The following is a 72089-nucleotide window of genomic DNA, read 5'->3' as shown; positions in this document are numbered from 1 at the left end:
TGGTTGCCTCAGCAGCAGCTGTGTGTCTGACTGATATAATACTGGACTAACTGACAGTGACTTACATGTATTGATTGACTGGTTGCCTCAGCAGCAGCTGTGTGTTTGGCTGATGTATTACTGGACTGACTATGACTTACATGTTTTGATTGATTAATTCCATCAGCAGCAGCTGTGTGTCTGACTGATATAATACTGGACTAACTGACAGTGACTTACATGTATTGATTGACTGGTTGCCTCAGCAGCAGCTGCGTGTCTGACTGATATAATACTGGACTAACTAACAGTGACTTACATGTATTGATTGACTGATTGCCTCAGCAGCAGCTGCGTGTCTGACTGATATAATACTGGACTAACTGACAGTGACTTACATGTATTGATTGACTGGTTGCCTTAGCAGCAGCTGCGTGTCTGACTGATATAATACTGGACTAACTGACAGTGACTTACATGTATTGATTGACTGGTTGCCTCAACAGCAGCTGTGTGTTTGACTGATATATTACTAGACTGACTATGACTTACATGTTTTGATTGACTAATTCCATCAGCAGCAGCTGTGTGTCTGACTGATATAATACTGGACTAACTGACAGTGACTTACATGTATTGATTGACTGGTTGCCTCAGCAGCAGCTGTGTGTTTGACTGATGTATTACTGGACTGACTATGACTTGCATGTTTTGATTGACTAATTCCATCAGCAGCAGCTGTGAGTCTGACTGATATAATACTGGACTAACTAACAGTGACTTACATGTATTGATTGACTGATTGCCTCAGCAGCAGCTGTGTGTCTGTCTGATATAATACTGGTCTAACTAACAGTGACTTACATGTATTGATTGACTGATTGCCTCAGCAGCAGCTGTGTGTTTGACTGATATATTACTGGACTGACTATGACTTGCATGTTTTGATTGACTAATTCCATCAGCAGCAGCTGTGTGTCTGTCTGATATAATACTGGTCTAACTAACAGTGACTTACATGTATTGATTGACTGGTTGCCTCAACAGCAGCTGTGTGTTTGACTGATGTATTACTGGACTGACTATGACTTGCATGTTTTGATTGACTAATTCCATCAGCAGCAGCTGTGTGTCTGTCTGATATAATACTGGACTAACTAACAGTGACTTACATGTATTGATTGACTGATTGCCTCAGCAGCAGCTGTGTGTTTGACTGATATAATACTGGACTAACTAACAGTGACTTACATGTATTGATTGACTGGTTGCCTCAGCAGCAGCTGTGTGTTTGACTGATGTATTACTGGACTGACTATGACTTGCATGTTTTGATTGACTAATTCCATCAGCAGCAGCTGTAAGTCTGACTGATATAATACTGGACTAACTAACAGTGACTTACATGTATTGATTGACTGATTGCCTCAGCAGCAGCTGTGTGTCTGTCTGATATAATACTGGCCTATTTAACAGTGACTTACATGTATTGATTAACTGATTGCTTCAGCAGCAGCTGTGTGTCTGTCTGATATAATACTGGACTAACTAACAGTGACTTACATGTATTGATTGACTGATTGCCTCAGCAGCAGCTGTGTGTCTGTCTGATATAATACTGGACTAACTAACAGTGACTTACATGTATTGATTGACTGATTGCCTCAGCAGCAGCTGTGTGTCTATCTGATATAATACTGGACTAACTAACAGTGACTTACATGTATTGATTGACTGATTGCCTCAGCAGCAGCTGTGTGTCTGTCTGATATAATACTGGACTAACTAACAGTGACTTACATGTATTGATTGACTGATTGCCTCAGCAGCAGCTGTGTGTCTGACTGATATAATACTGGACTAACTAACAGTGACTTACATGTATTGATTGACTGATTGCTTCAGCAGCAGCTGTGTGTCTGTCTGATATAATACTGGACTAACTAACAGTGACTTACATGTATTGATTGACTGATTGCCTCAGCAGCAGCTGTGTGTCTGTCTGATATAATACTGGCCTATTTAACAGTGACTTACATGTATTGATTAACTGATTGCTTCAGCAGCAGCTGTGTGTCTGTCTGATATAATACTGGACTAACTAACAGTGACTTACATGTATTGATTGACTGATTGCCTCAGCAGCAGCTGTGTGTCTGTCTGATATAATACTGGACTAACTAACAGTGACTTACATGTATTGATTGACTGATTGCCCCAGCAGCAGCTGTGTGTCTGACTGATATAATACTGGACTAACTAACAGTGACTTACATGTATTGATTGACTGATTGCCTCAGCAGCAGCTGTGTGTCTGTCTGATATAATACTGGACTAACTAACAGTGACTTACATGTATTGATTGACTGGTTGCCTCAGCAGCAGCTGTGTGTTTGACTGATATATTACTGGACTAACTGACAGTGACTTGCATGTATTGATTGACTGGTTGCCTCAGCAGCAGCTGTGTGTTTGACTGATATAATACTGGACTAACTGACAGTGACTTACATGTATTGATTGACTGGTTGCCTCAGCAGCAGCTGTGTGTTTGACTGATATATTACTGGACTAACTGACAGTGACTTGCATGTATTGATTGACTGGTTGCCTCAGCAGCAGCTGTGTGTCTGACTGATATAATACTGGACTAACTGACAGTGACTTACATGTATTGATTGACTGATTGCCTCAGCAGCAGCTGCGTGTCTGACTGATGTAATACTGGACTGACAGTGACTTACATGTATTGATTGACTGATTGCCTCAGCAGCAGCTGTGTGTCTGACTGATATAATACTGGACTAACTGACAGTGACTTACATCTATTGATTGACTGATTGCCTCAGCAGCAGTTGTGTGTCTGACTGATATAATACTGGACTAACTGACAGTGACTTACATGTATTGATTGACTGATTGCCTCAGCAGCAGCTGTGTGTTTGACTGATATATTACTGGACTAACTGACAGTGACTTACATGTATTGATTGCCTGATTGCCTCAGCAGCAGCTGTGTGTTTGACTGATGTAATACTGGACTAACTAACAGTGACTTACATGTATTGATTGACAGTGAACGGACAGTGACTTACGAGGGCGGATCAGGAAGTTCTTTCACCAAGAAAAGTGTTAGGTTCTCCATGCAACAATGGTTCTTCATTCTTATTTTAATCTTTAGACCTCATTAACAGCTAATTGTTGTGGAATTTGCCAGGTCCTGTTATTTACACGCTGATTTGGTTATGACATGGAGCCTTCAAGGGAGTATATTAGTTTCTACATTTACACTCGTTATAAATTAGGTTTCCGAGCAAGGCCTGTCCATGAAGAGCTTGTGACGGTTTATAGGGACCTTCCAACTTCTTTTCGCACAGTTGCCAGATGGAATCAGCATTTCAGTGGTGGCAGAGAGAGCGTTAAAGATGAAGCACGTGCTGGGAGGCCACGGACGTCTGTGACCGACAGTTCTGTGGAGAGAGCCGAAGTATTAATAGTAGAAGACTCCAACTATAACACTCAGATTCTTAGCTTTGGGGCTTGGTGTAAGCTACGGAAGTGCACATGCTATCGTCCATGAGCAGCTTTGTCGGTCCAAGAGGTGCACAAGATGGTTCCCCCACCAGTTGACAACATAACAGAAAGAACAATGGGTGGCAATCTGTCGCAATTGGTTGCAAGAATTTGAGCCAAATGGCCCTAAGAGGTTTTTTAATGTTGTTACGGGTGACGAGTGTTGGATTTCCTTCACTATGAAAGATAAGCGCTTTAAGGTGTTGTGGTTGGATGAGATGAACCACGCCCGGAGGTCCTGAAAAAAGGTTTCCGTTTAAGAAAGAGAGTGTTCACCATTTTCTTCAATACTCAGGGGCCTGTTGTTGTCAACATAGTGCCCGACAATGCTACAATCACTACCACATATTACACAACTTCAGTTTTGCCAAAAGTTCTTCTGCATATTTAGTCAACAGCACAGACTTGACGTCGGTCTCAAATCCAGTTGCATCACGACAATGCAGCTCCTCTTAAAGCTCGTATCACACAGACGTACCTCGATGACAATGGTATCTGTTTGTTGGAACATCCACCATACTCACCCGAATTGACTCCGTGCAATTACAGGCGCTTTCCAATATCAAGTCAGCCCTTGCTGGGAAGCCTTTTTTAAGGATCCAGGACCTTGCTAAAGTTGTGCATTCAGAGATGAGGGCCATACCTGCTTAAGAGTACCTTTCATAAGTGGAGGATGAGGATGCAACGATGTATAGAAGTCGAGGGAAGCTACTTTAAGGGAATGTAACTATTTTTCTTGAAATTACACGTGAAGCGTTGGAGATATAGGTTAAGTGACAAAACGTTTTGATCTTCCCTCGTACATGTATTGCTTTACTGATATCCTTATGAGAAGCTGTGTGATTGACTGATGTAATACTGGTCTAACTGAGTGACTGTGACTGACATGTATTGATTGACTAATTGCTTCAATAGCTGTGCCTCTGACTGATAAAATACGTGACTAACTTAAAGATTTTTTGATTTTGTGATTTGTTTACATTACCTATATGAAAGTCAACAAAACAAGCGCTCTTACATTTCTCCTTAAGTACATGCATGTTCAACACTTGTCCGCGCACTGAGATCATGCAATAAAAATGTCATAGGTTATCGATGAAAACAGAATCAATTTCTACTGACAACTTTTGGGCATTTTTCTATTTTTGAGCTATTTTGAAAAAATAGCTCATATGTCAGTGGTGGGAGCGTATGTATCTTTGTGGCTTTGTAACTTTGTATGTTCGGATGTTTGTTGCAAGAGCCAATAAGGTTGAAGGTACTATTAGTTGATGCTTAGGAACCAATGAGATCTTAGCATCTACTTAAACATGACATTGGTAAAGGTCGAACAAGGGCACTTTGAGACCGCCATCTTGATTCTTCACAATTTTTTCTTCTTTTATTACGGCTACAGGTGTTTGGAAGAATTACATAAAATATCTTCATTATTCAAACGCTGTGTACAGTGATGCAGCTGTTTAAGGGTTCATATTTTAGTATGGATGCTGCTTATAGGCATTTCTGACCTAATTCGGCTATCGGTACAACGCACGTCAGTATGAGTTCTGTTTCACCTGCTACAACTGGGTAGAGTATAAAAGATCATATATTTTCAAAGCTCTTCCAATGAAGTAATAATTGATATTTAGATGAAGACTTTAATTCGAAAGTATGCGTCCTATAAAATGTGGTTTTAGAAGTTTAAAAAGGCAGCTTATTTTTGTGAAAGCTCTACCGAGTATTGTTAATCCTGTAAACAAGCTTTAAAAATATTATTCTCTCGCTTACAAAGTTCAACAGACCTTTTTCGTTCTGGCAAAACAAAACAAAAAAGAATAAAAAGTGAACAACATGATACATCCTTCCTCCATACTAAGTATTATAGTTTCTGAAACGTATTCTATTTAGTAAAGATGCGTAACTTAAGTAGAAACAGTAGCGTTAGGGAATAAAATTGGAAGAAGCTAGTTGACACAATAATTAGGTACTGTTGTATTGAGTAACATGATACAAGTAGAAATATATTTCGGCAGTTTGATAATTTTCTTGGAAGTTAATAAATGTTAGGCTATCAACCTTGACGTTGCATGAAACATAATTTAATTGCAGATGTTGTAATAAAGCCGAGGTGTTTCTTAAAAATCGCTTGAGAAAATTTTGTAGTAAAACAATTTGCCTTTTTATTTACCTACGAATTGTAAAAGGGCCAAAGACCAACATCTTCACATGCAAATTGTGTGCATGAGTTATTTTTATAATTCTGTTTACTAGATTACTGTGTGATAACTCGAATTCCCTCACGTACGAACCACGAAAGGGGGCAAAGTCCAGCACTTTCACGTGCCAGCTGTGTGACTGTACATCTCATGCAGATTGGGTTTTGACATTAATAATAGTAACTTGGACGTATGAAGACCTGTTTCGTTTAGTAACCAATGCCCTTAAAAAGGCTCTTGTCTTTTAAGAAGTAATAGCTTTTTAAACATGAAGACATAAGTTGTCGGAGTTAAAGACTGTCTCACAAATGTTAATAAATGTTAGGTTATCAACCTTGACGTTGCATAAAACATAATTTAATTGCAGATGTTGTATAATGAAGCCGAGGTGATTTCTTAAAATCAATGGAGAAAATTTTGTAGTAAACAATTTGCCTTTTTTTTTTAAGAACGAATTGTAAAAGGGCCAAAGACCAACATCTTCACGTGCAAATTGTGTGCAAGAGTTATTTTTATAATTCTGTTTACTAGCTTACTGCGTGATAACTCGAATTCCCTCACGTACGAACCACGAAAGGGGACAAAGTCCAACACTTTCACGTGCCAGCTGTGTGACTGTACATCTCATGCAGATTGGCTTTTCACAATGATAAATAGTAACTTGGACGTATGAAGACCTGTTTCGTTTTGTAACCAATGCCTTAAAAAAGGCTCTTGTCTTTTAAGAAGCAATAGCTTTTAAAACATGAAGAAATAAGTTGTCGGAGACTGTTTCACTGAGTAGAATCGCACGTGAAAACCTCGTGAATTATCATGATGCAACCATCTACCTCAAAGATAAAAATCCTGGTATTTCGTAACTATTCAGTATTCGATGAGTCACATTTTGGCTTAAGAAACTCCGAGGAAACCTTAGAGTTTTCCTTCTAATCAACGTTTGGTGAGTAGAAATTTATTTTACTTTAACAATTTGTTTAACTTGCACCAGATGTAACAGGGAAAGACAGAGGAAAGTGAATATATAGGTTGAGGATCGACTCAATTGAGCGTTTCGCGTTTTCATTTATGTAGCGCAATACCCAATTTCGCACAAAAACCAAATCTACATTTAGGATGAAAAAGGTAGATTCATCACTCTTGGTAAGGTTACACCGAAGTATTATAGTTACACTGAAGCATTCAAAATAGCTCATGCACGTTTAACGTGCCTATGTTTCTTAACTTGTCCTTGCCCTTTTTACTTAAAGGGCTGACTATCTCTTTATGACCAGTAAAATGGGTAAAGCAGTTCTAGAGAAACTGTGTTCAGCCACCTAACTGATTCATCCCATAGCTGACTGAGTACAAGTCCTTCTAATTTTGGGGAGCCTTTTTTAATTGTAATCGCTTCTTTTGAGATATACAGCTGAAAATATACAAATTTCATAATTTTTGTATGTTTTTTGAGTTTGTGCCAAAATAATTATTCTTAAATGACTTTTTTGTGTGTTCACAGAAAGTTGATTACGTGAGCAATTAATGTAAAAGCCCTATTTCCCATATTAAAACCAATTGCAGAAATCAGGTTTTTGCTGAGTTACTTGTGTACTGGGAGAGTGAGAATTTGTCTTACTGCTTTACGGACTGCCTCTAGGTTTTTATTCTGACTTAATATGCTGACTGACTATTGAACTGAACTCAAAACTTGCCTGGACAATTCACAGTTGCATTTTTGTTTGGTTTTTTAAATGGTGTAGTTGGTAGATTGCATATCTGTGCTGACTCATAGATTTTTTTTCTGTGAGCTTGTCGAGTGCATTTTTTTAAATTTCCCTTGCTCATACTCAACTCCCCTGAAAAAAGGCGATTTCCCAGCATGCAATAATGCCTGAAGAACGACTGAATACATTTCATAATGATGATGCAGTGCTTCTCGCTGGCTGTTAATTATTTCAAACATTATAATAATTATACAACCAATCAAATCATCAGCCTGATCTCTGTAGTACAGCATCTTCACTATGAAATTGAACAGTCCTTCCTTAGACTTTGTTTTATTGGGGCGGGGGGGGGGGGGAGGGTGGGGTGGGAGAAGAAGAGTGTTTGTTGTTACGTAAAACTGCAGTCATCAAATGAATCTGCTGTTTTGTTTTTGAGCCTGTCAAAATTCATCACTGCAGCAACTGATCTTCCTATTCTTGAGGGTTATATTTCTGTTAACGTAAGGAAAAATTCAAAATTCGAAAATTCAAATTCAGTTTTCAGTTTCACTTTAAGCTGGGGTGTTGGTGTTGGTCAGGTTCTTTTTTGTTTTTTTAACAGAGAAGCTTCAGGCCAAACAGTTTCCGTCGATAAAAACTTGCATTTGCCTTGGTTGAACTGGAATTTTTTTGTACATTTTGATTAACTGCGAATTTGAGCCCTGGTCATCTAAAACCTTAGAAGAAAGTAGTTAGTGCTTTGACCATGACTTGATGAAAGTGGTGTGGCTGTATTTCTGACAACCATAGAAATGAAAAATAAATTAATTTTGAAAAACAATGCAAAAGAGAAACCATATGACACAAAACAACCACAAGTAAAACGAACGTTGCCAAAATTTCTGCTGCAGTGTTACAATTTCTCAACAAGAATGTGCATGGAAAGTTGAGTAATCTGAGGACACAAATTAAAGTGGGGAGATTTTGAAAACTTGCACTCGTCTTTTTCAATTCCAGAGTGATCAACATGTTATTTCTCTTTACTTCTTTGATTAAATTACCAAGCAGAAGGGTGTCTTTTGCAAATAAACATAATTATGATGAGTGGGGAGGCTTTGTCTTGATCAACTGTCAAATCCTCAGAACTGATGGTAAAGAAAATCTGCAGCAGTTAGTAAAGAAAATAACATGTTAACGCTTGGAACTGAAACTTCACAGTAACCTAAAGGCCTTCAGATGAGAGGTTTGTTTTGCAATAACAATGCAATCCATAAATACATGTCTAAATTGAAATTCTCATTAAAATTAACTCGTATCAAACTCGGAGTCTTATTTTCGGCCGTTATTTAGGCTCGTCACGCAAATTCGTGAAGCCAAAAAACGACCGCGAAGAAGATCACACTCACGTTTGACATACGATTTAGAAAATAGTAAAAATTTTTTTGGTAGGTTTTTTTCTATGTGCATGTATGTTATGGGATGGCGTTCAATGAGAAGCAAACCGCTCACGGAAGAAGTCTAAAGATTATTTTTTTTTTTATGTTTTCCCAACTTTTGGAGCTCAAGCAATGACAATTACGAGGCAGCAAAAATGGCACTTAACTGAAGGCTTCACATGCACGCTGGTTTTAATTCTTTTGTATTTTTATTGGTATTTTTACGCAAAACAACAAGAAAAGTAGTGATCAAAAATTGAAGGTTTTGAGACGAAACACAAACATGTAGCCGTGAAAGATCAAATTCAAAACGCGCGCGTACAAAGTTCAAATTAATAGGTAAATTTAAAAGGCTGAGAAAATTTTTAAAAACAATAACAGAAGGCTTAGCTTTCCTAGCACGCTCGCTCTCAATTTTTTTTTTTTGTACACTGATTTATTCGCTTTTGTATGCAAAACAAGAAAAGTGGTAATCAAAAATTCAAGGTTTTGAGACTGAATCTAGCCATGAAATATGAAATTCAAAACGCGCGCGTACAAAGTTCAAATTAATAGGTACATTTAAAATGCTGAGAAAATTAAAAAAAATAACAGAAGGCTTTCCCAGCTTGCTCGCTTTCACTTTTTGCACATTTGTTCGCTTTTGTATGGAAAACAACAAGAAAAGTAGCAATAAAAAATTCAAGGTTTTGAGACGAAACACAAACATTTAGCCATGAAATATCAAATTCAAAACACGCGCGTACAAAGTTCAAATTAATAGGTAAATCAGTTAAAATGCTGAGAAAATTTAAACAGTAACTGAAGTTCGCATAACTACTAATTATTTTTTCAAGTGCCGATCTTGCTGCCGTCGCTTTGTTGATTGCTTAAAGCTTTATAGTATGAGAAGCAGATCTTGGCTTATTATAAGGCTCGGACAATAACAGTAAAACATTTCGCGCAGTAACTTTGCACTGTGTTTCTACTCCTATAAAGAGTTATAATGTAAAAGCACAATACAGTATTAATTTTTGCTTTTTAAAATTTCGGAGAAGGTTTTTAGGGGTGGAAACACAGTGTAATTTTAAGGCTGGATTTCACTAGCGGCGTACCACGTGCTTACGTTTAGTGAGGTCATCAACAACTGAAGTTTATTCAAATACAAAACTGAAGGTATGAGCACAAAGAATTGGTGAACAGACGAACTTATTCTTGTTTTCTCCTCGTAAAGGATTAACACAACACGAGCTGAGCACAACAAAACAAACTTTGTTTTAGTTTATCTTGCTTGTGCTTATGTTGTGTTAAATTCGTAGCGCGGAAGAACAATTATAATAAGTGCGTGGGTTTCCTAAAGTTGTGTTTATGCTTTTGTTGTTGATGTCTTCACTAAACTGACGTTTGTGTTCATGTCGTTAGTAAAAAGCAGCCTTTACTGCGCGTAATTTGTTACTGTGTCTGAGCCTTAAGGAAGTTTATCTGGTTGACTCAAGTAGTTGGATTACAAAGTAAACAGCACAGGTACTGAAGATAACAGTATTTTATTGAAGGAATAAAGCTTGTCTCTGTTGTCCATGTATTTACAATAAAAAAAAATACCAAAAAAAAAGTAATCTAGCCTCCCCCGTCCCTGCCGAGGTGCTTCCACTCCGCTCCGAGTCGGTGTTCATTCTTTTGTCCTTATTTAATATTCCAACTTTAAAATCCTGGTCTGTTTTATCTGATCCCTTCATTCAAGCTGGGGGCAGTTGGACACTTGGAAAATTTGGCCGTTTGTCCCTGAGTGGGGAGGGCAGGGTAAAGGAAAGTGAGAGTTTGCCCCTCATGCCCTCAGGGTATCATTCAACTTTGTCACAATACCACACCAAATTAATTTGGAATGAAAATTAGCCAAAACAATTTGTAGTGAAAATTATAATTTTGGTTAGAAAGTGCGTGTCTGCAAAGTCTAATATATCGTGGAAAATATCCAGAGTCGTGGAAACGAAAAAAGAGGGCGCAAGACAGTGAAACTCAGTCTTCAGTGGGTCTCCGTCAACGATGCCCTGAAAATTGAACAAAGAATCGCCCTGGTCTGACCGACCTTCATTCCGCAAACTTCACCAAAAGAGCACAACTCAATAATAATCTCTCCTCTGCGAAGCTAGTGATACTGGATTTCTCTCGTCCTAGCTATTGTTTAGTATTTAGTGTTCAGACCTACATTAAAGGAAATTTGGACGTGAAAATTACGCGGATTGTTTACGCGTCGGTTATTATTGTTGTTATTCTAAAGAATCGAAATTATTTGAAAGTAACAAAGCGAAACATTAAGAAGTAAAATTTACGCAGCACTGCTACAGTGCCGCGTAAATTGTGCTTTTAATATTTCGTTTTATATCTTAAAATTGATTCCCCTTATAATCTAATGTTGAATTCGTTTAACTCAGTGCCGCGTAGGTTCGCCGTCAAATTTCGCCAAACTAAAGGGATTAAAGCGATCTTGCAGATGATTTAAATTTATGCTTGTTTTTCTTCCCGTAGAAATACTTCGATTAATTAATTTTCATTGAAATAAAGGTTTATTTCAACCATAAGAAATTAGAGCGAAAGAAATGTGAACCTAGTAAAATTTAATGTTTCAGTTTCTAAAAAAAATTTGGATTCGATAGCAAGTCTTTAAAACTTTAAATCTTTATGTTTTTCTGCATAATTATTTAAATTGCCCTATCTTTAAGTTCCCAAGGGATTCGAAGCTTTAGTCACGATGGTCACGCTGGCCGACTGTACCAGCATTGCGTGACGATCGTGACAATAGCCCAAATAGCGTGGAAATACGGGTCGTGACTGGAATGGGTACTTCAAATAGGGATTCCGATAAATGACTGGAACTAGCCAAAAATATAATTTTTAATGTAACAAAATGATCTTAGATATATGATTTCAGACCTATATCCGAAACCCTAACTTGAAGCATCAATTGCAGTCACCAACGAGAAATTGCCTTACAGCGTGAAAACTTAAGACTTAGCAAAAATGTTTATTCTAGCTGTTTACATAAGGCTATCCGAAATTTAGGTCAAGTTAACCTGATTTTTCACACAGCCCAAGGAAATCTATTCTATGTCCATCTTAAAAATAAGGATATAGAGCAGAATAGCACAGCTGTCTGATTAATCAAGTACAGTGTATTTCCTTATTTCGAAAATGGTTTAGTATCTAAAGCTGATATTAACATCAACAGCCACCTTTGTTTGCCTATTATTTTCAGTTGACCAAAAAACAGTAGGTAAAAAAAAAAACAGCTGTTGATGTAACCTAAACTTAGTTTTGATAAATTTGTTACAATCTGAGGCAGAAAAAAGATAAAAATGAAATAATTTTGGACCTATTTATGAGCGTTGTTTTGTTTTTATGATTTTAGTTAAATTTTCAGCTAATCAGGTAGGAAAAAGATGGGAATGAAATAAATTTGGACCTATTTATGAGCGCTGTTTCGTTTTACGGTTTTAGTTAAATTTTCCGCTGGTCAAAAAATATCAGTACAAAATTTGGCAATTATGGGAATGATTTATATCCTATTTTTGTTTTTGTGCAATATTTTGGAAAGCTATTTATTGTTAGGAAATGAAAAGCGTTAGGTTTAAAAGAGAAATCCTTAACCCGTTGCCCCCCATTAGAGAGATTGTTAGTGACTATCATCTCAATTTGATGTCATTTGTGAAAATCCACCCAAGCTAGACCAATGCCATTCAGTGCTCAGTTCTCTGCCCTCGAATCATCCGTCGACACACCTACTACGTGAGCCGGGGAGCACGTTCTTGCACCCACGTTTTTCATCCTCAACAGTGAAACATTCCCAGACATATTGTTTGCAGACAAGCAACCTTCTTGATCGAAATGATTCTTTATTTTTTTTTGGAAAAAGGTGTGGTATTATGACAAAATGAATGAATCCCTAAGAACATGAGAAGCAAACTCTCACCTTCCTTCACGCTGTCCTCTCCACTTAGGAACAAACGGCCAAATCCTCCAAGTGTCCAAATGCCCTCAGCATGAATTACAGGATCAGATAAAGTTTCCCCGGATTTATCAGTTGGAATATCTCAGAGGACATCAGAATTCACACCTTCTCAGAGGCAGAGCTTTCACAGCCCAGCAGGGACGAGGTTGGCTAGATTTTAACATGACCTTTCCCAAGTGATGGGCTCCTAATCTTGTGCGTGTGCCACCTGAGGTCTGAAATTAAATAAGAACCTAATATTTTAAGTAGTAAATGCAAGCCCATTAGCACTTATTAAACATAATTGCCTTGTATCCTTGGTGTTACAACACAACTCCCGGAAGGAAAAGGATGTAAAGAATTAAAACATTAGTAATAACTCTAATCTGTTACTAGTTATATTACGGCAGATCACTACCTGCAAAAAACAAAATCTAACCTACACAGATCCTATGGAGAAAAAAAATAGGTAAAAAAATCATTTTGTTTAAATCCCTAACCTGTTTCAGAAAGCAGGAACTTTGTAACACCAAGAAATAAAGACAAACACATGATACCTACCGAGAGTTTGACAGAATGTGACGGTGATCAATAGTCTAAACCTTGAATGTGTTAGAAGCTTAATTCTTAAATTTTTAAAAGGCATTGCACTAATGCACATCTGAGCGAGAAGTGACATTAACAGACCTAACTTTTCTTTCTAGATTTCGACTAAAAATGCAAGTTTGAGATACCCTGTAGACCAGTGACCACCTTAAACAGTAAAAAAAACATATAACCTGAAAAATAATTATTCTGAGATGGGAGGCAGTGGTTTGTATTAACCTAACATGGTAAATCTATGACTCAGTTATAGGTTAAAAAAATTGTGCTCTTGGTTTGTTTTGTAGTTGTTTTTCTCCTCTTTGAAAGTGACTTATTGTTTGTGGAAAAAAATCAAGACTTTCGTTTATCCGTTGAAAAAGTTGGCGGAAAAATGTATTCAAATGAATTTTTTGAGTGGTTAATTTATGAATGCCTTATGAACAATTTTTGCTGTTTGTGGCTCAATTTAAGCCAGTTGGAACTTATTTCAATTATTACAAGGTCTTGAGTGTGCTAATGAGCTTGCTGTATTTTAGGAAATAATATGAAATCCTATTGGCCATTTTCACAATGGCTTCACTTGACTACAATACTCCCAGAATTCTCATCACTTTCCCTTACGTTAGGTTATTTAAATGCAGTAATCCCAGCAAGGTTAAAACAACAATAGCCTAAACTGACCCTTGAAAAACTACAGGATTCTGGTCGCCAGTTGCAGTCATATGGTGCCATTCTGCAAATGAATGACTGATAAATGTAAGCAAAGGAAGTATTATTACCAATCAAATCCCACCCAAAAAGAAAAGTGGTCCCATTTTAAGAGGAGAAAAAAAAGTAATATACTTTCCTGATTTCATCTCTCAGATAAATTTAAATACTGCATTAATTTGTTTTTCAAAATAGGATAAACTATAAATACTGTAGATAGTTAATTTGTTTTCCAAAATAAATTTGTGACTTCCCCTCAAAAAAGTTTTGTTACCTTTGAGTTTAAAACGATTTAACACTTATTTATGAATTCTGTTATTATGTCCACTTTTTAGTCACTTCCTTTGCTTATAAATGATCAGTAACAACACCCTGCCAGGAAGATCAAGATGTCTAAAATGTGGTATTTTTCCCAGATTACTTGTCTCATTAAGTTAAGTAAATGGGAAATTTGGAGGACAGGTCATGCCTGTGACCTTCTTTAAGATCTTGACAGCAAGGTGTTGATTTTCATTACAATAACCAGTAATAATTTCTAATGATGAATAACTTAATAATCAACCTATCTGTTCCCAGCTAATTATGCCTAGTAATGTTAAACAAGATTCCACTGACCAGATAAAAAAATAGGTTCAGCAGCTACAGGATTAATTAGAGAATGATATCAATTAGAATTAGAGACATTATGTTAATTACTCTAGTTGCTGCTGAAAACTAGCAAGTTATTGTTTTTAATGACACGGAATGGTAAATTAAAATTACTTAACCTAAATTGCTAGCCAATTAAACTGGCCAGTCATCTATCAAAACAAAAAATTAAATTCATGCTAAAATCTGGTAACTTCAATTTTTGAAAACAGGTAGTTGCTGTAGACTAAAAATAACCCAGACATGAACGCATCTACATGTAGCATGTGTCATGGTAACCCTTGCCCAATTTCAGAGTGAGTGTTAGCGAGGGCAAAAATGCTTATGCTATTTCAGACCCAAATTTTCAAATAATTATTGTTGTAGAATCAATTAATTAAATTTTAAATTTTACACAATTTTACTAATACCTAAAAGGCTCAAAAAGCATACTCTGGTGTTGCATAGGCCTATGTAGCCTTAAGGGAGTACCCCAGCCCTTGAAATTTCTAGAGGAAGGAAATATATCTGAGAAAACATAATATTTGGTGCAAGCTACTTATTCTTTGGCAGCCATCACCTGAATTGACAAATTAATACTAACAGATGAGCTTAGGAACTGGAAGAAGTAAAGTGAGGAGCTAACCATAGAAACCTGCAACCAGGAGTCCTTACAAGTGGACCCACTGATTTACTGCTCAAAATATTGTTGGCGAAATTTGTTTGCACTGATGGTTGCTAATAACCAGCTGATCATGAGTGAAAGGTAAAATTTAAACTGTTCATGGTCCTCTATAATTTTTCTGTGCAGTAATAATAATAATACTTCTCAAGGCTACTTTCATTGTGTTGTTCTAGAGAATATTCATTCCTCTTCTATGGAATGGATTTTTCCGGGTCCCCCTCATCACCCCTATGGAAATTCGAATGTAATCTCTATTGGTTTTTTGGTCTTAGAGACCTGCTACCCCTGGAAATTTTGCATCCCTTCAGTGGGGAGGGAGTATGAGGATTTTCTGGAACAACACATTGCTTATGAGTATGAATTGACCATGGGGCTATTGTTTTCACCATCTTCCACCCACAACCCCTGTACCCATGGGTAATTTGTACTCTTTGGCGATCAAACTTGACAATCACACAGAAACATAATGGACTGTGAACAGTCTATAAAATGATGCAGCATTTCCCTGTGCCTTCAATTAATTTATATGAAAAGCTCACAAATTTTTTTTAAATCTAATAATTATTGATGAAAGGCTGTATAATAGCCAATAACGTTTGCAAGTTATCATGGTTAAGTGTGAATCCTAATGAGATAGACTTTTACCATAGACTTGCTACAGGTCAACCTCTCATAAGTTCTTAGCGAGCGAGAAAAAGCAAGCAAGGCAAGCTTCAACAAGATCGTGTGGTGGCTGAGTGAGCAACGAAGTCAAAGCTAGGACTTTTAGAAAGTATACCTTTACCATTGATAGCCAAACTGTAACTGGTATTGAAAAAAATAATGTGGCAGTTGCCCAAAAACATCTGTCAGTCAACTGGCAAACAACCATCAGTCGACAGATGGTCAATGGATGGCTGAAAGTCAGCTGAGAGATATTTTGGAAGGTGTACGTCTCTATTATTGTGTAACTGAGAGATAATATTATTTTTATATCAACCTGATAAACAAGACTAGTTTCAAAAATAATTTACTGCTCAATGGAATCTTGTTGACAGAAGCTTAAAAACCTTATAAAGTGGCTGTACAAACAAGCATTAATTTTAGGAATAATTTGCCAATATTTAAGAGCAAAACTTTACACTCCTAGTGAGCTATCCAATGAAATAGTCAAAAGCGCTGATACCGGTTAGTGTGATGTCTTTGCGATTTTCAGCAACCTAATATATGTAGATGCAGATAATTGACATTTCCCAATGGCTTTGTTTGTACAACGGTGGCACACACACTGGAATTGTTATAACCTATTACTACTTTAAGACAATCAATAAGTACTTTCAATTTGTTGCATGACTGAAATTAAGAGCCTATCAATGTATATAAACCTTAAAGATGTTTAGAAGAATTCATCTGCTTCCTAAATCTCCTGACGTACCCTATAAGATGTTTTTCAACACCTTACAGAGTCATTATGATCTCTAAAACTCTACTGAGGAACAACGTTTTTTCAGTCATGAACAACAATTGGGCAATTAAATGATTGCTTAATAGTTAAATACACAAAATGTGATATAAAATAGTTGAGCTTCTAGTCTTCTGTGAAGAAAAGTTTAGTGAATGGGGGGTTGTGGAACAACAGCTGGGTGAAAAACCTCCCTGTACGTCCACTTGCTCCTAGGAGGAAAACCCCAGGCCAGCTGTACCCCGCATTCAGACCTCCATGGCAGGGTCAAAAATTTGCAGTTTTGGTCATCTATGATATCTTATTATATAATGGAAACCAAGTGCCTTTCCGTTAGTGCTACCCATTATTTTAATTATGAGGGTGGTGAAATGGTGAAATCAGAGCCTTGCCTGGATGCTCAGGCTAAAAAATAAAACTTCTATAAAAAATCTCTCTTAAGACAAAAAAATCCAAGACTCAAAAGAAAACTCAAAAAATGAGACTGATGATGATGAAAGTTTCCGAAACAATTTCGTGGGTACCTATTCACCACCCCTTTTTCAGAGCAAGGACAAATTCCCACTTCTTAATAATAGTTTTGTAAGTTCTTTTAAAAGTAATCATCACAAATATTACACGTACGAAAGGAGCAGCGCTGCTGCAGCGCTGCAGAATGGCTTCAAGAAGCGCTACAAAAGAGCTGTAAAAGCGCTGGGCTGCAGCAGCCGCAAATTTTGGCTGCAGTGGAAAGCCCTTTGACAGCGATAAACAGCGCTTTTGCAGCGGTGCAGAAAATTCCCGAATCACGATCTGCGCTGCAAAGTGGCTGCAAAGTGGCTTCGAAAAAAACAAAGAATGTTGTTACCGGTAATGGCCCACCACTCGTTAGTACAAAAAAATAAATGTAAGCTCCAATAATACAATAATCACGATCCATGGTAGAGGAGTTGACAAGGCCTTAGTAGCAGAGTAGAAACCACTAGAAAGTCAAAATGCAACTTATACTTTATTATAGTATCCACGCGTACACGTTACAAAAGCACGTGACATAGAACAAATCTGCAACAGTCTCGCTTTGTAAATATTGAGCAATCACGGTCACTCATCTGAATGTAAGAACATGCATTAACATGCAGACATTGAAAATTATCTTTTTTAAAAAATAAAGAGAATAACAGCGATTGTTCTACATAAAGTTTACACGGCCAGCAGGCAAATGATATTTTGATTCGTTGCAACGGGCTAAGCTGGACATTGCTCACCTTGACGTTCTGTTCATGATTCACGATCTTCTACACTTTTTTCGTGAAAGAAATCAACCCAATTTTACTTTGGTCGTCGTTCAATTTTACAATGGATTAAGGAACGAACATTACCACAAGCGTATAAGAATCTTGTAAGTGCGAACCCCATCTGATTCTTGTATCTGTGTTGCTTGCTCTGGTTCGATTCGTCGATACTTAGCGTAGAAGTCACTGTTCAGTGTGTTGTTTGCAAATACGTTTGAGCTGTTCCATCTAAAAATATCAACAGAACTTCCATCTCGAAACAGAACTAGATGTAAAAAAACTTAGAATGTTTGCGCCTTTCATTCAACGGTTGCAAATGTTTGGGCAATCCCGTGTTTGTCTAGAGATGTAATGGGATCTCATGCAAAAGGACCGACCAATTAGGTTACGGCCTAGAATAGCGATAACATTCCCACACTCCTTGCCAGTCACGGAATAAAATTTATTGAAAGCATAGAATTTGGAGGTTTATTCAATAAGTCATCTTCCTTGCGCTCAAGCTTACTCACATTTCTTAGAGGTACAGTCAAAGTTTTCGCGTTATAAAAGCCGTAATCTATGCCAAGGCTTTATCTGGCGATTCATGTTATTGGCGCTCAAGAAAGTCAGATCGACCGCAGCTGAATTGTAGCGTTACTGCAGCTACTTCGCAGCGTTTGAAAGTCGGCAACTGCGCAGCAAAACCGCTGCCGAGAGCTTCAAAGAACCTTCAAAGGCTGCACAGCGCTTTTGCAGCCCGCTGCAACTTGAATGAAGCTGCTGTTTGGCTTCTAAAAGGCTGCTGAACAGCTGTAATTTAGCTGTACAGCTATTTTGAAGCGATTTTGTGGCGCTGTACAGCGCTGCAAGTTTTGTACCATTGATGATGTCTTAGAAACTATAATATGAGCTTGATATTAAATGGTCATACCATACCTTACCAAACCAGAATGCAGCCATATGGACAAGTCCTAGCCAGTCTCCCCAGCAAATATAACAAGCCATATACCACACCACGCCATGTAACAGAATCTGATACCAACAGCTTGATGCTATCCATCACCTTGCCTTTCCATGCACAGTTTTCTAATACAGAGGCTTGAAATTGAGTTCAGTCATGATGTACATGTAGTTCAGTTTCGTTTTTTTTTTTGGGTTGATGTTACTAAGTCCAGCCTCTATGCAGTCCATTTTCCATACCAGCAGCCAGGAGCTCAATGCTGAATCCAACACTTATTTCGTTATTGCTGCCAATGCTGTCCTCTAGTTCATTCCATATATATCAACAGCTATACCTTTTTTGTACCACAATAACAGGACCTTGTTGCATTCTCCATCATGATGATGTTGTTGTTGCCTTTCCACTTTAATTCTAAACTTGGTTTATCACCATTCCTTTCCCTTTCTGCCTGAAAAAAAGAAACATGACTCACTAAAATAAATGTAAATTTGAGTCACTAAATATATGAATTTTATTTATTTATTCCACCTGACTACTGAAATCCCCCTCACATTTATCTTAAAAAGCTAACACCGTGCCATGCCAGTTTTTTCAAAAATAAAAAATTAAAATCAAGAGATGGTGCATGACTGTTACTAGTCCAGTCAATCTAGGCATTTTCATCGCTCAACATCAAATTTTATGCATGGTTTAATGTGTAAGTAATGACTTCAGTATGGAATTTACCGTCACAGCAACTTGCTCCTGGCATACCATAAAATTTCGAAAATAAGCCCCGGGGCTTATATTTTTCAAAGGCCTTTTTTGAGGGGCTTATTTTTAGAGGGGCTTATATTCGGAGAAGCTTATCTACAGAGGGAAATTTGCATTTCAAACTCGATAGGGCTAGCCTTATAGTTGGAAGTAAATTTACCCTTTTTTCTTTGTTTTACGTTGTATTTGAGGGCAATTTTCCAAGTACAAGCCCCCTGGGGCTCATATATGTATTTGGAGGGGTGGTTCCAGAGAGGTTTTTGCGTTACCGGTTTGGGGGGGCTTATATTTGGACGGGCATATACATGGAGGGGCTTATTTTTCGGAATTTTACCGTATCCCCTTTAAGATAGCAAAACCTTAAGGCTTGGAAAACAGAATGTGAAGACAGACGTGTGGCTAAGTAACCTGTGCAAAGCCGTCGAGACGAAACACTGACTCAAAGAACATTATAAAAATTATGTGATTTGTATATTTTCAGCTGTATATCTCAAAAGAAGCGAGTACAACGGCCCCTGAAAATTTAAGGTCTTTTACTCAGTCAGCTGTGGGATGAATCAGTTAGGTGGCTGAACACAGTTTCTATAGAACTGCTTTAGCCATTTTACTGGTCATAAAGAGATAAGCAGCTGATAAGCCCTTTAAGTAAAAAGGGCAAGGACAAGTTGAGAAAAATAGAAAAAATAAATGCCAAAAAGTTGTCAGTAGAAACTGATTCTGATTTCATCAATCACCTTTGACATTTTTATTGCATGATCCCAGTGTGCGGACAAGATGTTGAACATGCATGTACTTACAGTGGGAGAAATTTAAGAGCACTTGTTTTGTTGACTTTCATATAGGAAATGTAAACAAACCAGAAAATCAAAAAATCCTTAAAGGGACACAGTCAGCTGATGCACATGTGCATTAGATACCACTTCTTAGCCGATTTGCATGTCACAAGATATGCGCGTGAAACAGAAAGTGAGAAGCGTATCCAGAATACTCAAAATAAACCTTGTAGAGTTTAACTACATGTAGTTACAAGCCCAAATCGTGATATATAGGCCCTTTAGAAGCCACATGAGAGCACACATTTTTTATATACCATTGAGAATCCGCTGATGGATTTGTCCAGGAAAAGCCAACCATCACCGAATACTTCTGAATTGGATCACCAGCAAAAGTGAGAAATGACAAGGAGTCTGCATGAATCATTATCGAAGGTTCAAGGTCAAGGAAGCTTGATTTTTCCAAACATATGTAACCTTTTCCATCGATTTTCCAATAATTATACATGTAATGATTATTTGCTTGCCAATGTTATTGATTCATTTCTTTTGTTATTTTGGTAAACAAAACCTATTTCTCCCACCCGGCACTTACTTTTCTCACTTCTTCTGTTCATGTTCCTTTGGATACTGTTTTTAACCAAATATGATAAAAATTATATCAGTCAAACACACAGCTGCTGCTGAGGCAACCAGTCAATCAATACATGTAAGTAACTGTCAGTTAGTCCAGTATTATATCAGTCAAACACACAGCTGCTGCTGAGGCAATCGGTCAATCAATACACGTAAGTCACTGTCAGTTAGTCCAGTATTACATCAGTCAAACACACAGCTACTGCTGAGGCAACAAGTTAATCAGTACATGTAAGTCACTGTCAGTTAGTCCAGTATTACATTAGTCAGACACACAGCTGCTGCTGAGGCAATCGGTCAATCAATGCACCTAAGTCACTGTCAGTTAGTCCAGTATTACATCAGTCAAACACACAGCTACTGCTGAGGCAACCAGTCAATCAATACATGTAAGTAACTGTCAGTTAGTCCAGTATTATATCAGTCAAACACACAGCTGCTGCTGAGGCAATCGGTCAATCAATACACGTAAGTCACTGTCAGTTAGTCCAGTATTACATCAGTCAAACACACAGCTACTGCTGAGGCAACAAGTTAATCAGTACATGTAAGTCACTGTCAGTTAGTCCAGTATTACATTAGTCAGACACACAGCTGCTGCTGAGGCAATCGGTCAATCAATGCACCTAAGTCACTGTCAGTTAGTCCAGTATTACATCAGTCAAACACACAGCTACTGCTGAGGCAACCAGTCAATCAATACATGTAAGTAACTGTCAGTTAGTCCAGTATTATATCAGTCAAACACACAGCTGCTGCTGAGGCAATCGGTCAATCAATACACGTGAGTCACTGTCAGTTAGTCCAGTATTACATCAGTCAAACACACAGCTACTGCTGAGGCAACAAGTTAATCAGTACATGTAAGTCACTGTCAGTTAGTCCAGTATTACATTAGTCAGACACACAGCTGCTGCTGAGGCAATCGGTCAATCAATGCACCTAAGTCACTGTCAGTTAGTCCAGTATTACATCAGTCAAACACACAGCTACTGCTGAGGCAACCAGTCAATCAATACATGTAAGTCACTGTCTGTTAGTCCAGTATTATATCAGTCAAACACACAGCTGCTGCTGAGGCAATCGGTCAATCAATACGTGTAAGTCACTGTTAGTTAGTCCAGTATTACATCAGTCAAACACACAGCTGCTGCTGAGGCAACCAGTCAATCAATACATGTAAGTCATAGTCAGTTAGTCCAGTAATATATCAGTCAGACACAGCTGCTGCTGAGGCAATCAGTCAATCAACACATGTAAGTCACTGGAAGTTAGTCCAGTAATAATATCACACAGCTACATGTACTGCTAAGTCAATCTTCCTAATTCTTTTCTTTTCTTTTCTTTATTTTTTGTTATTTAATCCAAATTTTAATTCAGTACCCTTTACTTGCATGGTTTACCCTATAGTTCTAGGAAGCCTTTAGTTTATAAGCCTCTGGCTTCTAATAGCTATATAGGCTTGCTTGCCATAACCACTTTAAACATTTGCTCTTGTAAATAATTTAGTTAGAATATTGTAACACACAATGTATTACAAATTTCTGTATACTGTTGTTGTATTTATGGTTAACAGCAAATATTAATGAATGAATAATCAATACATGTCACAGTCAGTTAGTCCAGTAATATATTATCAGTCAAACACACAGCTACTGCTGAGGCAATGAGTCATTCAATACATGTTACTCACTGTAAGTCAGTCTAGCGTTACACCAGTCAGACACACAGCAACTCAGTGAGTTGGTCAGTCACTGTGTGTAAGTTAGAGTTGCTTTAGCAATATGTCACTCAGACACAGCCAAACACTCACCAAGTCTACTAGTTAGTCTCCAACTGCGCCAATGGGTCGGTCTAACAACAAATGTCAGTGAGATTTTTATAACAGTTTTACTGAGTGACCAGTATAAAAAAGATGGTCACTTACATGTAGTCAGATGGTCAGTCAACCACAGTGTTAGTGACAAAGACAAGCAGCTACTCGATCATTTTGTCTTTTAACCTGACGGAGCCACATAATCAGTCTGGCAATAAGGTCAATCACTCTGAAAGTTCCTGAGTCATTCAGGTACACTGTAGTCACTAAGTCAGTTGTCAGTCAACCAATGAGTCATTAATGATTCCACCAAATCAGTCAGACAATATTAGCAGCGTCTGAGGCATTCAGCCAGCCATCAAAACTCAAAGCTAGTCCAGCAAAAATAAATAACCAATGAGCTGAAGAAGCAGTATAGCAGTAATGTCAATCAGTTCGAAAGTTCCTGAGTCATTCAGACAGTTGCTAGGTCAGTTGATATCAGTCAACAACTGAGTCGATAAAATTTATTGACTTGGTGAAATGTGTTATTTAATAATACATTTCACCAAGTCAGTCAGACATTTAACAGCTTCTGAGGCAGTTACATGTAGCCAGCCATTGAGAAACACAGTAAATCTAGCAAAAAAAAATTCTTTCTTTCCAATGGTGAGCACACCACATCATCAATCCATCAATAATGCCAATCAGTTTGATAGTTCCTGAGTCATTCAGACAGTGGTTATGTACATATAAGTTGTCAGTCAATCACTGAGTCACTAAAACATTCCACCAAGTCAGTCAGACAATTAGCAGCTTCTGAGACAGTTAGCCAGCCATTGAGAAACACTGAATCAGTCCAACAAAAAAATAATAATTATAAATTATTTTCATTTACAATTATTATAAACCTCCACTGCTCAACATGCCAAATATCATGGACAAGAGGACCTCACACTGGCCATTTAAAGCAGGGCAACTAACTTGCTCCAGAAAATGAAGTTTAAGATGCTCGAACAATCAAGAATTGATGACTTTTACATGTACACTGTATCGTTAGAGGTACATGTAATGCTTAATGTTCACTTCATCTGTACAATAAACAGCTTAGAATAGGACACAGTTTTTATTCAATTTTATGATTGTTTGTACAATATACAGCTTGTTTTGCTTATTTGATCAGTTTCACAGCATACAGTATAATTTGGTTTCTCATTTCGTTTTGTTTGTATAGAGCTTGTTTCACTCATCTGATTTCTTCAAATTTGAGGTGCCATCTTATCTTTATGGTACTATGATCAATTTATCCACTTGAAGAAAGAAATAATGGAAATGTATTTTGTCATAGTCTCTGGAAGTATTCCAAACGTTTCCACTGTTCATTTGAATTGCATTTGACACCTCATATGACATTATCTATCGAAACCTGTCTTTACAATGTAGGTGGACACCCTGTATTTAGCGGAAACTAGAGCATTCCCCGAGGGTGTCCGCTTAATACAGGTTTCACTGTATTTATTTCAGTTGTTTATGAACAGAGCAATGACCTGCACTTGTGACAGGCTGTGACCTGTGACGTGTATTCTGTACCCGGATTCTGTACCTGCCAAATTTCATGTTTCACCTTAATTTGTACCAGATCTCCTGGATTTACTTTTTCCAATAACCATCACCAATATTATATGCTTATGAGATCATCTTTTTCTGTGAAATAGTCTTAAATTTAAGCTTAACGTAAGTTGTTTAAAGATGGTCTTAAGCTTACCTCACAAGACCCGTGCCAGATTTTTCACGACTTCTGCTATGCCACGTGCGAGAATTTCTAGATCACGAATAAAGCCAAGTATTGACGAGTAAGTAAAAGAACTGTTGAAGCTCAAATCCGAGTTTCAGAAGTCTAATTATGTTACTTTAGATCCAATTTACTACGCACGTGTTCTGTCTGGTCAATAATCCGTCGCCATATTGGTTTCGTTTAGAACCCAGTCTCTCGATTGGCGCGTGCCTCTCGCGCGCGGGCTTTCGCAGTACTGGTTTCGCGTTTTTCGAGTACATGTTCTTGTAAAACGCACTCAATGGAGGCAGGAAAATAAACAATTTTCATTCCCTTTTACTTGTTCCTGAACGTTGGTGATCTAAGAGTGAGAGAGATAAATAGTAAATATTACTTCTAACAGTGACGAGCACTTCAACCGGAGTAATGAAACCAGCACAGTGAGGAATGTGACGGCTGAAACCCATCGGCCGATGTGAACGCAAAATATGGTTCGCGCATACCCAGGAATCGAAGCACGATCTTAAATATGAAAGTAATCAATTACCACTGAAATTGCGGGCCTTTAAGTAAAATAGGCAGGCTTTTTCTCATTAACATTGAACTGAACCTATTCCAGGAGCTAGAGTCCGCGGTTCATCGGTCAGACGGCAATGCTATGCTGATTGGTTTGTCCGTAATAAGTATGTCCCTATAGGTCGAGACAGCTGTCTGCCAACACCCGGGTGATATGGCTTTGCGCATGCGTTACTCGGTTCTACAACCTCCAGAGCCGGGAAAAAGCCCCCTGGGGACGAGGTTTAAACCAGGAGCCCTGGTTTAAACCCTTTTTGTTAGGTACTGGCCAGGCCGTGGGTTGGTCAGACGTGTGCCAATGGCTGGTAAGTTTGCTATAATCGGGGTAAAAGAACGCAGCTAGATACGCGGACCTTTCTAATAATAATAATAATAATAATAATAATAATAATAATCTTTATTTCTTAAGATCATGAAATCACATATCCTAAGTTACAATATAAACTCAAAAAACTATTTACATATCATATCTAAAAATTATTCTGTTACTAAAAACGTTCTTAAACCTGTCAGTGTAGATTCTAGGGACAGAGACTGACGTATTTCTAAGATTGTAACTCATGTTCTTTTCCTTAGGTAAAAACTGGAAGAACGGGCATTCGGGGTCATTCGATCTTTTTTTGTAGAGTGTCTTGTCCGCCTTCTCTAGCAAATACCTGATATTTACATTCTTGGACATAAACTTTCTTTTCATACACCGGTCTAAGAAATTCTGTATTACAGAAAGGTCGGAATCTGAGGCACCATAAACCGGCAGAGCGTAAGAAAAATTTGGTAAAACTATTGCGTTAAAAAGGTGATCTACTTCCTCCTGGGACATTCTTTCCTTACGTAAAGATCCTAATACGAATAATGACTTGTTCGCCTTAATTACCTTCGCGCGCACGTGACTACTGTATTTACAATTTTGTTGGAAAGTAACACCTAATATGGATAACTCTGCGCACTGCGGTATATTACTAACTGGCGCGATGTCCTGGCTGAAACCTTTCTTACGGAAAATAATCTCCTTGCATTTTGTTGGATTGCATGTCATGCGATTGCGGCTGGACCAGCTAAGAAACTGATCCACCAAGTCAGTGCGACACTGGCCGTTTCCCCAAAAAAGGACGATAATTGTAGAATCATCAGCATATTTAAACAAGGCTGGGCGACCTTCTAGATTGATCTCCAAGTCATTTATAAACACGTTAAAAAGATATGGCCCACTGACACTACCTTGTGTCGTACCCCTATTGACCTCACGCCACTGTCCCTCAAAACCGTTAAAAACTACTCGCTGCTGGCGTTTCTCGAGAAAGCTTAAATACCAGTTCACAATAAGGGGATTCAATGGCAACTGCCTAAGCTTAGATGACAGGAGTTCATGATTGACACAGTCAAATGCTTTACTAAAATCCATTGCAAATACTCGGACGGCTTTGCAGTCTTGCTCGTCTAAATAGCTGTAGATGGTGTGCTGCATGCTCAAGAGCGCATCAGTGCAACTCCCCCCTGTCGTATAAGCAAACTGTGTTGAACTCAGATGCTGTTCGACAATGTCTCGTACATGGATTATACACAGATTTCTCGAACGCGCGTGCAATTACAGGCGTGATCTTAATTCCTCTGAAGTCCTGCTTGCCCTTAGGGATGTCGATCTTAGGGAGGGGCGTCACGTGGGCCCTTTTCCACGAGGAGGGCCACTTGCCAGTTTTCAGGGAAACATTCCAGATCTTATGAATGACACTTGTGAAGATCTCAGCGTGATCCCTCCAAATCCAAAAGGGAATGAGATCTGGTCCCATAGCGGTTTTCTTCAGATGTTGTAAGCAATTCCACACGTGTCTTTCTGATATCTGAGGGGCTTCTAAGCTCTTATCCACAATAGCTGGTACAGGCTTCGTATATGCGTCATCAGTGCACAAATCGGCGAAGTAGTCGTTAAGCTCCTCCAGTGATTTAGTGTCCAATGTAACGTTAGCAGAAATGCTGCGTCGTTGGGACAAGTTATCTATGTGCTTCTAGTAATGGGGTGGCTCCATCGAAATAATTGCGCCATCGCGTGTGACACTCGCGCGCAATTTCGACGAGGGCGCTGCGCAAAGAATAAACAAACAAAATGGTGTTGAAGATTACCTTATGGAAGTTGAATAAATTCCATTTTCTGTCATTATTTTCAGGAGAAAGGCTTAAGCAGCGACGTCTTTGAGCGACTCACGTCAAGGCAACATTTAAACGACACTCCGTAAAAATTGACGTTTCATATAAGAAACCGGTTTTTTAATTTTTTAGGGAGGAGGGGAGCAGACTAAACAGCAGATTCCTAGATTTCTTGGTGTTAACACGCCGTATTAGGGACTGTAGGTTATGAAGCCACCAGGGTAAAACTTAGTTTCATCCTGGTAGCCCATTCAGCTAAAGGCTAAGTGGTTTCGACAGATCTCTGTTATCTTAAAAACAATTATGCATTTAGCCTTCAAAATTTCGTCAGCATCATCATCATCATCCTCATCATCATCTACTGCTTTAAACGTGTCAAGCCTGGCAACTTCGACACATGCTCTGTTGCCTACATTCCCAGAGGAGTCCTGGGTACAAGATTGAATCCGGATACGTCTGGACGGGAAAAAAAGAAAAAGTTGCGGATTCAAAAATATCCGTATACTTGTGGACAGGGCCTTAGCGGTAAGTAATCCGCAAATTTACAAAAGTACAGCATATTTGGCGCCATATAAGGGAATCGCGTGCGACGGGATGCATCGGTGCCCACCGAAGTCTTGACCGAAACCGGAAACCACGCATGGAAAGTCTCTGGCACCGAGGGTACGGAATCCTAATCTCGTCCCCAGAGCCTCCGTTACTTTTGTGCAGTTAGTAATCCCCGTCGCTGTACAAAAGGATCGCGAACGAGATTGAGGGAATCCAAAACAGTTTTCGATTCTCGATACTACTCCATAGATTCTGAATCCCAGGTACTGGATTCCAATCTCTGTCAGTGGGACTTGATTTTGGATCCAATCGTAAGTGGGATTCCGGATTCCAAAGCCCAGGACTCCGGGTTCCACTAGCAAAATTTTCCGCCATTTCGGATACCACAAGCAAAATTTCCCGGATTCCGGAATCCCTTAATTGGGCGACATGTTTTAAATTGCTAGTACTATTTGATTGAACAAACGTACTTGAATATAGTTCTTTGTAAATTTAAAATTAATATATGTTGATAGAAAGGTGAACAGCGATCAAATAATAACTCTGTAAACCCTACTAGTGATCATGAAGTCGAATATTGACAGCCGTTTATTCAGATCTTAATACATCTCTGTCTACTCTGAACTGATTAATTCACTCGTATACAGTATGTTGCCCAGTATCCGGACACTTCAGTTTAAGATTGCAATAACTTTCCTTTGTTAATCGCAAAAGCTCTGAAATTTGGCCCAGAGAAAATCTATTTAGTCCTTAATATGACGAGAGACAGTTAAACGTTTTTGCCTTTGTTTCCATCGCGAAATTAATATTTTTGCAGAACTCCTATGTTGCCCAGTATCCGGACAGCTGGCCCAGTATCCGGACACAACAATAACAACGTAATTGTACATAAATTTCGACAGGTAAGAGACTTATAAGCTTCTCTTGCACTTGCAAAGTAGTCTGGCAATCGATTCCAAAAATATAACGTAGCATCGTGAAATAAAACAACAAATAACTGGGGTAGGGTGGGGAACGCGAGCGACTGTTTTAAAAATGGTATAATTCTCACTTCCTTGTCTAGGAACTTTTTCACTGATTTAAGGAAGGCATCCGTGGACATGCCGAAGCCGCAGTTTGTAAGCTCAATTAGCCAATCTGCAAACGACTTTTTTTCTTCATTTTTTGTTTTAAAAAAAAGCTTGGGGAAGGGACCTCAATCCGAAGGTCAAAGTGCACTCTCCTATTTAGTCTGACCTGCAGTGTTGATTTCTTCATGCTCAGTCCCCACAATAAGCGCGCTTTTCTAGCACTAATTCCTCCTTCTTTCACATCTCTCAATCCCTTTGTGACATTTTTGAGACCGTTGCAACCCCATCCTAGCAGTCACAACTGGGGTAAGTGTGAGAATTCCAGGTTCAACTCAGACGCTTTCGGTTATATATAGAAAATGCAGTCACGCGAAACAAGCCGTGCACACGAAATCAAGTCCCCTCTGAATGAGTGAAGAAAATTTCCATACAGAGTTGAGTAGAATTACATTCTACCACTATATCATATATCCTAAGCTTTAATTATAGTTACTGATATGAAATAAATCTTATCCGGATAATGTACACAGCTAATTCATCGATTCTGTACAGCAAAGAAAAAACTGTCCGGATACTGGGCACTTGACATCAATACTTAGTGAATGTTTCTGGCCTCCGTTATTCCAAACAAATCGAATTTCAAGAAGAATTAATAAACTTTCTCAAAACCTGACTTCCTTACAGTCAAACCAGGTCAAGCGTACCCCCCAAGAATACATTAATGAATTTATTATTCAAAAGTTGAATCCGTTGCTAGTTGTAGATTTCAGATTGATCTCTTCAGTCTTGCATGTGTAATGAGCCGTGAATTCACACGCGAGGCATTTATGAAATTTCTACCAGCTCCATTTTCCTGAAATTGATGTAAATGTCTTCTAAGAAGATTAATCCATTCAAAGATTTCCAAACTGACCAGATACAGAGAAGTTCTCGTAAAATATTCACTGCTCATTACGCATGCAGAAATGCCGCTATGAATTTGACACCAGTTACGGGAACGACTAACGGATTCATTTTTCAAATAATCAATTCATTAATAGAATCTTGGGGGGTACGCTTGACTTGGTTTGACTGTAAGTATCTTCACTTTACAAATAAAACAGTTTCTTTGAAAATATCTCATATTACCCTCCCTTTTCTGAGCAGCACTAATTTTACTGCGCAGTAAACAGCGTAAATATTAGCCATGAAAAGTCTATTGACCTGATCAGAACGGCGTCTTCTGCGACTGTTTCGCAAGCTTTCAAATCGCCAAAACTTTCATCTTAAAGCTGAAATGTTCAGCTTTCATTCGAGATTATACTTCGTTTACCGAGAACTGAAAAGGGAGCCTCAAAATTTGAGTTTTTGTTTCAAGTGTCCGGATACTGGTACCGTCCGGATACTGGGCAACATACTGTATTTAATAAAATATTACTGTCGATTAAAGCGTAAATATATAGAGGATATTACACGGTGGCGCGAAGATATGAATTTTATTTTCGAGTGGCAAAACAATATTTTACGAACGAGCGCAGCGAGTGAGTAAAATATTGTTTTTGCCACAAGAAAATAAAATTCATATCTTCAAGCCGCCGTGTAATGTTCTTTTTATTATATAGACAAAAAGACATCGATAAAATAATAGAGGGAAATTGTGTGAAAACGTGTGAGATTATGGAAAATAAATCACTCGGGTTCCGAATGTACTTTTTATGAATTTTATGAGTGGTATATTTTCCAGTAAAACACTCGTGTCTATATAATAAATAAATATAAAAAAAATTCGCTTAACCGCTACGCTCAAGATGACAATAAAACTCGAAACATTTATCAAATGACTTTAGATATTTATTATTCATTCAAAATATTTCTCTGCTTCTGATTGGCTCAGATCCCGCGGCTTGTAGTCCAGTTTCGAATTCGTCGTGGCCCTTGAACAAAGCGCAAAAGACTTATTTGTACAGGGTTAGCCTCGACCTAGTATAAAAGTAAGTAACATATTCACAAATACCGGCGAGAAAGTGCTTGAATTTGAGTTTAAAACAATAGACACAGTTGTACACTGGTCTTTTTTTCACTGGAATTTGTGAATACATATTAACTTAGGTCGAGGCTTACCCTGTATAAATGAGTCTTCAGTGCTTCTATTCAGAGGCCGAGACGAATTCGAAACTGGACTATTCTTCATAGTCAGTTTGCGTTGACCAAATTTGGAAGACGTTCGCGATCTTTGAAAATGACGTCAGTTGTAGAGCACAAATGCCCGAGAAATGAACGGCAACAGAGAAGCCCTGGGAACAATGTTACGTGGGACATTTCACACGTTTGACGAAGAAGAAGAAATAACCCATCTACTGCCTCAAAACACAGCAGGAACAGCAAGAGTACAACGCGACCGATGACGTCTGTTGTTTGAAGATTATCTGCTGGACTACACATCTCTTTACATCGTGAATTGCAGAAAAACATGCAAATAAAGAAGGGAACTTAATGTCGATGGTGGTAAGCATGTTTTAGCTTGTTTTTAAACTAGAATGATTTTGAATGAATAATAAGACAATTGTTATTGGATTCGGCTAGCCTTATCCAATAATTGCTAAATATTTTCATCTGAAACAATTTAAAATTCACGTAGAAAGTTTACAACCTCTTATTCATATTTGAAATACCTAAAAGCAAAGGTACCCTTTAACTAGAACACCATGTGTCCAACATTAAATATTTTAAATGCAATTACCAAAAGCTACCAAATGACTACGATATAACTATTTTCATCTTCACCAAATTCAAAATGCACGAAGAATGTCAAAATTTAATGTTATGGAAAGCAGGAAACTGAAGCAATCCTGGTGTACTTTAACTGGACCACCACGTCTGCTAAATGTAAAGGCTGAAACCTGCATGTCAAGTTATACGAGACAGTGTCGGATGCAGACCTTGAGATAAGGGGGGGGGGGGGGGTGGGGCGGTCATGCAGACCCATAGATAAGTGGGAGGGGGGCCTGGTCTCCAAACAAGTTTTTTTTCGGCCCTTCGGGTCCCAGTTTGGTCTTAAAATAAGGTGGGGGCAGGGGCTTCCCCGGATCCGCCACTGCGAGATAATAGAGACCTTCAGATTCGGGGACGAAAACGACTAAGAGTACGAGGTTTGATTCAACGATTTTTCGCTTATTGTCAAAAAAACAAAAAACAAAAAACAAAAAAAGCAAAACAAAAACAAAAAACAAAACAAAAAACGGACTGCTTCATTGCACTTTTTTCCCCATAAAAGTTGGCACTGTTATCTTTATTGGAGGAGGTAAAGACCTTTCCTGATCGCAAAATGATAAAACGTCTAAAATTTGATAACCTGTTTCCGCACGACATTCTCGCTAAGCCTCGTAGTAGAATGACGACTGCTGTTACGTTTTTCCGCCAAAATGACGCTGGTTCACGCGCGTGCACTACTAAGTATTGAGAAAATATCGTGCTCGTAGTCGTCCTTGTCTTAGAATCTAAAGCTCTCTAAAGAAGGTCGGGTTAGTTTCAAAAGAAACAGCACTGGTTCTGTATCGGTGGCAATTTGTTAGAGTGACTTTAGCACTAACGAAAAAGAGCTGCAAGTGTTTGCTCAGACTTAAAACGGCGGCTGAGGTGCTCTACGTTCGCACGCACAACACCGAGTCTTCTCCGAGCAGGGAGCACAACTCCTTCAATCTCTGTTGCATCTTGGGTACTCCAGCCAGCTGTGACTCAAGCTTCTGTTTTTCTTCATGAAGTGTGAGCCTCGTTGCTGTGTTAAGCTCCTCCCAGCGCCAGCCCCCTTCTCCGTCAAACTGAAGCAGATGGGTGTGGAATTTCCTATAGAGAAAATGAAGGCCAAACATACATGAAGACGCGCGACGCGGTGCATCATGGCAAGGGCGGCTACACCGCCAGCAACAATGCTCCAAACTCCAGGTACTGTAGAAGGTAAAGATAATAGCAAATAGAAGTCTGGAAGATATGCAGAGTACCCCTGATAGTACAACGTATCAATTGCGTCGCGCTCAACTTGTACGTTTACGCACGGCTTTCATACAGTGCTTCTTTTTCATTTACGGGCGCAAAATTTACGTGTGTACGCACGTAAAGAAACCAGACAGTGGAAGTCTATTCTAAATGACAAACAGTACTCGTGAGGCGGGAGGAAGAGTGACAGGGAGAGATGAAAGTTTCTCGCCTTTCCCGAAGACAGCTTCATAGGTTCGCGAGGTGTTGCGATAAATGTATTTCTTGTAATACACGCCTACAAGCTAAAGAAGCTATTGACCAGCACCCTTCCAAACCTCGTTTCATTGGTCCCTATAACCCGCACTACCTTTTGCTTTCAGGGTTAGGGAGCTTCTTTTATAAGCGAAAAGCCCAAGAACCTAACTTTAATCTCTGTCACAGCCTGGAATACAGCTACCTCTCATCGCTCTCTGCCTGTGGGGCGCAGAAAGCTTACAACGGCGGAGATCGATAACAGAGAGGCGGTCGTATTTGCAGGATATGTGTCACATCTCTTCTGGAATGGACGCCGGTCTATCCCATCCCTGGATTATCCCCAGCGCTGCATCAAATGCTCACAGCCGACATTTCGCCACGCCATCACTGGTTTCTTCGCGAAATGGCACCCGAGAAACGAGGGCAGAAATTCCTTTTTGATGACTCGTCACTACCCAACTACTATCCTACTACCCTACCATCTGGGTAGTGCTTGTGATTAATCGTGCCGCGTGGGAAATTTACTTCAGCCTATCAGAAGCACTACCTAGATGTGGGTAGTGACACGTCATCAGTATGGAATATCTGCGTTTGTTTCTCAGACGTTATTTCGCGGCGGTTTTCTCAGGCTATTTAGAGCTTCACCCAAGGGTCGCGGGCGAATGTGAATACAACAAGGTCAGCCTAAATGATAATTTTCTCTTTTTCTTAATACCTTTCTGGATAAAAAGGGAGTGATACTCTTAAAAAGTATATATAAACGAGAGTACAAACCAGAGAGAAGATCTGTGGGAGATGCTTAACAGACTGATACCAGCATCTTTAGCAGCTTGGAAGATGCTTCCTTCGACATCAATACTCACAGCACTGGTGCACTCGTCCAGCAGAGCAAACTGCGGTCTGTAGGACAAATAAGATCATTTTGATATCTGATGTTATTAAGAAAAGGGGCAGTGATCTTTTCAACAGAATCACAAGTGACACTGGTTATGCATGTATTGTATGACTTGCTTCCACCCAAACGAAATGGGGTTCTTAAAGAAAGGGGTCATGACGATTTAAACGGGCTTTTTGAAATAGGTGTCTTCTAAAATTTATTTCTTAATATCTTTTAGTAACTTAAATTTTTTTTTTTAATTTGCATATGATAGTTTTTTTTAACCTTAGCTTAGTTCGCTATTCATTGTAAAGCCCCACGTATATTGCGTCTTATTTCTTAATAAAGACCTCTGTCTATCAAATGTAAGGAAATTCTCACTTCGTTTTCAAGTGCCCAAAATATTCAATTCCCTTAGCTCTGAAATTCAGAGTTCACTTCTAAACTGAAGTCATTTTTCTTGGCACAAGCACACTTTACTTCTTTTAATGCTTGCGTGCAGTTCTGTTTTCGCTTCTTTCCCTTGTATTTTTACAATACTTTTTCTCACTTTTTCTTTTTCTTTTTTGCACTTGCGCGTTCAGCCTTATCTATTTTTATCCTATTTAATTATTATTTTCTATGTTGTAAAGAAATTATATGTGTTTAGTTAAATTGTCTTGCCCATGCCAGTATTTTATTCAAGTACATAAGTCATATGTTTTTCCTTTTCATAAGCCTTATTGGCTTCCATGGTCTCCCTTACCTCCTCTTTTTAAATTCTGTGTATATATTAAAGGTAAATGGCAAAATGATAATAAAACAATTAAAACAAAACAGTAAAAATGACAGAGTGTACATGCGGAAGTTTTCAATTGATTATCAAAAGTATTTTAGCGATTGCTTCATCTTTGCACGTCTATGCATTATAACGCCCCATATAAGTGAATCCTAGACATCCTCTCGTAGTCTTGGATTCTGCATTGCAAGCCGTGGAATCCGAGCTCCAGGTACTGGACTCCAGTCTTTGTCAGTGAAACTTGGATTCTGGATTCCAATCGTTAGTGGGATTCCGGATTCCTTGAGCTGTATTCCAAAGCCCAGGATTCAGGATTCAGGATTCCACAAATTAAATGAAATGAAAACTTTATTTACGTGTCAATGTGTTCTGCTTTACAGCTAATGGGAGAAACAGACACACATTCTACATTCACGAAAGCAAAATGTTCTCGAATCCCAGATTCCGGATTCCCTTACATAGGGTGAATTTTACTGGCTCAAAAGTAGTAACGCCATGCACGCCACAATCACGAGTAACCCTTTAAGTTCCGAGAGTGATCAACATTAATTTTCCCTGACAATATCAACAACATAATCAAGTAAAAAGGTCACGAGAATTAATAAAATGATCACCTACAGGAAAATGACTTGGATCTGTTATCAAACTCTCCCAAGTACCTTATCCTTGACGATCGGTCTAGAAAATTCGTAGGTGGATAAAGGGGTGTCATTAAAATTTCAAGATGCCGGGCTAATGATGCAGGTAGGAGGGGAATCCAACCGCTAGGGATTTTGTTTGGTTCTATTTTTCTTCTATTTTCCTACAAAAGTAGGCGGGGTCACATTCATAATAGCCAGGGAAAATCCCCGGCCCCGGGTCCCCGGCCGTTAGTAGTGAGTTTACGCAACAGGACGGCAGAAAGAAGAGGACGGCAAATCGCTTGTGCGTGACGAATGTGACAAGGCTATAACTTGCGTATTTTGTCGTGATCTTGACTAACATCAATGTTCTCTTGTCTTGTACGAAAAGATCTTTTTAAAAGATAGTAAAGTTTGGCAAAAAGTTATTTCAAGCAAAATTATTGTCACGCTTGTCAGACAAGGTTTGCCGTCTTCTTTCCTCTCCCGTCCTGTTGCGTAAGTTCACTAATAACAGCCCTGTGGATATCGGGGCGTAAAGGGTTAAATTTCGTTGATTTTTTGGCAAGACGTTCAACGATGTTATGAGAGATCTATTAAAGCAATTTCAACAATTAACTCAACAAATACAATTATACAATTTAAATCGCTCGCACAATTTTAATTTTTCCTTTACACTGCATGTTGCGCTAAATCTTCCCAATGCGTCTGCAAAAAGTGCAGAGGGACAAGTAAGGGGAGTTTTGATGCTGTTATCTTAGTAACACAAACCTGTGATAAAACAGCCGTGCCATACCCATCCTCTGCTTTTCTCCTCCTGAGAACACATCTTTCCACTCTTTCAAAGCATCCCAGCCTTTAACGAGACTCAAAGAACTTCAGAAACTTATTGTTTAAAGATTTGTCACACATGTCACATCTAGACTACCCGCAGTCTCTCTTTTTTCTGGGACCATCGAGCAAAACGCGCGAGACACGCAAATATCCACGCACGTGACTGAAGGCGCGCGCGTACTCCCCTCAATAAATCTGAAGAAAAAGAAAGACTGCTCGCTGTCTATGTCACATCCAGAGTTAAAAGAAAAGGGGATAGAATGCGATCACCACAGTTATATAAACATTCCTAAGAACTAATAGCAAGCGCATAAAGGTGTGTTTCTTAACGTCCCAAGTAAATTAGAACCTCACCTACACCAACCCAATCAGTGTGTGTTTCGTGACGATTAAAATTATTTTCACTTGCGCTTTGAGCAAATTCGAATAACTTTCAAAACGAGTTTACCATTTGATTACCTATCAATATCACAAGAGACAAATTATGCTCACAACTGTGTTTTTTGTTTTACTTTTTTATCTTATCGAAAACTCCACGCGCTGAAAAGTTTAGAGCGTTGTTTAATTATGCCTTAAGTTAACGAGTTTCTGAATTTTTCGAAAAACTGTTAGGGGAAGAGGAGTAAAAGAAAAAAGGAGAAGAATTGGGCCAGAAAAAAAAGCCTCCTTTTCCCTTTTCCCAGGCTACAACCAGTTGCAAAAGTACTTGAGACACTGTACCTTATTTCCATGATCTTGTGCTTGTGATCCCCCCACCTCCCCTTATCAAAGTTGCTAGCAATAGAAGACCATGCATGCTCAAAACTTGGAGGAACAACTTTAAATGGGGTGTAGGAGGGAGATGAGAATTATGTTGCACATAATTATGACTAGCGGAGATTTGAAGTAAAAAAGGCCGGTCTTTCGTTGGAGTGCCTCCACATTTTTGTAACTGGTTGTAGCTAAAAGGTGAACGTCATAGTCAGTGTGGCCGCCATCTTCTATCGTGCCTTGCCATTAAACGGTTTATTTATTCATTATTTATTTATTTATTATAGGCGTACATTCCAGGCTACAGTTGATAAGCGTGTGCTTACCTCCTTCTCGTTTGATGATGTACTGCAGGTGAACAGTAGCCAAAATGGACTCAAGGTCATCGTCTGAGATGCCATGAGATTGCATGTCTTCCACTGTGTGTGGATAAATCACTTGATCGCGCAGAGAGCCAATAGGCATGTAGGGTCTGAGGGAAAACAATCGGACACAAAGGATGAGAGGGGCAGTACAAAATTCGGAAGAAGCTCTTTAACAAATAGATTCTATGTTGCCGTGCGTCTGTTCAGTAATAGATCACAGATGACGTCAACAGGTGGTAAAAACAAAGACGTGGCACACCAGCCCCAGGCGAGTGTGTCACTGCATTTTGACATCATCGGTGATCTACTACAAAACAGACCCACGGTGACATGGAATTTATTCGTTTTATACAATGAACAAAAAAGAAAAAGACAAACTTGCTGTGCCGGTTGACTGTTCGAGGATTGTGCCAGTTTAGGCACTTTCCAAGTCACAAACGCTATTTTTCGGCTGTGCTTCTTCGCTTTGTCCTAAACTTACTTGTAGACAGTGTCTCCCAAACGCTTTTCAAGGTCTTCACATGCTCCAAGCAGAAAAATAGTGCAAACATTTGCAGAACTGCGAGTCTCTCGTGGCGATGACATTTGATAGCAATTGATGTGAAGATGCCTTCAAGTTTAAGCATTTTCGCCAAGAACTTTTTTCTCGTTTTATTTTAACAACTTTACCCGTTTTTTCACAATTCTTGTGAAATCTCGGGCTCCCATAAGCAATTTTCTTTGGTGTTATTACACATAACTAATTACATCTATAGCACTTTACAAATGTAAAAAAGAATGCAATATGGTTTAAATTATTCTGGTACAAAGTTTTTGTCCAGTGAAAATTAAAATTACTCAATTTCCTGATGGATTACGTCTTAGCATGTTTAGTGCTCTCTAAAGAAATTTATATCTTCTTCATAACTCTAGAGGAGTATTTTGTATGTGGGTAAAGACACTAGACAATGACTTCAGCAATGAACTGGCCTACAACAGCAATATCCTCGTCACCTACAATAGCTCCTTTTACTGAGCCCTTGCCAGTCGTATATACTCATTATACTGTGGCAGTATACACACCGTCGGGAGTACCAATGCATACAACTCACCTTTGAGGTATGTAGAACATATGGGTTGGGGGTGGTTTTGCCAAGAAGCCTTTGTAAACCGGCCACAATCCACCAAGGATACGGAACAGTGAGCTTTTGCCGCAGCCATTGGGTCCAGTTATCAAAAGATGCATCCCTGGTTCCATCTGGGAATTAAAAAGATCTAAAGTCATAGCAGTACATACAATTCAAATTCAATTCAGAGAACACACGATATCAAGATACAAAGAAACTACCGATAAACCAGACGATACGAAAGGGCTAAACGATCCAATACGAGACACCAACATGAATAGAAAGATGCACTTCACCAACTTGTCTAAGGCCTCTATACCTTCTTTGCTCCAATTTGCATTCATCGCCACTGCTGACAACTATGGTAAAAGCGCTGCTCGAAATACTACTTTGTATACAATCGCGCTAAAAATCGCCCGGAAAAAATCGCCGCCCTTGTCACAAGACAAATCGCGCAATGAAACGCCCACCAGTGTAACCGGCGCTTTACGGACGCCGGAGGCCAACAGGCCATACAATATAGGGAAACAGTCAAAACAAGGGGAACCCGATAAAGACCCACCTTGACTAATGGTGAGGAGTCTACACATATAGGCATCATGGACACATACTTGTGCACGCTTGGAGTTTGCATTACGAGGCAAACTGATTTAAATCTCACGCTCATTTTTCAGAGAAGGCTTTTCAAACGAGATGGCATTCTCTCATGGTAGCAGAGCTGCAAATAATTTTTCCTTATTGAAAGGAGATATGTCCCGCTAAGTCACAATTTTGCCTGGACAATCGCACAAAATAAAGTTAGTTGCGCATGGTAGGTGCGGCATTCTCACCTAGACTATTTACTGCCATAGAATGTCTGCAATAATGTTATTGCGTTGGGACAACATAGTAGATTATTCAATTGCATATATTGATTTTCTTTGGCATTATTTTTTCCAGATATCACGTCCGATCACAGTCAAGATTTCGTCGGGCATGGGCCAATTTCAGTGGGACACGGATGAACCACTATTATTTGCAGGCCAGTGGCACCTGTCTGTGCATGATACGCTCAAACCAATTCCCTTATGCTCAGTTCATTCTTTACCTCGAAAGACAAACTTGACACAACCACATCGCCACAAGGTGTGATGATAGCGACATCCTTCAAAGCAATGTTTCCCTCGGTATCAACTACTTCACCTCCTGACATCTGACTCAGGTCGACAACTTCGCCGTGGCCCCCTAATCCTCCACTAGAAAGCTGCTCAGCTTCGTCAGCGATGCGTTCGCTTTCCTTTATTTCCAAAGATGTTTGTCGCCGGCAGTGCCCCTTTTGAACATCTTCAAAGATTTCTAACATCTCTGAGACGCGCGCAGTGTACCCGCTGAGTTCTATGATCTTAAGAAAAAAAGGAATAAAATTTCAGGAGTTCAGGAGGCTTTCCTCTCACGCTGTCTTAACACACGAAAACGGAGCTTTGCAATTGAACCCCGTGATGTCAAAGGCCTACACCTGAAAGCCTATTCTAGGCTTTCAGATGGTGCGGACGGTGCAAAAACACACACCACTAAAGGAAAAAGGCCTGGAACAAGCTATAAACCTGACAGATTTCCCGCATCGTGGTCATGATCTCGTTTGTTTGTACGCTGTCACTCTCTTTTACCGAAACCAGTATCTTCTCTTTATAATTACAGCAAGAGACCTTTTACGCTTGCATTTTTAGTTTTTCCATTTCAGTCCTTGTGATGAGAAAATTGTTTCTGTCAAATGTCGTTCTATCCACATGCATAAGTACCCATAATTTATTTATAAGAGGGCAAAAGGCGATGTCCTTGAAAAGATCACGTGATCTGAATTGGGAGAACCAAAAACAGTACAAGCTGAAAAAGGCTATTATAGCATAGCGCCCCGCGCTTTCAATTAAACATCATTTCGCATTGCGTGTGTCAAAGGTGACTAATCTTTATGCTCTCGTTACTTAACTACCGGATAACTACCTTCTCGCGGTGCACCTCTTTAAAACAAAAGGTTATCTCTGGGACTGAATAAAGGTTGATTTCCAATGTCGCATTTTTGGCTACGAAACGTTAACGCACGTAAATTTTAATCACGTAAATAAAATAATACAGGCAAGATAAAAAGTGCTGAGATTAAACGAGAAGTTGAGTGAGGTTCAACTTTTACGCTTACGTGCGACCTTTCATACATTGCCTCTATTTTATTTCCGAACGTAAATTTTACGCACGTACGCAAGTACGCACGTAAGAATTACGCAACAGTGGAAATCAGCCCTAAGGGTCAGTATATTGCTCTACCAGATATTGAGACAGAAGGCAAACATCTATATTAGCTATTGAAAAGCCTGAAAAGACTTGATTCGCAAAGAACTGAATGACTGACCTCCTTGTACGAGGACATGATTCTTTCTATAGCATCCGCAGCAGAAACCATCAAGGAACGTGAGGTTGTGACATGTTCTGTTCTTTCACCAACTGCTTGATGGAGTACACCAAGCTGCTCTTTACTACCTAAATTTACAAATTGGAGATTCAATGATTGTTGAAGGGCCTACAGTGTGTGTCATGCTATTTCCTACGGCTTTTTAATAAGCTGAAGCTTTTCTTTGGATCAATTAAATTCCAAAATTGAGTTCACCGGTTTCCTGTTGTCTGTTGTAAGGGTGGACATGAATTGAAAAAGTTGGGCCAATTCATGGACAGTGCTCCCTGGTGAAACTCTTTTGATATCTTCATCATACATAATAGAGGGTCCTCAATAAGTTTTTCGGGATACGGGAATTCCCTTATTTGAATTGGGACTCGGAATTTTAAAGCGAAATCAGGGCGAGATTAGGGATTGAAAGTATGCGCAGGGGGTGGGTTGCCAAAAATAACCCGCGGGATTACGGGATTGCACGAAGTTTTGAGGCGGGATTACGGGACTGAAAAACCGTATTGGCGACACTCATAATATGTAACTCTACAGGAACGTTTTGTGTATACGTAAAAGATTGAAGTAATAACTTCGGAACATGATTGACCTTGAACAGCAATATTGTTGTGACGTAGACCCTTTGAGCAATTGTCATGAAATTACAAAAATGGGCTTGTGTTCAGTGTACACTGAAGACTTGAATTAATCAAATGACGTAAAACAAAAGATCGAACACTATAAAACAACACCTATACAGAATTGTAAAGCTCTAACTGAGGATAGGCTCTTTAGTTTTGCACCTTGGTGTGGCACTATGTATTTATTTTACCGTTGTACAAGTATGTGACACAGAATAGAGTAATCAAATATGATGTTTGAGGTACATTGTATATGGTCCCTTTTTCTGTTGAAAAGAATTGGATGAATTAAATTTCACTTTCATTACTACAGTAAGGGTTTAGGAGGGAGGAGTTTTACTGGATATCATTGGTGTCCAGTGCCTCCCAGGCTGAGGCCTTGTTAGGGGAGTTGTAACCCCTTCCTCCCATACAACTCGTCTCAAACCCATGGAGGCTATGGCATTCAAAAACAAAACCTCTCATCAATAATTTAGACTGAAAATGGTTCCAGTCAAGTCTTTTGTATGTTGTGTACTGCTGCCTTTTTAAGCTTTCTTTTAAATTTTTTTACATTCACAAGATATGAAACTCTGTTTAACAAAACCTCAAGCACCCTGAAAGCCGGGTTACCTTTTCCTAAAAAAATGCTTGATGCCACCATAAGTAAGCCTGCCGCACTCCACACGTACTTCATCAAGAACTGCTCCAACATAATGAACCAGAGCCGTTTGCTAAAGAGAAGCTCCATTTGCTGTGCCAGTGACTTGAAACTATGCTTCAATAAACATAGCTCAACCTGCAGTTTGAGTACAGTGTAAATCAAGAAATGGTAATTTATGACAATACGATTACGGACCAAGATAAAGTCATTAACAGGATTGCAATGGTTTGTTAGTTAGTATTACAGGTAATCTGAAAATACACCCATTTCTCTACCTACAAATTTGCCTTCATATACATGTATGACTCACCTAGTTTCATTTCCCTTCTACTAATATTATTGTTAATCACCTGGCCCAAGTTGTTCAAAAGGTAGATAGCCCTATCCACAATACAAATCTCAATCCAGTGGTTCGTGCAATTGGTTTCCCTAACATTTATCCAGTGGATAGTGATTTATCCGATGGATAGCTCTATTCAGATTTTGAAAAACTGGGGCCTGGAGTTTACATACCCCTTCAGTTTTGATTACGAGGTATATACGGTTAAATCCAAAACTTCTTCTTCCACTGCATTTCACATCGTTAGTATGCAATGCAATTTCAAAAGGTTGGTTAGAGATTGTAGAGTGCTCAACCACTTATTTTCCATATCACTGAATTTCCCTGCTAGCAAGAACCTTGAATAAGAATGGCATCAAAAAAACAGCAGACATTTTGAGATGCCACCACCAATTTCCCTGCTCAACGACCTCTGAGGAATGAGCAGAAATACTCTATACTGATGACATATCACTACCAAGAACTGGTTAGTGCTTCTGATTGGATGTACCATGAGAGAAATTTGCCTCAGCCATTTAGAAACACTACCCAGATCTGGGTAGTTAAGATACTGACCAGTCACAAGTATGGAATTTTTGTGCTAACATTTCTCAGACATCATTTTGTGGGAAAACCAGTAGTCTCATCACAAAATTTTGGATATTTTCTCAGGCTACATAAGAATGCATCCTTTTGCTTTTCTATGCTTAGTCCTACAAGGCTTTGAGTGATATGTGGATATGTAGTAGCTCACTGGGTATTCCAAATTGGGACCACCTTTAAGCTGTATCCATGAAACAGCTGGATTAACGTGGCACTTAAAGGTGAGAGACTGCATAAGAAAAGCTCATGCAGATTTGCATCTCCTCAAAAAACAAATGAAAAACAAGCACATCTATTATATGCCTTGTTCTTTCAAGCCCTGAATTTAAATTTTCAGCAACCCTTAACCTCACTCATATATTGATACACAGCCCTTCTTTTTGTATCCCTTTATACCTTCAGTGGCATTGACAATTATTGTATGTGTTTTATATGCTGTCTAAATGTATGTAAAGTTGAGAAAAGAATCTTAGAAAGGTTAGTTATGAAGTACAGTCAAACCTCTTTAATACGGACACCAAAGGGACAGAATCAAGTGTCCACTTTGCAGAGGTGTCCGTATTATAAAAGTAGGGAATATATGATTTTTGGCATTTCTGTCCATAAAAGAGAGGTGTCCATAAGAGAGGTTAGACTGTAGATAGGCAGATCTAGATCAGTACCTTAGTAGTCGAGTGCTGTCTGCATATCCACCGATTTTTTAGTTTGTTGGTTCATAGTGGCTGGGTATCTTTACAATAAATATTTTTACTTACGACTATTGTGTGCGACTAACATATGTCATGACTTTCAACCATCCACACGAGCACAATTTTCACTTACAACATCTACATGTGTCGAACAGATGTCGTGGGTTTAATTTACAAGACATGACCTGTCGTAAAGTCATGAAGTATGCTAGTCGCACATGGAAGTCATAAGCAAAAATTCTGCTGTCTAAATCAGCCTTAAACAAAGTCTTACTTTATGACCACCATAAAAGGCAATCTCCTCAGCATTTGTGATGACCCTCGAATGAAGAAATCTAAGATGTCCTCTTTTCTGTGACTCCTCTGCTACAATCTTGCCAAATTTTGGACTTAGTTTCCTTAAAATCTCGGCAGTAAGGTAAACCACCACCGCTGCTATGCTCACTGGAATTTTCCAAGAGGTTCCTCTTTTTCTTGCAAGTCCATCAAGAGTCCAGCAAATCACGAAGACATCAAGGCAGGGTTTGGTTAGATGTGAGTACAGATGAGCTACTGAACTACAAAACATGCGAATGTCTTCAGTTAGACACTCATCTGCGTTCGCTATTCTTCCATCCAAGTTCCCCACACGATAGTAAGTTTGGTTTGAGAAGTACTTCTCGTAAGCGTGGTTAGCAAGCTGTGTGCGAAAAGCCAGGGACAGTTTGCTTTCGAGATACCGAATCATACTGTTTATGAACGTTGCTGGAATCGCCACGCCGATCCAATTGACAAGTAACAAAACGAATTTAAAACCATTTTTCTGAACAACCGATTTTATGATACGGCCATCTAGAGTTGCCACGTAAATCGACAAAAATGTCCTCAGGAAAAGACAAAGCGAATGGAGAAACAACAAACCAACCTGCCTTGTCCAAAAACCTGGGAAGAGAACTTTTAAAAGTTTCCACGCTTGACAAAGGAATTCATAGTCAAGTGCTGCACTTCGCCGTTTGACCTTTGACTGTGTGTTCAATGAAGGCTCGATCAGTAACCTCGAGCTTTTTCCACTGCCTAACTTAAGTTTGTTCAAGATCCTTCGTCCGACACCTGGGCCATACTTCTTGATGATATAAAAACTGGCAACCGTCAAGGTAGCTACTCCCGTAATCTTTGCGTGTCTCGCTGTAAAAGGAGCCATTTTTACGCTGAAAATATCAACGTGGAAATATTGGTGCCACCTGTTCCAGCGGCCGCCATGTTTATTTTCATCACTGGGACCCAGGTCCTCATCGAAAAAAATTAAGGGAAAACTTTACGGGAGGGGATGGGAGGGCCAACATTTACAATAATTGTTTACAGTATTCATTGAAACGTCATTCTACGAACATGACCGGCATTAAATCTAACAACACTAATTTTCCGCTTTTCTATAAAGATTAGTCCTCTTTAAGATGAGCTCAATTTATCATCGTTTCAAGTGTATTCTTTTTAGGTGTTTCACCATACCCCTGTTTAATCAATCTCGTATTGTACCCAGATCTCTCATTGACGAAGCCGAGAGATCGAGGTACAACATCTGTTCAGCCAATGTTCCTCAAACAGAGAAAGGTAGGCTTTGATAGATTGGGCTAGTATATTTTTTGGCATAATTCGTAATTGGGAGCATAATTTTCACCTATTTTCCGAAAAAAAGCACTGCTAGCACAATTTTCTTTTGTCTAGATTTGCAGCCAAAATTTTCTTTCTTTTTTTTTTTGTTTTATCTTATAACAATTTTTTTGGCCCGAGATGAGTGTTCAAGAAGTGACCCAGGATTCTTTCATTCTCGTCCCCAGGTCCCGTCGTTAACCCAAGATGGCGTCCACGTGCAATTATTAATTGTTCGAGATTTGATACTTGTCAGACAATGAATATTTATGCAATTCTAAAGTTTCTGAAAATGAAGAAATGATCGTCGCAGTGAACGCAATTTATGCAATTGTGTAAAGAAGCCTGAAAAATTCAGGACTTCAACGGGGTTTGAACCCGTGACCGCGCGATACCGGTGCGATGCTCTACCAACTGAGCTATGAGGCCACTGACGTTGGGAGCAGGTCAATTGTGGGTTCATATGTTCCCGTGAAAGAAATGAGTGTTAATGATATATGAAATAAATTATATATGAACTGCGGAAATGAAATGAAAATGAAGAAATGATCGTCGCAGAGAACGCAATTTATGCAAGTGCGTAAAGAAGCCTGAAAAAAATTCAGGACTTCACTGCGACGATCATTTCTTCATTTTCATTTCATTTCCGCAGTTCATATATGATTTATTTCATTAATCATTAACACTCATTTCTTTCACGGGAACATATGAACCCACAATTGACCTGCTCCCAACGTCAGTGGCTTCATAGCTCAGTTGGTAGAGCATCGCACCGGTATCGCGAGGTCACGGGTTCAAACCCCATTGAAGTCCTGAATTTTTTGTTTTTCAGGCTTCTTTACGCAATTGCATAAATTGCGTTCACTGCGACGATCATTTCTTCATTTTCAGTTCATTTCTGCAGTTCATATATGATTTATTTCATATATCATTAACACTCTAAAGTTTCTAGATGTAAATAGGGATAATGGGTTTACCATTTACTTGTTTGTTGCCTTGTTATTGAGTTGCTTTTTACCAAATTTAAAGTAAAAAATAAAAGCATAATTTCTGAATTTAGTGCTAAAATGGTCTAAAATGAGCATAATTTACAAAAACTAGCATAATTATTGCTGGTTTTCATTGTCACCCCATTCAGAATGGATCAAAATAAAAATCAAAACAGTGCAATAGATAAAGTCCAGAATCTGGGAAATGAAAAGAGGTACATATACAAAGACCCTCGCCAAGATTCGGGTCAGAGGAATATTTCGTATACGAGATATCCAAAGAAACGTTTTACCAAGCTTATAGAGATTTGTTCGGAGACGCAATGCTCACCTGGATGAGCTCCAACATGGCGGACGGAAACCAACAGAAACATCTGTTACCGAGTTTTGCTATAAAAGCGGGCAGGGGATATTTTGGAGATTTGAGAGGGGGGTTGTGTAAGGCTATTTTCGAATCTCGTGATCCGCGGTACCAAGAAAAGTAAACATAGTTTCAACCTTGCCTTCCTTGACTCTCGTTAATGCTCAAGTTAGGTTTCTGGGGTGCTTATTTAATTTTTGGAGTGCGAACCAGAGCTAGGCGTCAATTCACTGAGGGAAAAATGATGCTAGCGGATGATAGTAGTAGGGGGAAAATCAATTCCCATTCTAGGGCTACTCTCCTTTTATCATCCATGTGAAATACTTGTACATACACCATTGAAAAAAGATAAGAATGTGATTAAAATATAAGATAAAGTTGTCCATGAGGTAACAAAAAGAAAACAATGAGAAATAAAAAAATAAATGAAAAGTAAAATGAAATTAACGAAAACAAAATACATAGGGGGTATGAATTATTAGAAATGGGACGCTTATTTGATACTTTTTGCAGAAGGGGAAGAGGTGGGTGGTTCTAAGTCGATCAGTATTAACTGTAGGAAGGTCGGAAAGGGCTCTATCCTTTCTCAGCGGAGCCGGGATACGATGACCCCTACTGACTATGCCGGCTTCCACACCCCTGTTTTTCTTCAGAAGGATGCTTCCCCGCCAGGGATTTCAGTGATAGTTGTGACTTCACCCTACGCTCTACACCTAACAAACATTTTATTTTCAATATCTACGTTTCATGAATAAGAAACAGCACTTCCACAATCTATCTATTTTAACTAATTCAGTTAACTCCATCTTGCCCTAGGTTCGTCAATACTTATTGGGCTAACCCAGGCCGAAACTCAGGCTACAAAGATTTCTTATGAAACATTGTAGCTTGCTAGGCATTTAAGCACAAATATTTGAAAGCTCACGTAAAACAATTGGCAGTAGAATAACATCACAAATTGTAGACGGAAACTTACAGTCCGAGTTAACAAAAAAATAATAAATAAGAGCAATTGTTGTAGCCAGCATCGTTTAATTAAAGATCGGGTTACATTATAACGGTCTATAATAGGAAACCAGGCTGTTTAATATTACGTTACGACAATTCAGTTCACTCAATATTTGGGAATCTATAACTAACAAATAAAATCAGCAACAAAACTTAATAGAAATCTTTGTCAGCTAAAGTTTCTTGATTGTATTTGCTTTCAGCGGACGGTGATCTGTCCCATGTGACGTCGGTTGGAGAAGTTGTTATTACGCGTGCTCATGTAACAGTACTCCCCAGGCTTCTTGATGCGGAAGCACGGTGGATTACAGGAGGCCGGCGCGTTGTTCAGTTGAGCTTGCAGATTTTTAGCATCACCGGTGTAACACCCTGTGTTGAGGTGAAGGTTCAACTTACCGGCGTTGAATTCGTTCACATTATCAACAACTTCAAGAGGCAAGCTGGAACAGGCTTTAGGCTTGAGCGAGCTGCATCCTTCCTTTACCCAACACACGTTTGTTCTGTCCGACCCTAAAAGATATTGTACAAAAAAAAAATGGAAATAGACAGTCGAACAGTGCATCCGTCTGCTAAATATATAAAGCAAGAGACCAATTAATTCTCCCTACTGGTGTAAAGGAAACTAATACAGTCTTGGATTCTGGTTCCACGCCATGGATTCCGGATTCCGGATTCCGGTAGTGAATTCCGCATTTCGGATTCCTGATTCCAATCGTTAGTGGGATTTCAAATTCCTTGAGCTGCATTTCGGATTCTAAAATCCGGGATTCCAGATTCCACAACTCAAATTTCGCGAATTCTACAAGGAAAAATTTCCCGGATTCCCTCACAAGAAATATAAAGACGCTAGATGTCGTCCTTACGTGCTTGTCCTTCCCCATCATTGTTTGGATTGTTATTAGATCCTGCAGAGAGAAATTCAAAAAAAGAAAGTCAAGAACAGCGTTGACCAATTTATAATAACGCCCTCTTTCCTCCACGTGTCACTCTCCTCTTAGGGGCGATTTTCACACGCGCTCGCTGATTCCACTAAGGATCTTTACAAATTCAAACGAATTCAAACGAGAACATAAGAAAGTATTGGGTTTGCAGGGACCGCGGAGGGGGAGGGGCTGGTAGGGCCGCGGCCCCACCACTTTTTTGCGCCCCCGTTCCCACTTTTTGCGCTAAAAAGAAAAATAATTAAAATAAAAAAAGACTTGAAACAAGTTTTTTTCCGTCTATATTCCGCTATATTCTCTGTATTTTCTTTAATTTCAAACGCCAGGCATTTTGTGGGACTCCTGTACTTTTCGCGGTAATTGTGCCCTGGGGCCGACTTGCCCCTTGATCAAACGCCTTGCCTTGGCCACCCCTTCGCTTCGTTTGGCAGCGTGTTTTGTACTTCCAGCTCCGGCAGAGTTTTTTATCAGTTTTATCAGACGAAATGAAGAAAATTACTAGCTTTTTCAAGCCAAACGAAGGTGAGTAGTTGTTTTGAGTTGATAAAAGTTTTATATTTTGTCTTTCTCCTTTCGAATTAGTGAAATAATCGATGGCAAGAAGAATTACATTACTTGAACAGTGAACGGCCATAGTTAGAATTTTTTCAGATCACTTCAGTGTAGTATTTTCTATACTAAAATTGTAATCGCGTCTTTTCTTGCATTGAATCTGAACTGACCGTGTATGTTGGTCGTTTATTAGAGTTATCTGGGACTTCGTCAAAGTCTGTAAGCTCTGCAGAAAAGACGACAACTACTTGCAGTGAAAATGGTGTGTTTGAGTTTGACCAGTAAACATTTCAATCTATTGTTAAAAGTTTCATTTTTTTGGAAGTGCGAGTTGTTGACAAATACTGGATAAAGTATGCAAAGTCACGCGACAGAAACAAATCAAATACTATGATTTTATTCCTTTTTTCGATTTTCAATATGAAAAAATTATTTTCAATTGTCAGCCCTCCCACTTTTCACCTTGCTCCGCGGTCCCTGGTTTGTCAAGCAAAACAACAACTTTGCACATCACACTTTTTTTGTACATTTCCTTGCCTTCATTGCACGACTACGACGTGAAAATGCCTACTTTCACGCTTTATGGAGCTGAGCAATGTAAACAAACGACGACTACTTTTTCTTTCTCTTTCTAAACTTAAGTGGGGTCCCCCAAATAAATTAACTTAAGGGAAATTTGCCTACATTTGACATTTTCGGCGAATTGGGATAAACGTGGCAATGTGTGAAAAAAAGCGAATACCAGTTTTAAAAGTGACGTTTTAGCTGCTGTAACCGTCGCCAAAGCTAAAACTCCTTAGAGGTCGGAGGAAAATGAGGGACTACTCAGGCATGTAGCAGCTCTCCTAACCCTAAAAGCCAATTGGTTCGATACTCTAACCGTGAAACAATGGGAAATAATGATAATCAATGATGTGCTATTGTTTTCTGCGACCAATGAGGACACACCTTACGAGCAGCTCCTACATTGCTGACTACTCGTAGTCTATACGCAGGCCCAATCTACGTCACGTGCATGTTTCAAGGAGACAAACTCACCAGACCAAGCAAAGCACAACACATCTCTGGTGGAAACAGTCAAACGCTCAGGGACGAAGCGATACTCCATGGCGGGATAGGTTTGAACAATATTACCTCTCTTTCCCATTCCGCCGATGTAAACTACCCTGGCATTTTTGATACTCGCGGGTCGTGGCTTCAAGTAAAACACATGTGTTCTGTCCTGGAAAGTACGAGCGAGTTGAGCGGTGTTCAAGGCTAACTGAAGCTTCGTTGTTCCATCCACAGCAAGGGTTGTAGGGTCATTCTTAACTCTAGAAGCAAATTGGAACAATTTTAGCGATATCTATTGAAGAGTTATGGTACTGGAATATAAATTATAAAAACAGATTTGGCAAAAGGAGGGAATCAGATAAAGCAAACTTGAAGTAAACTGGAAGAAAAGCAAAAGCTGGGGACGGTGTAACCTGCGATCGGGCGGTCCTTCTTCCCCTTCGTTTTAGCCAGGGCCGCCTGACCGTCTAAATCCTTATCGAGTTCTTTATAGGTCTTGAGTACGGCTACAACGCAGGCTATTTTGTTAGGTTAAAAACGCCTGATTGCAGGGACGGTGAAAGTATTACATGCAGCGGGAGCCATTGGAGGGATGAATTGGCTTTCACCCAAACTTTACAAAATCGATATGAGGCACATGGTCTAACGTCAGAGCAACTAAAAAGCTAAGAAGCATGGGTTTTGTTTGTTTGTTTGCCTATTTTTTTTTTCTATTCTGTCAGCAGCCAAATTTAACCTCTTGCGGAAAACTTTTACTAAACATCATCCCCAGAATAAGACTAAGTGAAAGCTTCCTAAAGTGTAAACAACAAAAACGGCACATAGTGTATCGATTAGACTGTTCACAGTCTAGCTCAGATGACTATCGTCTCACTTAGTGACTGGACGGGGGACGGCGGTCATGGGAGGAGGAGGGAAAGCTTATAATCGTTTGGGAAAATGGAAGAATTAGTTGGTCTAGGTTGGTTAGCGCTAACATAAAACGAATTTCTTTATTTAATGGATGATCGATACTGTAAATAGCTGTAAATAGCAGATTCATACACTCAGGCTCCCTCCCCCCCCCCTCCCTTGCCCCCCTTCTCGATTAGCGGTACCTCAGATAATAGCCAACTCAAAAAGGATCCAAACGGAATACCTTTTCGGGCTTCAGGTATATAAAAATGGTAGGGATTTTAGGAGGTAATAATATTATCATAATGAAAGATGTAAAAATACTTGAAACAGATGCACTTTGGATGGGTACTGTTTCACAATATAGTTCATTAACTCTTTTCAATCTTTTGGAACATGTATGTGGTGTTCGTAAGTAGGTATGTGAAAGGGGTATTTTTGTTCTGTCAAAATTGTAAAATAATACGGTAAGGGGGTAGTAAGGGGTAGTCCTTAGGTTGGACCCTCTCCGTTTGTAAAACTCGATTAAGAATTAAACACCGTCTCCCTTCTCTACCCGGCTCGGGAGGTGCAATGTCACTTACTTATCGTTATCAGCCGTAGTAAAAGACCTTGGTGCATCATCAGTAGTAATGTTGTACCTGCCAATATACACAGACATGGAATGTAAGAATAAACTCACATTATATTTCTGATAATCTAAACGGTGGTTTATAGAATTTATAAAATATGGGAAAAAAACAAAATCATCTTTATTTGTAAGGAGTGTCGACAGCAAGTTAAGAACTCAAAGAACTGTAGTTCCCTGGTCCATACTCTCATTCACCATGGCTCTCGGCCAATAAACACGCAAGAAATTGCTTAGTTATTGTAAAAAAGCTTAGTCGGTCGACGTATCACCTTATCCTCAAGACACAGCGCTGAATGGTTTGGGACGGAAAGTGCGGAACTTTCCATTTATACGAAGAAAACTTTCCTTCCATATTCAGTCCATTATGGTTGACAACAGTGGATGGAGCGTAGACTACTTGCGTTTCGTCCGCCCTAACGAGAACTTGCTCTTGATTATCCGAGCCTTGGGTTATTTTGTGGGCTTCGTAAGGTACACCATTAACTCTCTTGACGCTGGCGCATAAATCTGCGTTGTCGGACAGCCTTTCTTTGTAGTTTGTTAGAACTTTGGTCCACTTTCCTCCTCCGTTCACACACGATTCTCTAGATATGTAGCTGGCGACACAGTATTCGTTGTTCCTGTTGCGAGGTGGGATTCTTGGGCAGGACGATTGCTTTTGGAGACCATTCTTCATGATACACAGCCCTACAAGAAAACCGATTTGAATTAGGTCCAGCATTTCGTGATAATGATTTCTAATTGATTATAATTAATTCATTCATTAAACTGAATGATTTGCTTAATAGACCTATTTAGCTTGTATTTTTTGTTTTCCCAATTCAGACCACGAGAGTTTCTCCATGAAAGGCCTATTAATTAATTTATTATAACGATTAAAAGAAGAAATAAGCACACTTGAAATAATAGAGCTTTAGATTCTGAGACGAGGACGACTACGAGTACCAGATTTTCTCAATACTAAGCAGTGCTCAAGCGTGAACCAGCGTCATTTTGGAAAACGTGAAAGCCGTCGTAAGTCTACTCCGAGTTTTAGCGAGAATCTCGTAGTGGCGTGAACATGGATAACAGAAAGACTGGATAGGAAACTGGCTGACGTGATCGGTTCCAAAATAGTCGAAAAATGTGACTTCACATCCATGGGCGTGAACAAGTTATCAAATGGAAGAGGTTTTATCATTTTGCTATCGGGAGAGGGCTTAACCTCCTTTAGTATAAAGAACCGTATTTACTTTTTTGGTGAAAAAAAGTAAAAAACGAAGCTTTCCAGGGTGTCCTTTTTTTAGAACACGCGCAAAAGGTTTAAGTTAAATCTCGTACTGGTACTCGACGTTCTCGTCCTTAAATCTAAAGCTCTCTAATCAGACAGTGCTCAACAATGATAAGTGTTGTTCCGTCAGGTTTTCTCATAGTCAGATACAATCGCACAATTTTTAACTGATAGTAACTTACATTTCTCGTAAAAGTCCCGACTTTTTACGTAGTCTTTCATCAACTTCTCTGTTTCTTTGTTACTAACCATGATGGCAATGTCGTTCCACGGGGTGGGGCCCCAGTACGGATAGTAATCACGCTCCTCAGGTACCTCCAGGCCCCTTCTGTTGCCATTAGCATTCTGTCGTGTGTACTGTGCAGTAGTGCCTTTAAGTTTTTGGTCAGCAGTGAATAAGCCTGCAAATTAGTGAAAAGTAGCGTCGTTTGAAAAAAATGTTTTTTTGTCTTGCCATTGTTTGTGGGGTGTAAGCAGCCTTGTTCTCAGGGTTCTGTCCTACTGGTAGGGACGAGTAAGAGAGAACCCTGGGATGTAAGGGGACTTGCGTTTGTCTTACGACTATGAGATTGACTGCAAGATAGTTCTTAATCTGGTTTTCAGGTATCATCGTGTTTAAGAACTTGTAAATCCACCAGTCTCTATATAACGAACTGTTATACAATGATACAATAAGAGGAGCCGGGGTCCTTGAGACAAAACTGGCTTGAGACCCAAAGTTGCTACTCGATATCTTGGTCTTCCTGAAAATCCTTAATGACAGATAGATGATGACCAAGACTAGTAATGATGATGATGATGATGAATCTGAACATGACAAAGACTGTGATGACGATGATGACGGTAATGTTGCCGATGACAACCATGATGATGTAATGATTTTGGGTTTCTGGATAATGATGATGATGATTAATGATAACGAGGAAGTTTATGAAGATTAATGATGATGATGATGATGATTAATGATAATGAGGAAGATTATGAAGATGAATGATGATGATGATGATGATTAATGATAATGAGGAAGATTATGAAGATTAATGATGATGATGATGATGATTAATGATAATGAGGAAGATTATGAAGATTAATGATGATGATGATGATGATTAATGATAACGAGGAAGATTATGAAGATTAATGATGATGATGATGATGATTAATGATAATGAGGAAGATTATGAAGATTAATGATGATGATGATGATGATTAATGATAATGAGGAAGATTATGAAGATAAATGATGATGATGATGATGATTAATGATAACGAGGAAGATTATGAAGATGAATGATGATGATGATGATGATTAATGATAATGAGGAAGATTATGAAGATTAATGATGATGATGATGATGATTAATGATAATGAGGAAGATTATGAAGATTAATGATGATGATGATGATGATTAATGATAATGAGGAAGATTATGAAGATGAATGATGATGATGATGATGATTAATGATAATGAGGAAGATTATGAAGATGAATGATGATGATGATGATGATTAATGATAACGAGGAAGATTATGAAGATGAATGATGATGATGATGATGATTAATGATAACGAGGAAGATTATGAAGATGAATGATGATGATGATGATGATTAATGATAATGAGGAAGATTATGAAGATTAATGATGATGATGATGATGATTAATGATAATGAGGAAGATTATGAAGATTAATGATGATGATGATGATGATTAATGATAATGAGGAAGATTATAAAAAATTAATGATGATGATGATGACGATTAATGATAATGAGGAAGATTATGAAGATTAATGATGATGATGATGATGATTAATGATAATGAGGAAGATTATGAAGATTAATGATGATGATGATGATGATTAATGATAATGAGGAAGATTATGAAGATTAATGATGATGATGATGATGATTAATGATAACGACGAAGATTATGAAGATTAATGATGATGATGATGATGATTAATGATAATGAGGAAGATTATGAAGATAAATGATGATGATGATGATGATTAATGATAACGAGGAAGATTATGAAGATGAATGATGATGATGATGATGATGATAACAAATACACTCGATTCAACTTTTCCCCGCAGGGTACCAAACCGTTTTCGCTTCGACTAATTATCTCAAATTTCTGTTATCCTTTCTTGCTTTCTGGCTCCGATTGTTCAAAGATGGATATTTAACAATTATTCCTCGAGCCCGAATGGGTCCTGAGTCAATAGCCCATGAGTCCGAAGGCCGAATGGGCTATTGAATCAGAGGCCATGAGGGCCAGAGGAATAATTGTTTTGGTAAAATCCAACTAGCTGGTCACAAATATCGAGAATAAAAAACTTTTAGCTAGTTTAAGCTAGACTTTAATCCTTTTTTGCTGCCGAAAAGCCCGCGCTTTTCGCTACTAGTGGGCTGTAACATACAGCCTAGTAGTAGCTCAACCAATCAGAACGCAGCATTGAAAATAGACCACTAGTTGGATTTTACTAAATATCGATAGCGCAATCCACTGAATAAATCTCTATTCACTGGATTGTGCAATAGACCTTATTCACATTACCTGCCATCTTTGCATGCGCTTTAGGACTGATAAGGGGAAAAAGCGATGTCTCTTGGTTTCTTAGCGGGTAAACAAGTGATGAAATTTGCCATCGCAAGAAATCGCGGTCGATCATGTTAGCATGAAGAACTTTTTATGTTAAAGACGATAATAAATTAATTATGGGTTGAGATTAGTATATTTAATTTTCACATAAGTTGATCAAGTGACTGGCCAGGGGAGTGTGCAGATTGCCTCTTTGACATCATGATGACATGATCATATTGCTTGCATAGACGATACCGCATGTCGCGGCAGAAAAACAAATAATAAATGAGCATGCCCTGAACCGTGAACCTGTCCCTTTAACTGGGTTTGACTTTAGTCAGTTAAATATTATATGCCCAGGGGTATATGAATAGCAGATAGATTAATGATACTGCATTCTTAGTTATACAGAAAAGATGAGAGAGAAAGCGTTCATCTTGTCCTCTGACCTTCAGTAAATTTTAACTCAATGGAAAAAGGCGTTTCCGTTGTCCCAGCCCTTTCTCTCATACATTCTCTCGTCGTTTACAGCCTTGTAAGATGTTTACGCTCAATTTGGATTTGATTTTGACAAGAATAGAAATGACATGAAACAACTTGCGAAATTGTTAAGTCTTTCTTACCCTTGTTCCGCTCCCTGCGAACATAAGCGTTGTAATACTCCTTGGGTTCATGAAGTCCGCGGTCCTTTCTGATTTGTTGGTCTTCTCTTTGATCCTTTCTAAAAGTCTGTGTGTTACGGTTTCCTCCGTTACGTATAGTATGCAGCTGGAAGTCTTTATTGATGTCTTTAACCTCCATCTTACCAGGGAGGTATGCCTGGCACATGTACTGTAAGATAACCTGTGTCTCTACTCGGTCATCCGTTTTGGGTCCTGTTCCGTGTTGGTTGGTCCACATGATCTCCAGCTCAGTCGGAGCATTCTTGTCACAGCCACTCATATAAAATTCCTTTGAAACAGAAAAGGAAAAGTTTAAATGTTCATCAGTTTGTATCATTCTCATTCTCATTCTCATTATTATAGCCAGATTTATTTGGAGCCGAGCAGTTAAAGAGTGCTGGATTTGTAAACCGGAAGCCTCAAGTCCAAGTCCTACTCTGACCACTGGTTTGATTTGTCCTTGGTAGTGTCCAGAGTTCAAATCCAAAATCACGCTAACTGTTAAAGGGACAGTCAGTCCCGATTATGCGCACGCGCGAGCGTCATCTGTTTTTTCTCTTTTCTGTATTCCTCTCACAATTATCTGAGCTTGTATGGAAGCTAGCAGAAGTAAGAAGCCTTCAATCGGCATCAAAGTGCTTCCAATCTTTTGGTCATCCGGCCAACGGCAATAAAAAAACGCCAAAAAATCCAGCTTTTGGCCAAATAGAAACTTAACAGGAACAATATATCATTGATCTGTAATCCTGAGATGTTTTAGTGTCGTATTGAACCCGGCCAAGCGCGATGCAAACGGATTTTTCAAGGTTCTCTTACTCTCCTCGCATCTTTTGATTTCGCGACATCCTTTCCAAAAATCAAAGTTTGGTGCATGCGCAGAAACGGGATACTGTTCCTTTAATAGCCAACAGGTTCGCCTCCTACTAGCTGGAATTCCTAAGTTTGTTGATTGTTCCATTAGAATTAATATGGGGATAGAATAATCAAGTTTTCACATGGTAGGACATCTGTTACACCACCAGATTTAAACTTGTTTTGTTATTTAATCGTTAGAACCGAATGAAATGTCTTACCAGGGGTCGTTGTCGTTTTTCTTGAATATTGTCGCCAGGATTGTTGCTTCCACTATCTCCCACGTTGTAACCGGCTTTACCGTTGTTCTGTGAAATCAGCAGCAGCCAACACATACAGGAATTAAAGAATAGTGACAGTCAAAATTAATCGCGCCATTTTGACTATCTTTTCCTTCACCCTTCCGCGCTTTAATAGCAGAGTGTAATAAGGTTTTCCCCTACAAACTGTTACGTAACTGTTTCTACCGGTGCCCTTCAGTTAGCATAAATACAAAGGTAAAAATTGGAGCAACTCAAGTCGTTAAAATCTCATTTTTTTCGCGGGGCGGGGGGTTGGGGGTGGAGTCGTCGGATCTTAAGGTCCCTACTGTGCTGGTAAAGTTCCTGTTTGTCCCTCCTTTTAAGCCAGAGTGGAACCCGTGCATATCATTCAGGGGCACCCAAAGGCAATTTTCAGGAAAATATCTGTTCGGAAGACGATTTGAGAACTAGAATTTTCGGAACATTTGTTGTAAAATTTCTTGCTTGCCTGCTTCTCTTAGGATTTTCGAACATCTACAAAATGGTATAATTACCCATTTTCAACGGATATTTACCCTGAAAAAGGCCACCTAGAATTTTCGGGAGCCTTTTCCTGGCTGAAATTTTCGAAAAGGTAAGTTTTGATCCCTATAATTTTCGGATCACTAGACTTTCAGCTAGGAAATCCGAACAGATGAAAAGTTTTTAGGGGATAAAAATATGCCTATATCTACCGTTTAAATACTAAAATACGTTCAACAATGCTATGTTAAGTGGTTTTGAACTATATCCTCGTTGGGTGCCCCTGATCATTCAAAAGTTCAAGCGAAGGTTGCATGCTCCTAAGCAATTCAAACGTTGTGGTTCCTGCCATTGTTATTAAGCGTTACCACAATGCAATAGGGACTTTACGATCCGACGACGCGATGGCAACGAAAACGTCGCGTAAAAAGTGAATTTTCGTTCTTCCAGTCTTTATCGCTATCATTCCTACCCATGAATTTATCAATAATTTCATTGTAGGTGATCCCTAGCATACCTATCCAAGTTCAGAAAGAGAAATATAGTTTCATCGTTGTTTGTTTGCCTATCTATAAAATGTGAAACTAGGCAATTTCACGTCATAATCGTGCAATAGGGGCAGAGAAATGTATAAAAAAGTGTGATGCAGATTAGAATTGCCTTCTAATCCTATTATTTTTTGACGTTTTCGTTTCCATTACGTCGTCGGATCGCCGGATAAGTCCCTAATAGAAAAATTCACGATGAATTTTTTTTTTGTCACCTAGTATTGATATTGATGTGCTAACCAGAAGCGCACGTTGGTTCTTGAAACGATATATTCCTTTGTTTCACTCGTTACAACAACAGCAATGCTTGTAAACAGTGATGTCTGCTATATCCCTGATGCTACGCAGGGGAAATCGACTCAATCGAGCATTGTGACCACCGACAAGCAAAGGAGGCTGGTGTACTCTACGTACCTGGGAGTCATAAAGTCTGTTTGCGTTCCTCACGTTGGCTTGGTTGCCGTTCAGTCGATTGTTTGATCCTGGTATAAAATGAAGGTAGATGTCGGCCAAGCAGAAGTGAGACAATGCAAACACCAAGAATCCCAGCTTAAGCATTGTCTTTAAAATCACGGCGTTTTCTGTAAAAAAAAAAAAAAAAATCAACAAACAGTATTTTTACAAACGTCCCGCTTCTGGGAGCCTAAATCTCACATCCGATTTTTTGTCCTTTTCTTGTTTTAGTAAAGAGAATAATACAACGCTATATCACGATGTATCATCAAGTTTAGTGAAATTTCTGAATAATAATAATAACAATAATGTAGGTTGAGTTTGATCGTCCGGGTGAACGTAGTCCTGAACAGGACTGTTGATGTTGACAGTGACTGACGTTTCGACAACATGTGTGGTAGTCATCTTCAGAGTCAAAGTGAGTTGTATCACGTCAGTTGATGGTATTATACTCGGGACGATCAAACTCAACCTACTTTTGAAATGACTCCTGGGTTCAAACCATTCACAATAATAATAATAATAATAATAATAATAATAATAATAATAATAATAATAATAACATTTATTGACTTGTATTGCGCAAATATCAATCAAAACTTTTGATTTGCGCTTTGACATACATTTCTCAAAATCCTACTTACAAATCCTATTTAATAATTAATAATTAATAACAAATTATTATTAGTTAAAAATAACTGATAATAAATAATTAATAATAATGATGTAATGATAGTAATAATAATGAATTATTGCACACATTGTTTCAGGTATCGCGAAAGCTCCGCAGGCTACTTTAGCCATTGTGAACAAACAAAGGCCTAAGAACTTTGTGCGGCATTGTCAGCATACTTAGTTTTTGTGGTTTATTCGCCTTTCTCCTTTAATAACCTGTATGATACGGAATTTCTTTGAATAGTTCGCAACAGGCATTCCTGGTGACTTGACAGGGCCTTAACTAAATTGCATGTTATTTAGCGTTAAGTTAGTTTTCAAAATATATATGAATCCCTTTCAATCCCCTAGGCTGTTATCATCCTGATCATCATCGCGTTGGCTCTCGTTTACTACTATTCTGCTATGCGCTTGTTAATATTTTGACCTATTTTAACTCGGCGTTGGGAGTAACTGAGAGCCTATAACTGGGCTAAAGGGACAACAAAGAGCTGTGCCAGAGTCTGGTATTATCAAAGATAAAAAAAGAAGAAGAAGAATCGAAGATGTCGGCCTGGCCGGATTGTAATGGAAATTTTAGTTTACATATATTCAACGAGATCAGAACCTGAATTGAAATCTTAGGCTCCGCAATACTTACTAATTAAATAAACTTAAAAGACCAGAAACCTTCATCATATATACTCACTTCTGCGGCTACAAAAAACCTGCCCTCTGGATACTTACCAAATTCGAAAGCCGGCCGGAGGTCCACCAGGGTGGTTGACTGTTTTACCTTTTTACAGTAATCAGTAAAGTTATACCCATACAATGCGCCACGTTTTGTTTAGTTTTGAATGAATAACACTTTACTTTTTTTAATATTACAAAAAGAAAATTTATTTTACGTTTCTGAGAAAGAAACAGCTGGATAAAGCATCAAAGCATTGCTTGGAAATTTGCAGAACCGCGCCGGTCAGTTTACATAAGCTTAATGGTGAATAACCTTTAAACAAACAATCGTGAGAAGTAAGATTCGTCAATCAAGTATTGTTATTTCTTTGAAAATAATGGTTAAATTTATCCTTCTAACGGGCTATTGAAAAACAAACAAATGGGGATGAACTTTTTTTATGAGAAACACTACCTTTTCTGTGTTTTATTATTATAAAATCACTGTTCTGAGGAATCTTAAAAGGACTTGAATGTATCTTAACCGACACTTTTTTAATTTTCCACCGGTATTATCCGAGTCAAGCAGGTTTTATCTATTCTTAAAATATCATCAATTTTAAAGCAAGATTTCAGTTGTTACTGATTTGAGATCATACACATACCTTTGCGAGCTCTAGTAGTATTTCGAGTGCGTGAATTTCATTTAAAAATTCTAACTTGCACATTACAAAACGCTGATTTCAAAGCGTTTTAAATCGTTTCCATGATAAGAGTAAATAGTCGTATCAATTCTAATGATTTCATTTGTTATCTTTCTGAGATCAAAAGCTTTGTGTAAAAAGCTGAATGGCTGTATACACTAGATAGGAAGTAAAACGAAATTTTTTAGCGCTTACAAAATATGACTGAACGCAAATCACGTAGATTTTTATGCGATGAAAATATATAATTTATCCTCCAGTACAGAAACCGGGATGAACTCGCCCCAGTTTGCCCCGTTATGGTATGTTGGTATCGTAAACGAATATGGAGCCACAAGAGGTCACCGAGATGAAATCACACAGGCACAAAAATCCCCCGGGTATTTCCACCCCCGAACGCCCGGGAGAGCCTGTTTGCAGGCTACTTGTCAAAAATTAGCAAAGAACGTTAATCAGTCGAAGTGAACGAGAATGGTAAAGAATATATATTGTTTTGAGTGAAGTTCGATAATCCAGGCCCCATTTACAACAAGCTTCAGTATTTTGTGTGCATAGATTTTATCTAAAAATTCTAAATTGATAACTAACGGCGCATTCTGTGAATCGATTCCATCACAATAAAAATCATGATAGTCTTATCAATTCTAAAAATGTTAGTTGTTAGATTTTTGACAGATCAAACTGCCTTTTTATGTGAACAGCTGAATGTATATACACTCGAAGGTAAATAGAACGAATTTTCTTTTTTTTCTTTTTTGTTTTTCAGTTCTTTCTTCTTGTCGTGGACAGAACGAAATATAAGAAATGTCTAATTACTAGCCGAGTTTCACCTCTTCAGCCTCTGTATGGGTGTTTACGACGTTGAAATCGAAGTCGCGATGATCGCCATTGATGAAGGAACGATCTAAGAGATTTAAGCGACGATCACGTTTCCATGCATTTTAATCAAATTTGAAAATTAGTGTTAGACAATGGCAATAAGGGCAAAGAAACCTGCCAAAACCTTTTCTGCATGTTACGAAGTTTTCTTTTCTTTTTTTTCTTTACTTATTTTCTAGACGATCTGATTGAAAAAGCGTATAGTGTTTTTCACTTAAGACTCAATATAAATATGTATGTATGTATGTACGAAATCGTCGTCCGCAGGTACTTATACATAGGCTCTCCTCATCTCCAAAAATAAATGTCCTGAAGGGATTTCTAGATTTTTTTAGTCCCAATTGAAACATAGCTTGCCACGTAAAAGAAACCCCGCGATTCAGTACCCTGCGAGCTCCTAGGAGTTAACTTTGTTTACCTCTCACAAATAAACAACTACTCGAATTGACAGCGACGCGAACGAATCTGCACATGCTAAAAGCTATGTTGGAAAGAAACTTCTTGCTCGCAGGGCTTCAGTCGTTTAAAACGTGAAAACGTTTTAAAACATGGTGGTACATTGTAATACGGTTCCAACAACCCACTGGTATTTTTATTATTATTTTTTTTCATCCATATACCTTTTTTACGCTGAAATATAATCTTATTTGCCCTAGTCTTTTTTGTCAGCTTTTGTTCGATATATTTGGTACATGTATTTGCTTGGCTTGCATTTGAAATACAAACAATGTAATCAGAAAAGACATGGAAGATAACTAAGGGGAACTACTTTGTGAAGGTCTCGATAGTGTCTTCCTCGTCATTGTTATTGCTGCTTATGAGTAATCAATTTGAATTTTTTTTGGCAAGGCATTTTTAAAATTGTTTCGACGGACATTATTTACTATAAACTGAAAGAAACGCAACAATAGGTACAGCAAATCCCTTACTGAAATTCATGATTTTCTACTGTTTGGATGGCATATGAATACGGCAGGGTGGATTCCAGATTCCTTTGTAGCTGAAAAGTTTCATTAAGCAAATCAGATCAAATCATGGCGTCGACCATACGCTCAGCGTGCTGCGAATGTATTTTCTCAAGGCTCGTCATGCATTCTAAATTGATATTTCATTTAATAAATTTGATTAAAAGAGATGTAATTTCCATAAGCAAACAATAAAAGATATTGAACTACAACCAAAGAGCCATAAGAGCTTCCAGAAAAGTAGAAAAGAACAAGTAATTATTTACAGAACCGGACCTAGACGGGGTTATAGAACGAGGGAAACACGCGTGGATGCGTGAAAATTGCCCTCCGCGTGTCACATTCCTCGCGGGTGACGATTTTCACGCACGTGCGAGTATTTCCCTCGAAGCAACTACTCGTAAATTGGGTCCAACTAAGAAAAATTGGGGCGTATTTTTAACCTTGACAGTAAACAAAAATCATGTCAAGTCTTCCTTATAGTTACCCCCATCAGCGTTTCTTGGAATAATTTGATTTCCTTGTCAAGGAAATAAAAGTAGAAAAGGCTTCTATACTTGGTATTGCTTCCATTCAATCCAGCAATTTATATGTAAATTATTGAACTTTAGCATGTTCAGGGCTGAAATAAATGTGAAACAGGTAAGCTTTTTAATTGGTCTCGTTATCTTGCAAGTTTTAGTACCCGACAAAATTCAAGGTTTTTAGCAGAAAGTATCAAATGAAGCTAGAGAATCGAATTTGAGGCCATTTCTAACTGCGAAACTTGAAAAGTATAGACGTGTTCTAGATAGCTAAATGTAATTGTTCCATTCAAGCTTGGCATGCAAGTTGCTTGTAATCACTTTTGTGGGGTAAAACGAAAGAGTAATATTTGGAAAGACCCACACTGCAGTAGGATAAATTTCACTTACCTTCTCTAAACTCAGGACCGTTTGTCTTTGTGAATGAATTCAGGCTAGTGTGACAATGTTTACCCACCCAAAAGGAAAAAAAGCTGATAAAAATTCATATATCAATTAAGCGTTCAGATTCAACACTGTTTTAAAAATTCCTGCGTCTCATTCCGGTGGAAAGTATTTGTGTTGCATCATCAATGACACTTGCCCCCTATGTATTAAGCATTATTTGAGACTGAGTTAGTGTTTGTTTAGCTCGTTTTCGGCTTTACATTTTCTCTTGGGAGGTGGATGAAAAACTTGCCGCCTTTTTCCCCGGTGGCCTTTGTAGAACTTGGTAACGTGCTTAGATACTGATTAAGAAAGGGCACGCGGGTGGCAGCCCGGCCATCCAAGCGTTTATTCCGATCACAGAGCTTGGAGGGCGATCTCATAAAAATATATAAACCAAAATGACTGGACTAGAAGACGTAAACTGAGAAATAATCTCAGAACTGACTTCGTCCGATCGCACTTAAAGCTTTGTGATTTGAATCCACGCTTGGGATCCAGCGAACCGTTGCAAAGCGAGGAAGCACTTAAATCTGTAAAGGGCTGATAAGGCTTGAACCCAGTTTCGCGCTTGAAACTTTCCACCCAAAACCTCGAACATGTTTGGACACCTCAGCTCAGCTCCAATGTTGGATCTCGAAACTTTCATAATGTTCATGTTTTTTCCTTTAATTAATAATCAATTGTCAAATACTGGAAGGAGCCCGGACGTCGCCTTAAAACTACTGATAAGATGAATGTTATTCATTTAACAATTGTATTTCATCTTACTTTGTACGACAGGACTTCAGGATTTTCTTTCTTGGATCAGGATGTTGCATAGATTATCTTTGCCGTCAGATGCTCGCCTTTTAAAAAAGCTTCGTGTCCCTCACAGCGTGGGTTGAATTCTTAGTCTCCTGAATTATTCTCAGGTGAAGAATTCTGTGACTTTAAAATTATCCTTAATAACCCACTTCCAGGTGGTCTGTTATTTACTTTTCAAACTCGACAACAGGTGTATTTTAATGGAAGGAAAAGATGAAAATTGATAGCGTTTTTTTTTCCGCCATGGTAGATGCAACGTAACGAGATTGGCCATGGATAGATATGCATTGTTCACCATGTATTTCAACAGCAGTCAAAGTAAAGGTTAAGGTCAAAAACAGTCAATAAGCTATTTCCGGGTTCCAACTGAAAACTCTTAATTTCAAAAGCAAGCTCAGTGCAAAACCTTTCTTGTGAAAATGATTTCTCTTTGCATAAGAATAAAAAAATCATTTTATTCATATCAATGGCTTCCCATTTAGTCTCGCTTTGAAAGAGAGGGTTAAGGCAGCTCGGAAATCGCCTATTTGAAATTTCATGAGACGCTAATTTTACCCTATTTTAAATCACCTTTATTAGCACCAACACTTTTATCATTATGTAAAATACCAGATAATATGTATTTCCAAATACAAAGCACTAAATAAAAATTAACAACGAAAATTTCCAGTACCTTCATTCTACCTTTCGATGTAGTCGAAATCAAATTGTAAAGAATGAAGAATCGTTGAATGCCAATGTTATCAAGACACAGACTAGCTGAGTCCTGGAATTGTCGAATATCATTACGTAGCATATTCAGTTATTAAAAATTCAACTCTCCTGACAACTTTTACATTCAACGATTTTTCTTTCTTGATAATGAATTTGGATAAATCTCAAGCAGGTTAAGGCATGGCCCGCTCTTTTACCTTAGTCTGCCCGCGAAAACAACTACTTTTGCTAGTAGAAGCGAACTGCGAGCACTCGGTCTAGTGACGTCATAATTAAGGAAAAAGGAAATCTGAAACAAGTCAATGACGCTTTATAGTGGTGGCTAAAGTAGCATGTCGTATTTAAGGCCGGAATTGAATCCGTGTGCTGAATGGAGAAAAATAGAATTTCGTTAAGGTGTTATTAAACGATCAAGAAGGTCACGCAGTCTGTTTTTTAAATACTTTTTAACAGTAAAATCCAGTTGGCCATTAAGGACAGATTCACAATTTTTTCTGGCAATTTTTTCTCTTCTGTGTGTGTGTGTGTGTGTGTGTGTGTGTGTGTTTTGTGTAGCTGTGTGGTACCTGACCCTTAATATAATCATTTATTAATAACCTAAGTAACTCGCTGCCCTATCTTTTAGCCCTCAATGGTTATTATGGGCAGCCTGTACTCTCTCTATATTTTATAGTATTTTTTTTTATATCACTATAAATCAGTGTAGAGTACAAAATAATAAAGTTGTTGTTGTTGATTCGTAAAGGAAGGAACCATAAATATAAGTTAGTATTTCAATATACCGTAAAATTCCGAAAATAAGCCCCTCCAAATATAAGCCCCACAAAATCGTAATGCAAAAAACCCTCCGTTAAATAGCCCCTCCGAACATAAGCCCCCCGGGGGGCTTGTACTTGGAAAAGCAAAAATGGTAAATTTCCTTCCCACTACAAGCTAGCCCAATCGAAAAATAAGCCCCTCAAAAAGGGCCTTTGAAAAATATAAGCCCCGGGGCTTATTTTCGGAATTTTACAGTATGCCTGTCATGTGTCACGTGATACCAGGCGCCAATTTTCACTTTTCTCTTCTGGTAAGAGAACTGTTATAACGGGTCGCGTGACGCAAAAATATAATTCAACACTTTAAAAGTAAGTAATGATTTGACGACATCGAGGTCTATCTCTTTACTAAGTTTGATACTTTTTAGGTAAATCTTGTTAAGATTAAGTAGACTCCCTTTTCTGGCTTAATGCAAATTAGGCTCCAAGCTATGCCTCAACATGCTTGAGATAGAAACGTGGAAAAACGTTTCTTTCAATTTATATATTTTTAATGCCCAGTTTAACAAGCAACAAAACCCGATCACCAAAAAAATTGGCCCACTTTTCGTCTTTTGAAATGATAAAGACGATTCAAGTCTCTGAAGTCTGGCATTCTGGGTCTGTGATGTAATCCCCGTCTTTCACTTTAGGAAAAACTTTGTTTCGAAGGTAAGGAGAAGTCTTCAAAGTATCAGCTGAAAGAAATATCAGGAGTTTTATTTAAGACCCGCGAAAGGAAATCCACGTTCTTTTCACGTATAATTTTCATACATTGCACAAGAAAGCCTGAAATCAGTGTAAAGGATACTTTCAAAAGCTAAGGTTACCAGGCTTTAATTTGGAACGAAGAAAGAACAGCTCTATAAAATGATCTTGGCTAGATCAGTGCAAAAAATCAGCACTGTTCTGGGTTTGAGCCAATTGCCTAAAATGCGAGTATCTTGTTTAACCAGTTCCTTTATAAGCATGCAAAATACTCTGCTAAAACCTTATGCGCCGTTTGCAATAAAATGCACTTTGGCCTATACAGCCCAGCACCCGTTGACAGGAACCGGCGGGCTCTGAAACTTAGCGAAAACGGAAATGGTTTTTGTACCAAGGAAAGAGTAAATATGGGCGTATGTCATTAGAGAGACTTCGAATCACTTTCACGGCAAACGACAAACGTCAATTTGCATCACGTGACAATACTTTCCCGATACTTTTATTATAATGAGTTTTTGAAAGCTTATTTGAGAAATTGTCAATTTGTATCCTCACTTTGTCGTCAACGTAATTCGTCTAACTCTAACCAAAGAAGACTTAACAAACTCTCGAATGGCTTCCGCGATTTTACGATCAACTCTCATTCGTTAATTACAGAGTTGCCGTATAATTGTGGAACTTTGTTTCTGAGTATTTAAATGACTCTTGCAATTTAAATTTGAACACGCTTAGCTTTAAGTAAGGTGCCAACAAACGAAACCAGTATTCAAGGAACTTCAATTAATTTTAACTGTCTATCGGTTCAGGATGTCAAATTAAACATTTTATTAAATTTAAAAAAAAATAAAAATTCTGAATCTTAAAGATCTGAGTTTTCAGGGAAACTTTTGAAATCTTAAATTTTAAAATCTTAATGGAGTAAGTAAAAGTACAAATACAAAATAATGCGGGTAAGCTCACCATGTCCGACGAAACACACTGCTTTTCGTCCGCCTGGTTTCACAATCTTCTTGTCAGGCCACAAGAGGCGCTTATTCAGGGCCGTATATGCCGTGACTTGGTCTCCCTCTTTTCCAATTCCCACGTAGTAATATATATCTTTGCCGTTCAACTTAGGAGGAGGTTTCTCAACTTCAAACACTTCTGATCTGTCCTGAAAGACCCTGGGATTTTGCTTGGGATTCTGAGTCATCTGGAGTTCTATACCACTTTTCTCGACGCCGTCAACTGTGGGATCTTCCTCGTACCTGGAAAAGAACAGTTGAGATAAATATAACCAAGAGACTATAAAGGGGACAGAGAGGGCATCCCCCATATACGCCCTATTCCATAGGTAATTCGTCTCGTGTTATTTTTAGAATCGGGATAAAGTTACCTCGCGCGAGGCGTGGATGTTTCGTGGAGGTTTCGCATGACCAAACGCCGTGCAAAACATGTCGGGCGAGAGGCAATGAAAGCGTAAAAAGATCGAGAGCATTCCTGAATATTGAAGCCAAATGAGTCGGCGCTCACCTGGGAAAAAGGAATCACTGGACTCTTTGACAACCCGTGAAATCAGTTTAACTCGAAGTTGTCGTAACCTCAGTGCTTTAATAAAATGAGAAATTTCGCCGGTCTATTGAAACCGGTCGTTTGTACAGTTTAGGGAGTTTAAGATCCAACGACGCGCACGACAACTAGAACGTCAAAAAAACAATAGGTTTAATTAGCAAAACAACAACTTCGCACGTGCAACACACTTTTTTGTTCATTTCTTTCCCGTTTTTGCACGACTACGACGTGAAAATGCCTAATTTCGCGTTTTATGGAGGACGTAAATAAGTAACGACGAAATTTTATTTCTCTTTCTGAGCTTGAATATGGTCCCTTGAAATTCAGCTTTAGGAGGGTTCGCCTACAATTGACAAAGTAAGTGGGTAGGAATAATCGCTATTAAGACTGAAAAAAATAAACATCAAACCAGAAATTGCTCTCTTCAAACTGTAAATTATAAATGATCCTGAGAGAATATTCAGTGTGTTAAGGATTTCCCTGCTCTACTGTTAGCTCTATACAAGAGAGGAAGGGCGATTCTTTTTTAATTTCGGTTTCGCTGACACAGCTTTCCCAGAAATCTCGCTGTAGTCGTCTTCGTCGACAAAAGGAATAGCAAAATCGCTCTCCGCGTCTTCCCCCATTTTGTTCTGCGTCATTTCGTGAAGGACGCGTGGCTCTCAGCGTGGGTCATCCACGCGGAACACATTCGCGCTATGTGATTGGCTGTTGTCTAATCCCCCTTGAGATCTGTGGTGTTAAAAATAACTCGAGACGAATTACCTATGGAATAGGGTGTATATGGGGATGCCCTCTCTGTCCCCTTTATAGTCTCTTGATATAATCTATTTTTAATAGGTAATCGCTCATCTTTTATCATAGCTAGGTATGCTCAGCGAAAGGCAAGTAAATTGGCACTTAAAGTTGAAGCCAGTTTGAAGTTAGTGAGATCGGTGCCCCCTGGGGGGGGGGTACATTTGAAACCGAGATGACAGCTGCCCGGCTATCAGTTAACGCTCGATCGCGTTGTTTAAGAGAAAGGAAAACTCTAATTTCATCGTCTCCTTCCAGTCAATCAAATGATGCGGTTTAAATGGAGCTGATTTTAGATCGCATTTTACAAAGAATGAATGATGATAATCTTTATCAAGAATGCCAACTTCATAAAAATGATAATTTACAGAGGGTCCTCTAAGACTCATCATCATCATCATCATCAATCTTTATTTATACACGAAGTCGTATCATTTTACATGGTCTTCCTAGGAATCGTGTTTACAACTAGACTAAAATACTCTAAGGAACTATTGACTATAATGTTAAAAATACAAAAACTTACATTATGAATAATAGGAGTTACAATGGGTCATGGTGTATTAGAAAAATCTTTCCCATGAATTGAAGTTTTAAAAACATTTAAACTAGGCAGTTTTCTAATCTCTGAGGGAATCTTGTTCCACAGAACAGATCCTCTGTAGTGTAGGCTCCCTTTTGCAGACTCAGTTCTGGGTCTGGGGACATAATAATTTAACTCAGAATTTCTAAGATTGTGAGAATGTACATTTGAGGTGTTGGTAAAGATCCGCCTCAGATACGATGGGGAAATAATACGGCACCACAGTAATTAAAATATGGCATTACCAGTGCATTGTACATATTCACTCTAGTATCAAATGGTATAAAATGACTTACACGCCTTAAGATAGCAATACCAGCGGATATTTTCTTTGAAATGGTATGAATATGTGGGCGCCAGTTCAAAGATTCATCAATTTGAACTCCAAGGGATTTATGTTTAATTACTCTTTCTAAGGGTGTATTGTTGACTTTGACTGTGAAGTCACTATTTATTTGGGATAACTTAAATTGGCTCCCTATAAGCATGTATTTAGTCTTCTTAACATTTAAAGTTAATTTGTTTGCTGACAGCCATGACTGGATTAAATTCATATCATAATTCATTTTATGTTCAAGGACACATGGTTCTTCTGCAGATGACGTAATTATTATTAACGTGATAATTAACGTACAAGTTTAACAAATCATATGTACATCAATAAGAATTAAGAATCTAAAATCACCGACGAATTATTTAATAACACACAAGTGTGTATTAAAGAAGATGAAAAGCATTTATTCAGCCTAGTCCCTAGGCGTTCTCTCTTGATCCGTTGTCCGCGCGAAGTCTGGGAGAGAGCGGGTGACGTCACAGCTCATGGTACAGTCCAGGAATGACCGAGCCGAAAACGACTGGGGACTAGGCTGGCATTTATTGATTGTCGCAAATGACCGAATAAACGACCGGGGCGTCTATTTAATTTTAGGTTTCGAAGCGGGGGCGTTTGATAGATAGGAGGCGTTTATTATAAGATAGGAAGGAATTTTTTCTCATTACTGTAACAAGTTTAACAAAACTAATATACTTTCGGCAAAAAATCTCAAGAGAGTTTAAAAATAGCGGAATATCCACTTTATCAGTTGATACGTTTAGGCCGACTAGGGATCCATATCGCTCTTTCAAATACAACATCGATGTTAGAATCCTCGCTCAGGGTTATTGTGTTGCCATTGTTAGTCTATCCTTAGTTTGAACTTGACATTGAGCAAGACGAGATTCGCAGCCTTGTTAATCAAGCAAGAAACTGGATGAATTGAATGATTTTGCTCCCTTTTGCTCATCCCTATTAGTTTGGAGTGATTCTCATAGGGGGCGTCTATAAGACAGGGTGCGTTTATCAGAGAGCGGCGTCTAATACGATTTTAACGTCACTGAGGGGGCGTCTATTAGATAATAGGCGTTTATTTGGAAATGGGCGTTTATTAGGTCATTTACGGTAATTCACTTTCAAGAGGCTTCGTTTAAAACTGGATAAAGAGGCGGCTCCTTAAGTGACAGATCAAAGGAATTCCACTCATTTGCAGCAAAGTTATATAATACAGTGGCAATGGCCCATTCTTCTCTTGGCTGCGGGTTTCCTAAGATTGTTCCTAGATCGGATCATTGAGAGAAAACAGTCGACGAGGCTCTCATCTGAACCTTTATGGTAATAATCGATACGGTTTTCAGCAAATGCAGCAGCTTAGCTTGTAATTGAAGAATTGAGATACAAGCGACAACTTAAATGAAACGTAGCCATGCTATAACCCTTTAAGTCCCAATAGTGACCAACAGCAATTTTCTCCTAACGATACCCATAGATTATCATGAGATTAGGTTATGAGAATTAAGAAAATGATCACCCAAGAGAAAATACTTTGATCTTTTATCAAATTCTCTTAACTTATTCTTAAAGGAAATGTATGGAGATCAGTTTGGAGAATTTGTATGTGGATATTGGGGCTTAAAGGGTTAAAGCGCTCTCCGTTTAATCAGCCAAACAGACTACTTCATTTACCAATACTAATAATGGTATTGATGATTGTCGTAAGAAGCACTTACTTTCCTGAATCTTTCGTCTTAACCTCGTACCTGTTAAGTTATTGAGAAAAATGAAATATTAATTGACTAAA

The 72089-nt window shown here is 38.7% G+C and overlaps 2 protein-coding genes across 5 annotated transcripts; both read right to left on the bottom strand.

The window, feature by feature from the left end:
* Positions 1-32397: 32397 nt before the first annotated feature.
* On the bottom strand, positions 32398-45242 carry LOC140933251 (ATP-binding cassette sub-family D member 2-like). The gene is made up of 9 exons (XM_073382775.1): positions 44276-45242; positions 42360-42525; positions 41077-41204; positions 39781-40074; positions 38679-38824; positions 37549-37694; positions 36410-36494; positions 34138-34263; positions 32398-32976 (listed from the first exon to the last, which is right to left on the bottom strand). Exons 1-9 carry the CDS (start codon positions 45179-45181, stop codon positions 32775-32777), a joined length of 2199 nt encoding a protein of 732 aa, XP_073238876.1. The 5' UTR covers positions 45182-45242; the 3' UTR covers positions 32398-32774.
* A 2789-nt stretch (positions 45243-48031) lies between these two features.
* On the bottom strand, positions 48032-64051 carry LOC140933250 (protein DD3-3-like). Of its 4 annotated transcripts, none has more exons than XM_073382774.1 (10): positions 63985-64051; positions 59158-59324; positions 57653-57739; positions 56541-56868; positions 53512-53730; positions 52329-52746; positions 52013-52069; positions 50520-50794; positions 48852-48893; positions 48032-48498 (listed from the first exon to the last, which is right to left on the bottom strand). In XM_073382774.1, the coding sequence occupies exons 2-10, from the start codon at positions 59299-59301 to the stop codon at positions 48188-48190; spliced, it is 1881 nt and encodes a 626-aa protein (XP_073238875.1). In that variant the 5' UTR covers positions 59302-59324; positions 63985-64051; the 3' UTR covers positions 48032-48187. The 4 variants fall into 4 exon arrangements, with proteins under 4 accessions (XP_073238875.1, XP_073238874.1, XP_073238873.1 ...); XM_073382773.1 differs by lacking the exon at positions 63985-64051 and adding an exon at positions 61188-61289; XM_073382772.1 differs by lacking the exon at positions 63985-64051 and adding an exon at positions 60560-60654.
* Between the last annotated feature and the right edge of the window lie 8038 nt (positions 64052-72089).

This window comes from Porites lutea, chromosome 4, assembly GCF_958299795.1.
Source record: "Porites lutea chromosome 4, jaPorLute2.1, whole genome shotgun sequence".
Taxonomy (NCBI): Eukaryota; Metazoa; Cnidaria; class Anthozoa; order Scleractinia; family Poritidae; genus Porites; species Porites lutea.
Note: the sequence above shows the minus strand (reverse complement) of the source record. Positions and strands in the feature narration are given on the sequence as shown.

Excerpts from the sequence above, each read along its gene's own strand:
- LOC140933251 (XM_073382775.1), bottom strand. The coding sequence starts at position 45,181 with ATGGCTCCTTTTACAGCGAGACACGCAAAGATTACGGGAGTAGCTACC. Across the intron at positions 41,205-42,359 it reads AAGCATTTTTTTAGGAAAAG|GTAGTAAAGAGCAGCTTGGT; the intron begins GTAACCCGGCTT and ends TTGTAAATTTAG. Across the intron at positions 32,977-34,137 it reads TCCCACAGATCTTCTCTCTG|GAAATTCCACACCCATCTGC; the intron begins GTTTGTACTCTC and ends TTTTCTCTATAG.
- LOC140933250 (XM_073382774.1), bottom strand. The coding sequence starts at position 59,301 with ATGCTTAAGCTGGGATTCTTGGTGTTTGCATTGTCTCACTTCTGCTTG. Across the intron at positions 56,869-57,652 it reads AAAAACGACAACGACCCCTG|GAATTTTATATGAGTGGCTG; the intron begins GTAAGACATTTC and ends TCTGTTTCAAAG. Across the intron at positions 52,747-53,511 it reads TCGGGACTTTTACGAGAAAT|GGCTGTGTATCATGAAGAAT; the intron begins GTAAGTTACTAT and ends GTTTTCTTGTAG.